We start from the raw sequence: 72,089 nt of genomic DNA, 5'->3' as shown, positions 1-72,089 counted from the left end.
TGAGGAATACTCACTTGTTTAGGGTCATGGTACTGTTAAGACATTGAGCCCAGACTGAAAGCAGTTTTCCTGTCTCATGAATTAATGCCCTATCCATTATATTCTACTATTTTTATGTCATAATAGCACATTGTTAAATGTTACATTTTTAGAGAAGCAAAATATGGTCTTTTTCGTGGGGAAAAATGGATGAATTGTTCAACTTTTTTCCTTCAATTCTTATGAATGTCATATATACAGTACAATAGGAAACAGAGCTATAGGTATCCATTTCTTTTCAACAATACCCCACTAAAATTACATACTTCAGTCTGAAAAATTGAGGAACACAAATATAATTTTGGTAAATAATGCCTAACATGAGTGAAGTATTACTCTTTAAGTAGAAAATGTTATTATTGTTAACAAAATGAATTTCTCAATGCTAACTTTAAAATCAGTTTTTTTTTTAAATCATTTCTCACTGGCTTCCTTCCCTTCTTTTGCTCATTTTGCTGCACTTGCAATTTGATATCTCATTCATGGCTTCATGGCTCTCCTGTCTGCAAACTCTGTTTAGTGCAAAGCTTTGCAAAAAAAAAAAAAAAAAATCTCTTATTTGACCATGAACTTTCGATGATCTAGTTAGCGTTACTGTCAAGCTTCCCGCGGTCTTTTTGAAAAGCAGGACTTGTCCATTCTGCCCTCTGGCCAACTTCAGTGGGACTAAAGCGCTAGCAAGAGCCATCAAACTGCCTGACGGCTTGTCACCAGCGAGGCTCCATTAATTTACACACATTTTCCACTGTTTGGCATCTACCATGATAACTCTTTTCTCTTCCAAGCAGCTCCTGTTTGCATTTAACACTTGGGTTAATTTTCATCAGAGTTTAAATTTAGCCATCAGTTATTTCAGGGGAGCTGTCAGCCAACATATGGAGAGAGGGAGAAAAAAAAATCCTTCTGAATTTATAATAAAGTGGAATCTGTTGAATGTGAAACAAAAACCAACTGCAATATAGTGAGGCCCCAGTGGGGAGAGCGGGGTCAGCGAAGAATTGCAGAGTGGATTAGTTGTTCTATTCACCAGAGCCGCATCTGGGCACCTCCGGAGCTTCCTGATATATCAAAAAATGATGGAAAGACACAGTTCAATTTGTCCCCCTTTTATAAAGGATAATTAACCTGTCAGTCTTGCTACTTTAACAACTTCATTAAATTGGAGGCGAAATGGGTGCCGAGAAGTCTTGTCTTTATCCAAAAGGAACACAGGGCACTTGTGTAAATGGTGGAAGAAGAAAGAAAACACACTTGCACATACCCCGATAATGCTGTCTGCTTCCTGAAAAATGGAACATGCTTCTTCCAATTATGTAATAATCCTGCCTTTACTATGACCTGCTAAAAGTAATTTTCTTAACTTGGAAGGCAGAGGAAATAATGTCACAGCCCACCTAGGTCCAAGAAGCACACCATTTAAAAATTGAGGTTATAGGGTTTCAAATGCTGTTGGGCCAAACTATTTAAGACCTAGAGGGATGGCTACTAAAGGTGAACAGCATTTCACAAGTAATAAAAAGAAATGAAAACAGAGCTCCCTCAGTTCTCAACCTCTCCCTCCATTGCCCCCACCTTTGGTATTTCCATAACGAAACACATCTTTTCCTCTATAAAGATTCTAAACCTTAAAGTATAATTATTTGAGAGAAAAGAATACTTCAATCATTTTTAGTGTTTTGAATCCTTGATAATCATGTCTTTTCTTTCGTAAGGTGACCACATTGAATATTTTAAGCAACTGGAATAGTATTTAATTATGATTATGCCTCTTTAGAAATTCTACTAAATAAACACACAGGCACAATAAAAAATAATTAAAACATTTTTCAAAATTTAAAATCAAAATTATGTTATTTCCTGTTGAAACAAAAATGGTTTGATGAGCTTTGTCCTTATGTGCTATAACATTTCATTAATATAAGATAATAATTAAATAATCACAAAATAATAAAAATCACAACTAGTTCTAGTAAGGATACAACTTAACATGCTTCTCTTATCAAAGTAGTGTGATCATGTAATTTTCCAAGAAAAGAATTTTTGTATTCATTTAAAAAACATTTTGAGTAATTAAATTTTTTTGTTGATATTTTTCATGAAAAAAAATTCAATAAATATTTTAAAAGTTAATATTGGCCCTTTAAAGATTATAATCCCAAACCACACTTAATTTATGATCCTTCTAAACCATAATTTTTAAAATTTCAAATTCATTTAAAATGTTTCATTTTTGATAATTTATGATACTAGGAAGACATGAATAGAGAAACATACTTTTTCAGTACAATGGATAAAAATCTTTTAATTTTATTACAAGTGATTGTTACAAAAGAGAGTGGCAGTATTATTCACATATTTCATTTGGTGAAGAAGTTAGAGTTCATTTGTTTTTCGTTTCTTGTTTTATCTGATGTTAGATTTGGTGCAGCTCCTAGAGTAATTCAGTTACTGCAAGAGCTATTTAATTAGTATTTAAGAACGCAATTGTTCTTTTACATGCTTTTAAAAATGAAAATTGCCTAATTTCGTAAAAACAATCACTTGAAAAACAAAAAGTGACATTTTTAAAGATTAATCACATCCAGAGACTTTCAGAGCATAGTCAGTTGTATCGTGTCAACTACAGGATTTTCATTTACCTCATCTAATTAAGGATTGTATTCTTCATCAAGAAGACATTTTTTGTCACAGTATTTAGAAAGAGTGCTGGTCCTCAGTTGTCTCCAAAGTGACTTTTTCCTGTTCCTGAACTTGCCTGTCTTGTCTCTACAGTTAGACAATAATTAAGATGATGTGTCGTGTATTGTTCCACGTTAAACCCTGTCTGCATGCATTTGCAGAAAAGAATTAAAAGCTTGATTAGCCTTTCTCCTGCAGTATTGTAAAAGCAGAACTGTGATTTAGCATGGCAACTGTTCTTGCCACCGGTGCTTTTTCAAGTTGTACATGATCTCAGAAATCGTGGTGGTAGACAAGAAACACCATGAGTGCTTTTACGCAGCAATGACATCCCACCTTTTTATATATAGCACTTGGCATGTTTGCTTGCTGTGTCTTTTACAGAAAAGACCCAAGGGCCATTGAGATTAGCAGGCTCCTCAGCCGTGTCACCCTCTCCAGCTGGTCTGGTACCAGGGGCACTGCAGACTGAAAAGTAAATGACTCTGATTCCATCTGAAGTAATGTTGGGAGACTGGAAATGTTAAGAAGGAAAGCGGCATCAGTCAGTGCTTATTGGACATTCACTATCTATAAATGAAAGGGAACAGGGTCGAGGGAGAAGGTTTTGTAAGAGAAAATCCTGCTTTAGCATCCAGAGGTAGGTTTATTTTACTGTGCCTCTGAAAGCAGTGACGGAGGGACCCAAAGCTTAATTGTAGAAACAAAGTGACGCTGTGTCTCCAAATAAAATATTCCAAACCTGGAAACACCACTGCCTTATGTCAATGTTGGTTTGTGAGACAATCTGCTTTCATAGTTTGAAATGTATACATGGGACCAAATCAGATTTTGTTTTGAGAGAGGAAAATATTGTTTAATTCAACTGTGCACATCCTTCTTGTTTTTATTCTAAGAAAACAAAACACTGCTAATTTTAGAGAGGAAAGACTGAGCCAAATGCTAAAATGAGCAGCTAGTACCACTAAACAAACATGGGGAAGAAGCTCAATTTCCCATTGTAACAAAATGCTTAAATTGCCTCTGATGTAATCACTGTAATTTAGTCATTTTGTGAATGTAGGTCAGCCATTTGTTGGTAGTGATGTTTTTATTCAAAGGGCATATTTTTTTCACTAATAACCTTCAAATTTGCAGTCAATTTATTCCAAGGAAGTATAAAAATTATCAGTGAAGCGTAAGTATAATTAGATTTCCTTATATAAAGCACAAGTAAAACTATATACAAAGAGTCATCTGAGCTTGATTTTAAGATCCAGTCCTCATCATTTGTGACTGCATTAGTAATTGAGGCCAAAGTGGTCATTGTTTAACAGAAATTACTTACGTGTTTGCAGCAACTGTGAAGAACCTGTTATCTTCATTCCATAATTTTCCATTTCCTATGTGAATGCCAGACTGTATCATAAAAGTGATCTCTACCACTACAACTTCATTAAAAAAGTAGAGATGATAATTATTGAGAGATTTAAATAAGTGTATGTTGGGTTAATTATCTGGTTATTTTAAAAATTAATTAATTTGTCTTTATGTCTATAAGGGGATCAAAGCCACAAGGCACACAGTAACTCAGAATGCCGATTGAAGTTATCACAGAAACACCTATAGGACTCATTCCTTTGGTCAGGCTTCCTTTCCCCACATTTTAGGAGTAGAAATATTTCCAACAAGACCACCAGCTCTCAGCATGCAATACAAAGATTTTCAGAGACAATGAATGAACGACTCCTTTCCTTTTGAGAGCTGGAGGTGATAATACCTTTCAAATAGCATACTCCAGGGATCACCGAAGAGTTGAAGTTCTATGAGTAGTAAAATTGCAGGCTAACCAACTCCATCTTGCTTTTGAGCTACTTAAAATTGTTATGTTGTAATTTGCATTCTAAATGTGTCATAGATTTTGAAATACAAAGTTTTATGGTTATTAGTTTGAACAAATTTAATGTTTTACAGAGCTGAAAATAGATGGTTTTGAAATCATAATTAATTTATAGACCTTTGTAGTTTGGGTTACTTAAAAGGTAGATTGTCAGGACTGTAAGTTCACCTTGATTTCCAGGATTTCTCTTTGCTTCATTTTTTTGTGACAAATTTCCAAAATTTTATATGGCAATACCTAAAAGCCTCTCTTTCTGGTAAAAATTTTAAAATTTCAAATTCTAGGACTCATTTCTATATGTGTGTCTTAACTTGTGGTCATTTAGCCAAACTAGTAAGTGCTATGGGATGTCCTTGTTGAGTGTTCAAGACAAATAAGCACTGTTGTCCCCTGCTAGCTAGCTGCCCAAATTCTCTGGGGGACCACCACTTATCAGGAAAGGCCAGGGGATCTTTTCTCCTTTGAGACTATATAAAGTGAAGATCACTGACTTTTTTATTCAATTGTACACTACTTCCTTTTATTCATTATCTTTCAGTATAGACTTATCTTCCAAATTATGTATTTCCAACACTTTTGTGTATATGCAATCTAATAGGCTCCTGGGTGGGCACTGAGATGTACTTTGCCATGTCATCCTCCCAATGAGGAAAGCAAGATTACTATTTTCACAAATGAAGGAAATGAGGTACAGAGTTGTTAACTAACCTGCCTTTGGTGATCTAACTATTCAATGATGAGACCCAGATTTAAAGTCAAGGGTTTTGGCTTTCATATCCCATGTTTACTTCTACCTCACATGTCCACACGTCAATTCCAGCATCATAAATGTGGAGAGTGGTGATATAAATCATGGTCTGTGTGACTCCCAGGGCTGTGTTTGCTCTGGGAACTGCCTATGCAAAGTGCAGGTCAAGATGCCCCAGTTGCTATAGTAACGCTGGCAGGTGGGGGGGGGGTACATGGGAAGGCAAGGGGCTCTATCCGTCAAAGCCTCGAGTTCAGTGCCTTCTCTGAGGGATAAAGAATTCTGAGCAAAACAAGATGACCCTAAATGTCTTGCCAGTCCTGCATCCTTCACATTGTTTACTTTGCTGAAACTTTCCCACAATTAACCTTTTGATGATGAAACATATAAACTTGCTAAGCTAGCTCTGAGTCAGTCAAGTCTCACCAGGGCTTGGCTACCACCTGGATCCAGCTTTTTCTCCCTATATGTATCTGTTTGTCTTTTCTTTACCCCCCATCAACCCTGTGTGAGGCAATTAGCACCTGAACAAGCACACATATGTTTAGTAATCCACATAGAGAGCAGCAAATAAGAAAGTACTTGCTCTTACGTGTTATATGTTGTCTCCCCAAAATATGTGTAAGATATGATTCCCAGTACCTATTCATGTGTCCTAATTTGGACATAGAGTCCTGTGGATGTAGTCAAGTTAACATGTTGTCATTAAAGTGGGCTTTCTTGAAAACCATGAAGACAGTAGATTTTAAGTGTACTCACCATAAAAAAATAAGTATGTGAGGTCCTGTGTGTTTAATTAGCTTAATTTAGTCATTGCATAATGTATAAATATTTTGAAACATCATTGTACATGATAAATACACAAACTTTTATTTATCAATTATAAAATTAAAAAGAAAATGATACTGAAAGAGAAAAAGAATAGCATATAATTAAAAAAAGAAATAAAATTTACTGAGCAGATGTGAGGACTATGTACCAAGTACACGGAGACTGAGCTCTTCCCTTTGTGTGGCAAAAGCCACTCCTCTTTTAATGATTTTATGCAGTGGGCTCCTGAACAAAATTTCATTTGAAAACAACATCATGCTGGTTAAAAGAAATACCATTGCTTTGATGTTGATTCCTGACATGATCTTTCAAATCTGCATACCCAGCAGTGTAATAGGCAACATATAAATTAAGTAGATAGATAAATCCATTCAGTTAGTATGTTTTTTAAAAATCATATGATTTCACAGTATCCCTCAAAATTACTAGATGAATGTCTGAGTATTTCTAAATCCACACTTAGGAACCAGTGATTCTTCTGATCATAACTTTTTTTTCTATATTCAAACCTTTCAAAATAATTAGTTTGCTAGTATCTCAATTCTCTCATTTGAAAAATGCCAGGACTCCCCTGCACTGAGAACCATCTTTTTATTATTATTATTATTATTTTTTGTACTGGGGATTGAACTGAAAAATGCTTACCCACTGAATTACATTCAGCCTGTTCTTATTGTTTTATTTTGAGATAGGGACTCACTAAGTTGCTTACGGCCTCACTAAATTGCTGAGGCTGGTCTTGATTTTGAGATCCTTCTGTCTTAGCCTCCAGAGCCACTAGGAATATAGATGTGTACCACCATGCCTGGTTTCTTCTGCTCTTTTTGGTAATCCTTTTTTAAAAAATGCTTTCCAATAATTAGTTTTCATTTTTCCAGTTTTGTAGCAATATTTGTATCTTGTAAAGCCAAGTCTAGTTTCTGATATGTAATGCCAATTCTGACTGGTAGGTTATCTTCACTTAAGCTGTAAGACCATGTAATAACACTCATTAAAACTAGGGCCTCTGGTGCTGTGGCCAGTTCTTGAAAAGTCAGGCTCCTGGCCAGTCTCAGGCATGGTGGTGCACACCTGTATTCCCAGTGGCTCCGGAGGCTAAGACAGAGGGATCTCAAAATCAAGACCAGCCTCAGCAATTTAATGAAGACTTAAGCAACTTAGTGAGTCCCTATCTCAAAATAAAAAGTTTGAGTACCAACAGCTGTGCTGTGCTATGTTGAGTTGCATATGATGCAGGGTAAATACTGTTCAGTTTCCATGTGTATACCTCCCTATTTAAGGACAGGTGCTCTCAGGTTCCAATTTACTTTGCACCCTCCTTTCTTACCACTTCAAAACATTGCCCATTAGCCTCAAGTGCATATGCCCTCACCCCATGCTCAACTACCACTCCATTCCACTCCCATTATTCCTACTTTTGTGTATTTGTTCAGGCTAAGCCTTGTCCAAAGATAGACTACAACCACTTTCACCTTTAAAAAAAAAAAAAAAAAAAAAAAAACCAACCCCAAATTCCTCAAAGTTAACTCAAGCCTCTTTCTCTCCCTTTTCTTCTCTAAAGAAACCAGATGGCCGAGTCCATGACGGCACAAGATGGGGGACACCATTCTGACTGACCCCACTTGCTGAGAGCCATAGCCAAGTAGGAATGACGCATGGCAATTTCCTTGTCAGCCTACCCAATGTTGCTTAGAGGGAGGACTCTCCATTGTGGAAATGGGCTTGCCTTGGACCCAGGTCATTTGCAGTGACATTGCAAGAATGTTTGAGAGTTTTGGTTGAAAGGTGACCCTGCTAGGGTTTAGGGTGGATCCTGCTGGGAATAGGGTGGCTCCAGGCTTAGGGTGGGAATAGGGCGTATCCTGCTGCCTCAGGCGCCCACTCCTTGAGTTCCCGTTGAGTTCTCCCGGGATTCAGAGGGAATTTGGTACGCAGAGCCCGGTGGAGTGTGTGAATTTTCCCAGAACGTGTGTGTAGAGTGCCGGTGAGAGTTCGGGAATAAAGAATTGCTGTTTGAATCTACAAGGCGGTGTGGTGGCCTGGTTATTTTGTGCCCAGCCAGACTGCGGCACCCACTCACTGTTCCTTTATCCCGAGTTAGAATGTCCTCAGTGGCAAATGGTGTACTCCTTGACTGTATTACAGTTTCTTGGTTGTTTCTCACAATTTCAGGTAGGTCTATCTTCTTTCCCCCAATTATGATAGACCACTTGAGGGCATGAAACAAACCATTTATTTCATTTGGGTTCTTCAGAGAATTAATATTGCTGATCATGCTCAAGTAGGCAATTAATGTCTAGAGAAGAAACTTGGATTAAATTAACTGAATTCTAAAGCATTCACAAACACAGAAAACCCACTTACACTAGTATTTCTGCTTTGACCGCAGAAGTAAGAGTGACGGTAAAGTCGATTTCAGTGGATATTCTTGACAGGATAATCAAGATGACATTGATGGCAGTATCAGGAATGTACGGGCTCTCAGGCTTCAAATTCAGGCCACTCCTTCAGACTGGTGGTTGGTAATAAATCATTCACCTTTGACACAAACCATTTAGCAGAAGAGTTTCAACCTGGAAGCAAGGAAGATCTTTAAGTTTGAAATCAGGGCCTTGTCACAAACTTTCTTCAATTCTAGGCAATATGCAGGTATTTAATACAAGCTTGTTAAAAACAAATTTTAAGACTAGAGCCACCACCAATGACAATTACCTACAGCACGTGATATTTCAGTAAGCCATATATTCTCATTTTTTTCCCTTATATTTTTGTATTCAGATAAAAAGAAGATAATAGATACTTAAATCTCCTTAAAACAACTCCCGAAATACGATGCTGAGAGCTACTGCAATTGTCTTCAATGTCCTAATCTGGATTCATGTGTTCCATTTAGAAAAATATTAAAACATAGCCACTCGAACATAAAACAGTATACCAGTATACTCTTCTCTGAACATTTCACAGCCACAGAGAGGAGCAATAGTTGGCATTTATGCTGCTCTCTGAAATACCAATCTCTTCACTAGTCCCTTTACTGACAAACTGGTGAAAAAGTGACATCTCCCTAATTCAGAATCTGAAAGGTATTTGTGTCATTCACAGTGTTGAATCCATGTGTTCCATGTGTTTGGGTTGGGGGTGTCCGCTGACTCAATCCAAATAAATTGTTAATTTCTTATTATCTTTAAAAAAAATGTCCTCTTCTCGATGTTCCACATTTCCTTTTCACCAACTTTGTCTTTCCTTATTATTTTCCAATTTGGAATAGAAAATCCTACATATTTAGAAAGCAGCTGCTACACATGTCTTATTCATTGCATGCCACCATTCTGTTTCTCCAGCAGTCTGACTGCAAATTTCAGTGATCACATAGGTAATGGGGCATTTGGGATTTCTGGAATAAAACTAGCTGTGTCCCCATAACACTTACCCCAGGATCCCCTCAGCATTCAGATATTGTTTTCAGTTTGCTCTTATCCATATGGTTTTAGCTGGAGCACCTTCATGTATTTCATGTGTTCATCCTGACCTTGCCTGAGGGACTCCCCCTTGTCCTCAAAGGCCAGGAGAATGTATTCTTTATCCCAGCAAATCTGTGAGAAGCTGACGGTGCTTCTGCACATATTAGGGGCAGAGTTAACAGAGGAAAGTTGACTGCCTATTATCTCATTTTTAACGTGGTCCAGGAAAGCAATCACCTGCATGTGCATGTGCTTAATGTGTGCACGCCCTCTCTCTCTCTCTCTCTTTCTCTCTCTCTCTCTGTCTCTGTCTCTCTCTCTCTCTCTCTCTCTCTCTCACACACACACACACACACACACACACACAAACTTACTCTGGTAAGTTTACACATACTTGAAATCCAAGAAATCTTTCACCAGCTTCGTTGACATAGTAAGCCTTCTTAAACTTATACAGGCGAGTAGCTCTTTGCTAGGGTGGGGGACAGGGAAAGATAGTAGCCCCTCTTTCTAATACAGAAGAGCCAAGGAAATGCACCTGTAGTGGAGAATGAATATTCTAATGCTTCCGAACCTTTTGGTGAAGGTGAAGGGGGCTTGTTGAAAACATTGCTGTGAGCAGATGGACCCCTGAAACCATCTGCTATGAAGCAACTAAATGTTCAATGATGCATTACAGAATTATTTAGCTCTCAAAGAGCCTGAAAGTAGTTAGTAATGATGGCATCTGTACTGAGAGCAAACAACCTATTTATATATGATCTATTACTTCATAAACTGTTTGGAGACCCTCATTTCTTAAAGAAGCAGCAGCCTTCTTAATTGTAAGTATAAAATTGTTACTGAAAATCTATACACTGTAATCTTAATATTAGCATATCCTTTCCTCCTTTTGGGTTAAATGAACTCTTTTTGTTGAACTCAATTGTTTTCTGATTCCCCTATAAAAGTGTAGCTAAGATAGTAGATACAATTTTAATTCAAAGGCAATAATGGATTTTTCATTTCCTAAATCATATTCTCTGGACACTTTAACCTCCATATAAATGTATCATCTTTTCCAAAATAACATTTTTCTCATATTGACCTCTAGTTTTTTAAAAGCTAGACAAATAAGAATAGAAAAATAAAAGAAGTTACTTATTAAAAACAACCATTATTTATTAATTATGTATTTTCCTTGGGTCTTTTTGTATACTGAGTTTAAAAAAAAAACAACCACAACTAACCGTAGTTCTATAATCCTTACAAAATATATGTATTATTTTTAAGACTGTTTTTATGATACAAAAATTGATTGTATGATTCCCTTTATTCATGGTCTCCTTGAAATACCAAAAAATTGAAACCAACATAGTCATGTCATGGAGTACACCCAAGAATAAACAGAACAACTTATTAATACACACAACAATATGGGTGGATCTTAAATGCATTATGCTAAGTAAAAGAAGCCAGACCTAAAAAATTACTGTTCTGTGGTTACATTTGTACGACCTTCTGTAAAAAGCAAAACTGAAGAATACAGAATACATGAGTAATATCTACAGGTTAGAGATGAGCAAAGGGTTTGACTGAGAGGAGATAATATGAGGGTTTGGTGTTTTTTGGTTTTTTTTTTTTTTTTGAGGGTGGTAGAATCATTCTGTATCTTAGTTGGGGTAGGAGTTACATATGACTATGAACCTAAGAAATGTATGAAACTGTACATCAACAGGAATAATTCTTTTTCTATGTGCATTAAAAAAGAAAATTTAAGCATATTAATAATAGGAATTTGGACCATAGACATTATCAGGTTTCAGTTTTCCATTTTCTTAAGAAAATAGATTTATTCATTCAACAACTATTTATTTAATATTGATTCACCAGCAGGCCCTGGGGATGGAGCAGTGAATAGAAAGGATCACTTGCATTCATGGAGTTTCTGTTCCACAGGGGAAAGACTATAAGCAAAATAAGTAAGTGCTAAGGAGAAAATAGAGGCCAAAAAGAAGAGAGGAGAGGGCCTCTCAGAGAAGGTACCATTTGAGCAGTCTTGAGGGAGATCAAAGGTGACATTGGTCATCTAGGGAAGCCAATGCAAGGCCCTGCTGCCCTATGGGAAAAATATGCTCCAGGCAGTCCAAGGTACCCACTGGCTTGGGGGTATGGGAGGGAGGGATTTGGTAGGTGAAGTCAGAAAGGCCAGGAAGGTGGGTCTTATCAGGATCCTAGACAAATGTAAGGACTCCACTGTATGAGGAGCACTTTTAGAGGTTTCAATGAGAGGGAAGGTGTGATTTTTACTTACCTTTAAAAAGGATCAGATAATCTACTGTGTGCACATAGTGTGTGGATTGCTGGGAGGGCGGGGAGGGTGGTGGTGGTGGTGGTGGTGGCAGAGAATAAAAGCAAAACAAATCAGAAAGCTAGAACAATCTAGGACCAGATGAGGGTAGCTTGGACCAGGGTGGTACTGGTGGAGCTGGTGAAGCACATTTGGATTGCAGATATATCTGGATGTAAAGTTAACATAATTTTTATCACAGAAATGGATGTAGAGTGTGAGAGATGGAAAAGCCAAGGAGGTTTGATCATCTGGGAAAACAACTTTGCTGTTAACTATGATGGAAAAGAGATCATAGCAGAACAGGTTTGGAAGTGAAAATTATGAGTTGGAGATTCTGAGTTCATTTTTTAATTTGTTATGTTTGAAATGTGTGCTTCCAAGTGGAAATGTTGGTACACAGTTTGATATATGAGTTTGGAATTCAGGGAGGCACGCAAGATGGAGATACAAATTTAGGAGCTGGCAATATATAGATGGTATTTAAAGTCATTAAACTCATTCAAACAATCTTCTGAACTAGGAAGCTGCAGGCCCCATAAGTATATCCAAATGGCCCCTCATTTACAAAGGGAAAATAGCTCTAAACTTTGCTATGTATACATTTTTTTATTCTTCTTAATTTTAGTTTTATTTTTAAAAATTTTAATGGTATTTTATGATTATACGTAATAGTGGGATTCATTGTTACATATTCATATATATCCACAGCATAACAGCATAATTTGGTCAATTTATTCCCTATTACCTCCCCTTTCCCTCTGCTCCTCCCTCCCTCTTCCTCTATTGTACTTACTACCTATACATTTTTGGTTTGTTTGGGTTTCTTTTGGTATTGAGGGTTGAACTCAAGGGCACTTGGCCACTGAGATACATCCCCAGCCCTATTTTGTGTTTTATTTAGAGACAGGGTCTCTTCAAGTTGCTTAGAACCTCACTTTTGCTGAGGCTGGCTTTGAACTCGTGATCCTCCTGCCTCAGCCTCCCAAGCAGCTGGGATTATAGGCATGTGCCACCCCATCTGGCTTACCTTTTGAAGATGTTATAGTTTGGATCCAAAATATCCCCACAAAGCTCCTGTGTTGAAGGTGTGTTCCCCAAGGAAGCAGTGTTTGGAGGTGAGGAACTGGGGAGGTGATTGAATCATAAGGCCTCTGATCTCATCAATGGATTTATCCATGTATGGATTCACAGCTAAATGGCCTATTAGGAGGTGGTAGAAACTTTAGGAAGTGGGGCCTACTTGGAGGAAGTAGGTAACTGTGAGTGCTCCCTTGAAGGGTTTATAGGGAACCTGGCCCCTTTTCTCTCTATGCTTCCTGGCCACCATGAAGTGGGCAGCTTGCTCTACCATGCAATTCCCACCTGCCTCAACCCAGGGCCAGAAATGATGGAGCCAAGGGATCATGAACTCGAACCTCTGAAAACATGATCTTTTCTCCTTTAAGTTGTTTTTCTCAGGCATTTTGTCATAACCATGGAAAGCTGATTAACTGAGAAGGAATGTTACATTTTATGTAGTCTTCAATGAAAATAGTTTTTATTTGGTTATTTTTAGAATTATTTAGAGTAAAAAAAAACCACAGAAGTCAAAATATGCATGTAAACCAATAGAATTTATATTGTGACTATTTAAACTATGCATTTACACAAATAAATGTAAAAGAGAAAATTTAGCTTTTTAGTTTTCAATCACTAGTTTGCAAGAACTTTTCATATTTCACTCACTTTTATAAATTAAATAAGTTTACAAAAGTCAGTTATGAAACTGTATCTTTCCATATCATCCTAAAATAATACTCTGAAAAGTATTAATTTCTGCCATGAAAAATATAATATAGAAAATGCTCTTTGTTAAATTAGCCATCTTCATTTATGTCTCTCCTGAGGTTACCAAATTAAAAATGATGCTTTTTTACATGACTTAAAAGCACTGTAATATAACTGAGATCTATCCAATATCTTTTTCTCAGCTAAAATACCATCTGAATTTAAACACTGAGAATTTTTCCAACCTGGAGCAAATAGCTCTCAATAATCGATCAAATTTTCATCCGGTAACATCCGCTAATCCTGACACCTAGTTGCCTTGCATTTTGATTTTTGAGTGTAGAAATTTTTGTGGCTGTGACTTTTCTCCCTCCTCCTCCTCCTCTGAATTAACAAGTACAATAAACTTTTCACAAAGTGCAGTTGATCTCTAATTTTGATTTTATTAATTTGATTAAGGCGTTTTCATGTAACAAAATATCTTATAGTCAAATGTCCTCAAAGATCTTAAGCAGTTATCTTTTTCATTTTATTAGTAATATAGAACTCATAAAACCCAATGTAATTAAAACAAAAACTTATTTAAAAGTATAAGAATATTAGAAAGCAGTAAAAGTGCTAAAAATTGTATAGAACCTTTTCTCACTGACTTCACAAGCAAACAGAAAATCTTTTATAAAAGGGATAAGCATCTCTCTCTCTCTCTCTCTCTCTCTCTCTCTCTCTCTCGTGTTTTCTGGTTTTGTTTTGAAATTATATTGCCTTGAAAAGAAATAAAGTTTAAAAAATCTGAAAGAAAATATAGTTCATGAACTATAGTTTAAAAATCTGAAAGGAAACCCATGCATGGTACCTCAAATAAGCTCTTGAAAACTACAGAGGTAAAGCACAAGCCCTCCCCTCTCAGGCTACAGGTGCCTCCTCTGCTCACCTGCCAATCAATCACTAGTCAATCAAAGACAGGGGCACAATCAACAGCTTAATGACAGCCAGATGGCACCTGGCTTTCATGAACTGTGTTCCTAAGTCTGAGTCTGCCTGGGACTAGACTCAATGTTTCATCCTTGGGTAATAATGAGATGTTTTTGTATTCAGTGTAAGATGATGGCTCACCCCTCTGACAGGACCCCCCCCACACACACACACACACACCCATCCCTTCCATAAAGAGAGCAGGTTCTCACAACCACCATTGATTTGACATAAGCAAAGTGGTCTCTGATCATTAAAGCAAACAATCTCAATCCCTTCAGCAAGTTTGACTTCAGAACAGGAATGTGTTAATTGGCTCTGCAAAAGATATAAGCAAATTCAAGGGGTAAATAGCCAGGCCACATTCCCCACCGAGAAGCAGTGATGACTTTAAATACGAAGTGATGTGCTCTTCCTCACACAGGCTTACCAGAGCTTTCAACCTTGACCTGCAGGGAACACCTTTTCTGGAAGTGACAGGTAATTTAGCCTTTTTGCTAAGTTCTGGGGCTCTCTGGTGGTGAATTATGTATGGTGCTTCTATGATACAGACACCTGTCCACTGAGAGCCAAACCAAAGCTGATAGATTCCTCTTAAAGACCTTAGATTAGATATAAACTACCTTTTTCCCCCTAGAAAAGTCGTCATGATGCCAATCACCTCACTTTTCTTTTCTCCCATGATTTCAGGGATTTGAGAGATGCCAAAAACAAACTGAGCAATGTTTGCTTTTATAAAATGATTCTTAGAGTAGCATTCCACTTTCATTTTCTTTTCATTTATCTAAAATAGTCCCCAACCCTTTTAAGTTTGAATAATAAACTTGTGAATTTCAAATTACCAACATTTTTACTTCCTTCCTCCACAGTGGCTCTTAAAATAATTATTTATAAATTTATAAATAAGTGCATTATATGAAATCAGAATTTTCAGCAAACTTGTCAACCAGTTCACAAGCAGCTTTCAGACTAAAACACCCCCCCACACACATACCCTGAATGTATCACACTCTATTCCCAGTGCATGATAATAATTTGAAGGAGGTAAATCAAATATTTGGGGTCCAAAAACAAATAAAAGGTAACATCAGTAGTACTGCAAAAATCCTACTGAATACAAAGGGACTAGATTCATAGAGGGATAACATTTATGAAATGGCTTAAATCTCTCAGTGTGGATGGTGGGGAGGTAGAAGGAGTGAATGAGAATTGCTTTGGAAGGGATCTGCTTCTCCAGAATAAGCTTCATATTTATATTCTGCTCAAATGGCCCCTGACTGTCCAAACTTTGGAAGACACTCCATCTGAAATCCATGGAATTGCATCAATGCAACTGAAATGACTCAGGGAATGTGGTGTCCTGGGGAAGGCCTTGTGAAATGTTCTTTTTTTATTGCCCACTATGTATAAGGCTGGTGGCAAAAGAGAAATGAGAACACTTCTACAACAAGGAGCAAATCTCTTTGAAACATGATTCGGGCCTGGAAATTTGCTTGGAGTGCTTACAATGAACTGTTCAGCCCAGCACTGACCTTTAGTCCTATTTTCCTTCCTCTGGAAGTGACAGAGCCCCCAGACCCTCTGCAGCAGTGGCTCTTTCCCACTTCTTGTCCAGAAGAGTCCAGGAAGGGAAATATGATCACCTTATGACTCAAGGGCAGGCAGGTCCATATCCATTAAAGATGGGATGTAAATGGGGGAAAATCTCCTGAGACAACCCCTCCCTTGGCCACTGCACTCTGAGTCTCTTGCTGGAACGCAGACAGAGAATCTCATTAGGAATCTAATACAATAAAGACATGTAGATCTTAAGGGTGGGCGCAGAGTGCAAATCAAATTAACTTCATTACTTTATTCTGCACCTCACAGCGCTTCTGCCAGTGGACAATTGCATTAGATCAGCGAGGAGATCAAAAGGCAAAAACTCCCTGGAAATTCATTGTCTGAAGCCAGTCTAGGAGGTGGGGGAGCCCCGGAGGAGGAAGCAGGAGTAAATTGTGTTGACCCAGGACATAAATTTATGACATCTACCCACATTCAAGCCAGGCCCTTTTGTTTGCTTTTCCAACCTCCAGGTCAAAGTCTTGTTTTATGTTGGTGGTGGGAGATGGCTCAGGAGACCAAAATCAAGAGGAGGGAAAACAAAACTCCTAACTTGGAGACTGATAGAGCTTCTGGAGTTTTGCTTTTATACTCTCCAAATTTCCAAAAGCCCTTAGAATTGTTAATAAACGCACAAAAAATGTTGCTGAAATGTCTCTAAACTTCTTTGTGCCAATAGCTGAAACACAGAAGGAGAAACAAACATATTTGGAAGAGAAAATATAAACATAAAATAAGTGGTGTGTTTTTACAAGACAGAAACTACAGAGGTGTAATTGTTTTGAAAATTAAGCTGTGAATAAACATGATAGCAAAATAAGCTGTGCTGTGATTCAATACAAAATGGATTTATTTAACAGTTAGTTCACTGAATTGGAATGACATACCAGGAAATAAGGAAATGCTCATAGCACTCCCACTCAAGTCCCCTAGAAATATGGGCATATCACAGGAGCCAACGGAAAGAGTGCCCAGTGGCCAAACCTGGAACAATAAGAGCAAGAAGATAAAGTATTATAATCCAACGTACAAAAGAAATATCTAAAAGCCATGTGTCCACACTGATATAAATAAATTGATAAATGGGAGAAAAGAGACAAATACTATGTACAACAGAATTTTACTTAATTTATGTAGATATTCTTTTAAGGAAGAGGAGGATAAATTCCCCACTCTGAAGTGCTGGCTGTGCATAGCGATGTTCTTCCAGAAAGTACAAAATGAAAAAGGGCTGAGGAGTAGGGGAGACCAGTTACATAGAGGAGAAACCTAACAAACACTATCACAACTAGTCCATCGAGATCTACGTCAACCATGGTAAGTCATGTTAAGAGCACGTGCCCTGGGTATGATGTATGAAAATGGCACTTCATCTCTGCGGTCATCCTCCCAGAAACCCACAACCCTAGTGTAATCATGAAAAAAAAAATGAGACAATTTCTAATTCGTGGACATCCTACAAAATACCTGACCAGTGATCTTCAAAACTGTCAAGGTCAGCAAAATGAGGAAACTGTGAAACTGTCATGGCCAAGAGGAACTTAAGGAGACGATTAAATAAATGTAATGTGTATCCTAGATGAGGTTCTGGAAGAGAAAGAGGACAATAATAATGGATAAACCATGGCTTATTAAATGTAGCAAATAAGTCATGCTAATAAAAGATATTAATAATAGAGGAAGGGCTGGGATTGTGGCTCAGTGGAAGAGCACTTGCTCAGCATTTGGGAGGCACAAGGTTCGATCCTCAGCACCACATAAAAAATAAATAGATAGATAGATAAATAAATAATAGGGGAAACTGGGTGCTTGAGTATATGGGAATATCCTGTACCATCTTCTCAGCTATTTGTAAATCAAAAACTGTCATAACAATAAGGCATATTAAAATAAATGAATAACCTAGCTACCAAGGAGCTTCTAAACCAGTGAGAAATAATGGAGATATTTCCATAATAAATTCCTTTCCCTGAGCTTATCAGAAAAACAACCACTAGAGCATTGACAAACTAAACTTACTTAATTTTAAGATTAAAAAAATAGGGAATCATTAAAAAAAAAAAGCGGGGCTGGGATTGTGGCTCAGAGGAAGAGGGCTTGCCTCGCATGTGTGAGGCACTGGGTTCGATCCTCAGCACCACATAAAGTAAAATAAAGACATTGTGCCCACATATAACTAAAAAATAAATATTAAAAAAATAGGGAATCATCATTGACATCATCTGAAACTACTAGTGTATTATTTTAACTGCTGAAGAAAAGGTAAGAAATCCACTAAGGTAATTTTTTAATATAAAGATATGTATTATTTCACTGTGTGATCATATGATCATTAATTAAATACTCTTAACACAAATCAAAAAATGGCATACAGTACTATTTTGTAATCACCTGCCTCTTTCTCTCTCTCTCTTTCCTCTCCTACCCATGTAACACTTGGTCCCCAACTGCTTCACCCAACTTGACTAACATAATTGTAAGTGAACCAGTCACCTGTGGGGACATAGACCTACCTGGAATTCCATGTAATCCACTCATTAACAAATCAACATACACACACTGATAGGCAATTCTGTGTAGTTGCTAAGAGCAATGCAAAAGAGAATAGAATGTACCACAAAAAAACTAAAGAAACAAGTAATACAAAAGAGATATTCCAACAGTTGTGTGCTTAATCTTCAAATAAGTGATACAGCCAGTGAATGCAATCATTTCTAATGACTTTTCAGGGGAGCTACAAATTCTTAAGCTAGTTTCATGGGGGGAAAGTGAACTTGAGCCAGGCCTTGAAAGAGTGTAGTATTGGAATAGGGTGAAAAAGTGGAACTGGGGAAATGTGTAGCACAGAGGTATGGAAAATGGATAACATAAGAAACAGTGAATAGTATGATTGGAGAGTATGGAGGTACTTGTGAAAGAGTGGGCAGCTAGGGCTGCAGTTGCAGGAAGACTATAGAGGTTGTCAAAAAGTCTTGTTGATTTTATAGGCAATTATAATATGTAGTCAATCAAACATCAACACTACACCATTAACAATTCTTTGGTTGGGCCATGCATAAATGGAATGGATTGTGACAAATTTGTTTCTCACAGTAAAAATTGTTTCATGAATGATTGTGCAGTCTATTTATCTGAATCTAAGGGGTGTGTGTGTGTGTGTGTGTTTGGGTGTTATGGACTTCTGTAAGCTACATAATTTGGGTGATTCAGCTTCATCAATGATCTATTGATTGATCAATTGATAGTATCTCTTCCATGGCATCTTATTAGCTATTCCACAGTTAGCTATATAAGGGGTGCTCCTAGGGTGTTCAGGGCTTGGGGCAAATATCTTCATGGGGCTCCTGTCTATAGAAACAATTTGATGAAAATATTTCATGATCTCATGTGAGATTGAAGGAAAAAATAGGTAGAGAATGGCACTTACATATTTGTTTATTATTCCATCAATACACATAGAAATTTTCTTAGTGTACAGGTACCATCAACACATTTTCAAGTCAAGAAGTCATCCCTTTGTGTTGTTTAATGTAAAATGTTCCATTCCTGGCTAATTTTTTATCTTCTACCATGAGAAAAAAGTAGCAATGCTCTTATTACTATTTCCATAGCTCTGAAGAACCTGCTTATATTAAGGCAATATAGATCTTTACTTCTGTGGTTCCCTAATACCATTTATTCTGTGCTCTTATTCATCCGCCATGGTTCTATCCATTAATGCTGGCTTCCATTGACTCCTTCAACAGTTTTCACCATGCATCATTGAGGATCACCACTAAGGTAAGACTTAGCCAGAGTACACAGAAAAGTTTAACCAATTTTTTATTTCCTGGTCATATCAAATTTACCAATCAGAACTGAATACATAAACAGATCTTCTAACCATGAATACTTTTGAATCCCAGAGCTGTAACGTCTACAATCCTAAAATGGGATTCTTCTTTATTGACCACACACCCCTGCCTACCTTATAGCCCCTTTCCTTAAGAAACAGGTCTCATGGAGAACTGCATGGGAGCAGTGTGTTGACTCTCTGGGGTGGAGAAGTGACTACCCCAGGATTGCCTGGCACAGGGCACAGAGTCTGTGGAGGATGGATGACCATCCTGGGCACCAGTGCCCAAGTTCACAGAGAAGAGAAAGAGGAAGCCAGCTACCCTACGAGGCATCATGAGCTACTGGGTCCCACTTTAAGTCATTTTGAGATGGATTTTTAAAAAAATATTTAGAACTACAGAGATCCTAAACCAGCCTTAGATGAAATTTTCATCCTATGAAGGAAGTAACTAGAAAGTGAACCTATCTACAAAAACTCTGAAAACTGGAGAGAGGTCCCTGAGGGTCTCTGACATAACCAGAAGGAAGGAAGTGAATGTCCTTGTCACTTTACCAAAGTGCCACCAGCCTTCATTAATTAAAGCCTTTCATTTCTGTCCTTGCTGACTCTTCCCTGGACTCAGTGACTATATCATATTTGGAATTTGATCAAATGTCACCTTTTCTTTTTCTCATATTGCTCCAAATTTATTTGTATTCTTTCACCAAACAGATGATAAGCTTCCTGCTAGGTAGATTTCAAGAAGGGTCCCCTGTGATTCCACCTCCTGACACTCACATTCTGTAAAACCCTCCTGAATGTGGCTGGCCTAGTGGCTTGCTCCTAACAAACAGAATGTGGTAAAAATGATAGAATTTCACTTCTGTCATTAGGTTACAAAAGACTGTGAATTCTGTCTGGCTGGACTCCTACTCCACAAAGTGAGAAAATCCCTCATTGTAAAATATAACATGAAAGGAATCATTAAAAAATATACGCCATGTGCTGGTTTCTAAACCGTAATAAAACATAACTGACAAGAATGTCTGTTTTGATTGCCCTTCGATTATCTTTTAGTCTGCAAATGAAAAGATCAACTCCACAATATAAGCGGGTGTCCACATCCTACCACACCTTAAGATCGGCTCTCAGGGGGAGGTTGAGTTAAAAGCATGCATACGTTCATTTTTTTTTTTCTGTTCTCTTCATTTGTTTGCCTGCCTCTCTCCTGTAAAGCATTTTTGTCACTCTGTTCCTGCATCTGGCTGTCTCTCAACTTCTGAACTGCACTTTGGAAAGAGTTTAAAGGGGAGGTGATCTGACAAGGAGATTTGCTTGTCTCAAGGCTCGGCTGTGCCTGCCTTTAATTAAAAATGGTATTGATTTTTCTCTGTGCTAATGATAGGCACTAGTCTGCCCTCCTGATGTTAGCCACTGACAGTTTAAGTATGAAACAAAGGGCATTTATTCAGCACTTAATGCAAAATTATGACTGATTAAAAAGTGATTTATCATGAGAACTACATCTGTAGAGGTGTTGGTTTCTTTCTTTCTTCTTTTTTAAACGCTCACGTTCAACAGAGCTTGGAAGGCAGAGCAGGATGATTGGAGTAATGGAGAAATACTCTCCTTCTCTAATTCAGTTCTACTTCGCTGGTTTCTGCACAAAATGAAACACAAAATTTCCACTGAATTCAGGACCCACAAATATGAGAGGGAAAAGAATCGTAGAATTCAGACTTGTAGCACATCCTCAATGCAGATTGGTTCATTGCCAAGGTTGCTTTCAGGGAGTAAAGCACTCAGTCATGACTTTTCCAGGATCACATTCTTCTGTCATCTGTCTCTCCTTTGCTGTTTCACGTAGTGTTTGACATTGTGGTAACTGATCCAACATCCTGATGAAAAAGCACTGCTAGAAGATTTGGAAGAAAGATATTAAAGCAAGAGAAGGAAGATGTACCTACATAATGCAGTTAGCTTTTATTGAACTTTTAAGTTCAGCTTCTTTCCAGACACAATTAGGCCTAGTCAAACTTCCTTTCTGGGAGCAATGAGTAGCTACAGGTCTTCTCTGCTTAAGAACACAAGCTCTGGAGCCAGTCTCGCAAGATTCAAATCACATTTGTTCCATGTATTAGATGTGTGGCCTTGAGCATGTCATTTGTTTATATTTATTTTGTAGTGCTGGGAATTGAACCCAAGGTCTCAATATGCTAGCCAAGCCATCCACCACTGAGGCATATCCCCAGTCCCTTGAACATGTTTTTTAATTTTTCTATGCCTTAGCCTTTCTACCTGAAAAATGGGGTTAACGGTATCACTCCATGAAGGGCTAATAGGAATACTAAACTACTGCCAGCTAGCCAGGCTGGTGACCTGAGCTGGGTTCACAAGAGCTGGCTGCACTAATAACTTAAGAAAACAGCGAAAGAAGCACACAACACACAGAAATACCCTTTGCTTGCAGAAATCAGGGATAGCTCTTGACCTTGAGGGTCCATTGAAAAAAGAGAGTGAGCCACCTGAAAATCCTCTATTTATTGGAGAGAAAGGCATTCAAGAACTTTCAACCCAAATGAGGCAAGGGATTGGGTTTCAGGGGCTGTAGCCCAGTCTCACTGGGTGACACCCACTCTCACAGCATCATTCCCCTGCCCAGCAGAGGTAGGATCCACCTGCTCTCCACTGCAATTGGAAGCCAGTCCTGCACAGCTCCGTTGCTCAAGGCTAAGGGTCTGTGCTCATTCCTGTGTGGCAGTTCCCAACGTTAAACTAAGCAATTAGAATGGTATTTGATTTGTAATGAAAATTTCCAAATATTACTAGGTTTCATGATATAAAAATGTTATAGGTTACTTCTTAATTTCAGAGATGTTAACATGTGAAAAAGGTACTTTTTAGAATTAATGAGATACTATAAGTATCTATTGTTGATAATGATAATAATTTTTTTAATAATTATGAGCTATAGACAGCTAACAGACAACTATAGAATATTTCACCCAACAATAGCTGAATACACTTTCTTCTTACAATTCATGGAATCTTTTCCAAAATAAACCAAATTTTAGGACACAAAGCAAGTCTTAGCAAACACACAAAAAAATTCAATATTATCCCATGCATCTTATCATATTATACTAGAATGAATTTCAAAATTAACAGCAAGAAAACTTATAGAAACCACATAAACACATGAAAATTAAACAATGCTCTTTTAAGTAAAGAACTGTTCATAGAAAAAATGAGAGGATAAATAAAATTCATGGAATCAAAGAACAGTGGTACAACATAACAAAATATTTGGGACATTATGAAGGTGGTTATAAGTAAAAAGAATTATAGCATTAAGTTACCACATTAAAGAAAGAAATATCCCAAATAAATAATCTAATGCTACATCTCTAGACTCTTGGAAAACAAGAACAAACTAATTCTAAAACAGTAGAAGACAGGAAATAATTAATATCAGAGCTGAAATTAATGAAATAGAGAATAAAAACAATACAAAGGTATAATACAACTAAGAATTTGTTCTTTGAAAAGGTAAACAAGATTTAATCCCCTACTTAAGAATGAGAGAGAAGACCCAAATCAACAAAATTAGAGATGTAAAAGGAGATATTGCTATAGACATTTCTGATATCCAGAAGAATATTAAGGACTATTTTTGCAAAGTTATATTATGATAAAGTAGAAAAGCTAGAAGATATTGACAAATTTCTAGACTCATACAATCTACACAAATTGAACAAAGAGGACCCATAACACCTAAACAGACCCATACCAAGTTAACTAGATTGAAGCAGCAACTAAAGTCTTCCAACAAAGGGAAGTCTATGACCAGAGAGACTCTCAGGTGAGTTTGGCCAGATCTTTAAAGAATAATTAATGCAATCCTCCTTGAATTATTCCATAAAATATAAACGTAGGGAATGTTCAAGTTGGATTCTTTCCAGAATTGCAAGTTTTTCAAATATATATAAATCAACATCTGCAATTTATCATGTGAATAGAATCAAAGATATAAATCACATGATCATTTCAACAGGTATAGAAAAAGTCTTTGACAAAATTCAACACCATTCGTGTTCTTAAAAAGTAGAGAAATTGGGAATAGAAGGAATTTACCTCAATATCATTAAGGCTATAAGGACAAACCCAAAGCTAATATCCTACTGAATGGAGAAAAATTGAAAGCATTTTCTCTAAAATAAAAAATAAGACAAGGAAGCCCACTCTCACTCCTTCTATTCAATATAATTTTTGAGACTCTAGCCAGAGCAATCAGGCAAGAGAAAGAAAATAAAGGGATATAAATAGGTAAAGAAAAAGCAAAGCTATCTGTTTGCTAATTACACAATGTTATACCTAGATGACCCCTCACACACAAAAGATAGCTCCACCATAACATTTCTATATTTGATAAACAATTTCAGCAAAATAACAGGATACAAGAATAACATTCAAAAATCAATAACTTATACTCCAATAATTATTCTGCCAAGAAAAACATCAAGGAAAATTATTTCATTCCCAATATCCTCCAAAATAAAACAAAAAACAAAATGTAGGAATAAATCTGAGGACATAAAAGAGCTCTACAAGAAAAATTATAAAACACTGAAGAAATAAATTCAAGAAGGCCTTAGAAGATGGAAATACCTATCATGTTCATGTATAGGTAAGATTAATATCAAAATGGCCTTATTATCAAAAACAGTCTACAAATTCAATGTCTTCCTAATCAAAACACTAATGACATTTTTCTCAGAATTAGAAAAACCAGTCTGAAAATGTATATGGAAGAATTAAAGAAGAGCTAAAGCAATCCTGAGCAACAGGACTTAGTTAGGCTGGAGACATCACCTGATCTCAACTTATACTACAGATCTATATGAACAAAATCTTCATGGTACTGGCATAAAAACAGATTTGAAGACCAATGGAATAGACTAGACAACATAGAGACAAATCCACATAAATATAGTTATCTGATCCTTGACATAGATGTCAAAAGCATATGTTGGAGAAAAGATAGCCTTTATAATAAATGATGTTGGGAAACCTGACTATCCATATGTAGAAAAATGAAACTATATTCCTACCTTTCACCCTGCACTAAAAAACAACAACAACAACACCAAAAAAAAAAAAAATAAATAAACTCAAAGTAAATCAAACATATTGACAACACTTTAACACATTGGCACAGGCACTAACATTCCTAATAAGACTACTAACCAATCAAGAAGTGAAACCAAGAATCAACACATAGGATTGCATCACATTAGAGAGCTGCACAGCAAAAAGAAACAAAAGTGTCAAGAGAGACCCCACAGAATGGAAACAAATCTTAGCCAGTTACTCTTCTGAGGGGGATTAATAACTGGAAAATATGTAGAACTCAAAAAAACCTAAATACCCCCCCCCAAATTAATAATCTACTCAATTAATGGCAAAAGATCTAAAAAGACATTTCTCAAAAGAAGAGATACAAATAGCCAATAAGCACATGAAAAAATATTCAGCATTCTTAGCATCAGGGCAATGAAAATCAAAACTAAACTGAGATTTCATCTCATTCCATTTAGAATGGGAATTATCAAGAATACAAATAATGATAACGGCTGCCAAAGACATGTGGGAAAAGGTATACTCATATTGTTGGTGGACTTCTAATTAGTACAACTACTTTGGAAAGCAGTGTGCAGATTCCTCAAGACTAGGAATGGAAACATCAAGAGTCAGCTGTCCCAATTCTTGGTATTTGTCCAAAAGAACTAAAATCAGCATATCATAGTGATGCACGAATATTAATGTTATAACATCACAATTCACAATAGCCAAGTTATAGAACTAGTACAGGTATACTCATTAATAGACAAATGGATTAAAAAATGGGATGTAAATACACAAAGTAGTTCTACTCAGCCATAAAGAAGAATGAAATTATGTCATTTGGTAGTAAGTGGATGTAACAGGAGAATATCATGCAAAGTAAAATAAGCCAGACTCAGAAACGTCAAGGGTCAATTTTTTTCTTTCATATACAGAAGCTACAGAAAAACAACAACAAAAAAAATAAAAACCATCTGGGCACAGTGGAGCATGCTTCTAATCCCAGTAGATTGGGAGGCTGACTAGGAGGATTGCAAGTTTGAGGCCAGCCATGGCAACTTAACAAGACCCTATCTCAAAACAAGAAAGAAAAAAGGATGGTGACACAGCTCAGTGTACCCTTGGTTCATTCCCTAGCATTTCAAAAGAAAGATAGACAGACTAACGGTGGCATAGTGAAAGTTGGAAAGATGAGTATCACTTTTTTTTTTTCAATGAAGAGAACTTTCATAGTCCCTAAGTCAGTAGGCATTCAAGAATAAAGAAGAGAAAAATGTATAGCAGCTAAAACACAGGTATTGCAAATAGTTGCTACATTCCTTTTGTACTGCCTTCATTTTACAGTTTAAGCAGAAGTACAAGCAAGTTAATGACATGCTAAACATGCAAGAGTTTATTAGAAGCAGAGCTTGTAGGCAAACTTGCATCTCACAAATGTCATGACAAGGAATCCTTTCATTAAGATATGAAAAAGAGGTAACTTACCTTTTTAGCATTAAATGATAGCAAGTGCAAAGGGTGGCATGAATAATTATTTAGAGAAGAAGGCCCATGGATCTAATGTTATGATTTTTTGATATGAAGTATCCCCCAAAAGCTTATGTGTGAGATACTGCAAGAATGTTCAGAGATGAAATGGTTAGATCATAATTTAATACGCTGATATAGTTTAACTGAGTAGTAACTATGGGCAGGTAGGGTGTGGCTGGAAGAAGCAGGTCAGTGGGGGCATGACTTAGGTGTTTATATTTTGTTTCTGGTGAGTGGAGCTCTCTCTCTCCCTGGATTTCATGTCCTGGGCTGCTTTCCTCTGCCATGCCCTTCCACCATGATGCTCTGCCTCACCTTAAGCCCAGAGCAATGCAACTGACTTATTATGGACTGAACCTCTGAAACCATGAGCCCAAAGAAATATTTCCTCCTCTACGTTGCTCTTATCAGACCTTTTAGTTACAGCAACACAAAAGCTGACTTAAACACATTATAACAAAGACACAGAAAATAAAAAATAGATATAATAAAGATATGAAATTATATAGATTATAAATCAAGTTAGGGTGACTAAAAGTAAACGCAATGATCAGGAAGGATATTTGAGGCAGCATCTGGGAAAATACTTAAAGAAGGTCAGGGAGTTAGCTAAGCATATATCGGAGCAAAGAGTGTTTCAGGCAGATCAAATGGTTAACAAGAGTGGGAACCTGGCCAGCATGTTGGAGGAACAGAAATGAGGCCATTGTAGCTACAGCAGAAAGAGCAAGAAGAGAGAAGAAGGAGTCAAAGTCACAGATCATGGTGGACCAGCAAATATAGGAGCCTTGTAGACCCACTCTTGTTAACATGTTCCTGGTGAGGACTCTCTTCCTTGCTACAAATGACTTCCTTTTGGTGTCCTCACATAGCAGAGTAAACCATCTCTCTCTCCCCTCTCCTTTTCTCAGGAAGCCACTAATCCCTTTATAAAGGTGCTACCCTTATGACCTCATCTAACCCTAATTTTCTTCCAAAGGCTCCATCTCCAAATATTATCACATTGGTTACTGGGGCATGAACACTTGCACTTTGGAAGAAAAAAAATTACTCCACAGCAAACTCCAACATTAAGATATTGGAAAAAAGAAGAGAGACTTCAAAGAAAAATGTGTAGAATTAACCAATAAGTTAGATGGAAAACCAAAAGAAGTTGGTGTCCTGAACTAAATTAAGAAAGAATATCAAAGATGGAAAGTGCTGTTGGGAAAGTCCAATAAGATAAATATTGGTCATTAGATTTAGAAACATGATAAACATTATGGAGATTTACAAAAAAAATCTTAGTAAATTTTGAGGATGAAATTTCAATTAGAGGGAATATCAGAGAGAATGGGAAGATGATAACAAATTTATTGTGAATCTTATTGAAGTTTTTCCATGAAACAAATAAAAACAAGAATATTAAAACTAAAAACCCACAGAGAACATCTACAGCAATATTGGATGACATAGTATGCCCAGGTACCCCAAAACACTAAAATGTTAGAGACAAAAAAATTAAAAACTAAGAGGGCCACATGGTACCATGATATCATGCAAGAAGACACAGAAAGAAGTCAATGTAATGTGAGAGAAGGAAAAAGGGCTTTTGATATTCTTGCAAATAGAAAAAGAAACCAAATGCCAACAAATTTTCACTACAAAATATGGAAAAATCTGGGGAGAGCTCCTAAGAATGAAGGGCATATAATATACAGGTAAGGTAAGTGCACAGGGCGGAAATGGTTTCTGCCCCATGATCTGTCAAAACTAATAACATGAAGCTCATTTCTAGGACAAAGGACAACACTAAGGAGAACCTATTGAGAGTAGAACCCCAGTTGAACAAGACAGGGGTAATCAGGGTATTGGAAAGAGGAGACCCAGAAAACATTCTTCTAATATTAAGATAAAATAAAGACATTATAGGATTTAGGGGGGAAAAGACTGAGAAATGTATTGCTAACAGTCCTGTACTACAAAAATGTTAAAGCAGTTCTTCAGAAGGAATAAATGAAGATATCCAGAAATGGCATATATATGGATAATTAGAAAATAAAATTTTCTCATTTGTCAATTTTTTTTAAAAAGATAATTGTTTTAAAGTAAGATCATAACAATAAATTGTGGATTTCATAACATGTAGAAGTATAATGTATGATAATAGCTGAATGGCAGGTAGGAGACACTGAAGTATATTATTGTTGAGTTTCTTACATTAAATACTATGTGGTATAACAGTACTTAAAGTTAGTCTGATAGCTTAAAGATGCATACTGTAAATCCTAGGCAACCACTAAAAAGATAAAGACATACAGTTAATGAGACATTAATGGTAAATAAAATGTAATCCTTGGTTAATCCAAGAGAAGTCAGGAAGAAAATAACGGAGAGAAGAAATAAAATATGGGACAAATAGAAAATAATTTAGTGTTAAATACATTTTTATTGAAAATTATATTAAACATAAAAGATCTAAAGATGCTAAATAAAAGACATTCTCAATGGCATTGAAAAAGCAAGACCTAACTCTATGGTGTGTATAAGAAACCTTCTTTAATTACAAAGCCCAATACAAGACAAAATTAAAAGAATGTAAACAGTACTAATGTAGCTGGAGTGGCCATATGGATATCAGACAAGGAAACCTTCAAGAAATTAATATTATCAGGATTAAAAAGAACATTTCTTAATGACAAAGTCAGTAAGAATACTTGGCATTCATAAGTGAGTATGCACCTGAGTGAATGAAGAAAGAAGGAAGGAAAGAAAGGGAGAGAGAAAAAAAAACTGATGAAAGAATTACACAATTATAGGTGAAAAATTTACACACTTGACTCTTGGCAACTTATTAAAAAGATATAACAGGAATTGAAAGACTTTCTGTAAGAGGCCAAGAAGTAAATATTTTAGGTATAACAGGCCACATTCAGTGTTTGTTATGCATTCTTTTTAAAAAAAAAAACCGTTCAACAACTCTTTTCTTTTTTTGTATTTTTTAAAATTTGTTCTACTTAGTTGTACATGACAGCAGAATGCATTTCAATTCATTGTACACAAATGGAGCCCAGCGTTTAGAGGTGCACCATTTGTGCAATCATACATGTACCTAGGGTAATGATGTCCATTTCATTCCACCATCTTTCATACCCTCATAACCCCTCCCCACCCTTTGCCCAATCCAAAGATCCTCCGTTCTCCCCATGACTCCCATCATAGATCAGCATCAGCATCTTCTACTCAGAGAAAACATTTGGCCTTTAGTTTTTTGAGATTGGCTTACTTCGCTTAACATAATATTCTCCAACTCCATTCATTTACCTGCAAATGACACAATTTTATTGTCTTTTAATGCTGAATAATATTTCATTATATATATATATATATATATATATATATATATATATATATCACATTTTCTTTATCCATTCATCAACTGATGAAAAATCCTTCAACAATTCTTAGCTTTCAGGTCATATAAAAATAATTTTGGATAGAATATGTAGGAATCTTAAACAATAGTATTACCAGCTGAATCTAATTGGTAATTATAAAGCACTTCATCTGATAACAGGATAATTCATACTCTTTCAAGTAGGCATAATACATGTACTAAAATTGATTGTATAATAGTTTATGAAAAGTTTCAGTAAAAAAAGTCTCAATAAACCTGAAAGTACTAAAATATATTGTCTATGTTCTCTAGCCCAAATAGAATTAGATTAGAAGCACATAACAGAAGGATAGCAAAATATTTAGAATCCCCAAGTATTTGGAAATGAAATGACATGCTGTTTTATAATACAGAGGTCGAGGAAAAACTTATAAGATAAATTAGAAACATTTTGAACTAGATAAAAATTAAAAGGCAATATACCAAAATTTGTGGATGCAGCCAGTGATGTGCTAGAATTCTTTCATATAGTTCAGGAGAGCCAATTGTGTGCATTCTGTATATTCAATGACATCACTTGGTAACTGGAAATTAGCTAGGGTAGAAATATTTACACTATGGATGTTGGAAAATGCTACAAATCAGGATTTCTTTTTCTTTTATGCCCAGGGAATCAGTTTAACTGGATAGAAGTAAAACAGAGAGTTTCATGGTTTAAAATTCTTGTATAAGAAAATAAGACAAATGTAAAATCAATGATGTAAGCTTCCACCTTAGGAAACTACAATACAAACAGCAAATTAAATTCAAAGTAAGAAGAAGGAACCAAAATAAAGATGAGAATGGACATTTCTGAAAGAGAATGGATGAACAACAGAATAAGAAGTCAGTTTTCAACATAAATAAAGTCAATATTCCTCTAGTTAAAACAATAAATAAAAATAAGAGAAGGAAGCTACTAATATTGAGAATAAAACAAGTGACCCAACTACATATTCTATAAACATTAAAAGTCAGAGAGTGTTATAAACAAGTTCAGTGCAATAAATTGGACAATTTATTGAAATTCCTTGAAAGACAAAATTTACAAAATTAACTCAAGGAAAAAAATAGAAAACCTAAATATCCCTAAATCAATTAAAGAAATTGAATTGACATTTAAAAACTTTCCCATGAAGAAAATGTCATACCCAGGTGACTTTGCAACAAACTCTCATAAACATTTATGAAGGATGTAACACTAGTGCACCACAGCACTCAGAATATGGAGGAAGAAGAAAATAATTCACAACTCATTTATGAGTTCAGTGTTAATTTCATTCAGTGACAGTGAAGAGAAGGAAAATACCAGACCATGAACATAGATACAAAATCTTTTAACAAAATATTAGTTACTGGAATCCAGCTGTGTGTGTGTGTGTGTGTGTGTGTGTGTGTGTGTGTGTTCATACATTTTAAAACTGAGAAAGAATGAGTTAAAGAAACTGAACTGGGATCCATTTTTCTCTGAATTGCTAGGGTAAGATGGAGGGGAGGTAAGTCTTACTCCCAAGGAAACCAGGCAAATGATCTTTTATAACCTCCCTGTAAACATGCTAATCGCTGAGATTCCTGGTAAATAGACTAATATTTGTTAGGAGTACATTCCTTATCTATGAAATGCCCTTTATAAAGATGTCCCTAATTTAGGACTCCATATGGCAAACAAACCTACATGTTTATATAAAATCTAGTGCTAATTGAGGTGTGGGTTTCTGGAGAATATTGTCTAGGCTATACAAATAGCTGAGAAATAAAATGGAAGCATCTCCCAACCCAAAGATTCTCCAATATGTAAGATGAGATCACTTAGGGACCTCACTTAGGTATTATTCTGGCTCACAAAACACAAGTTCAGGGTAGGGAAGGCAGTATCTGAGGAGGCAACATGAAATTTTCACAGACCTCTCCCTGCCTGGCTTATCCTTCTTGATTGCTTGTATCCTTGGAAGTATTAATAAAGCTTGATCTTGGGAGTTGGTTAGCTCTGTGTGTTAGTTCAATTGCCAAGTGGGGTTTATGTCAAATATAAAGTGTGGTTTACATTTAAAAAATCAATCAGTGTGCTTCATCATATAAATAGGATAAGAGTGACAGGTGTAAACATAATACCATCTATAATAATTTATTCCATAAATATTTATTGAGTGCTTTCCATATAATAGGGACTACTTGAGACTTTGTACAACAGTGGAACACACACATGACACACCACCACCACCCCTGCCACCACTACTATCAACAACATTCTATACATCTTAATCTGGCATCTGTGGAAAAAGTTCAGACAAAGATGTTTTTCAGATATTTCAATACAGAAAATGGTAGCTGGTGACATCTTACTAAGTAAATATGTACCTAACATATAAAATTTCCCAGGAATAAGATTCTTGTTTATCAAAATTTCCTGTGCATGCAAAGTAATCCAGCTAATAAGATACCACATCTGTTGTAATCTTAATGTTAGCATAAAACCTAGAATTTCTATTGGCTTTATAGTTTTGGCAGGTGGGGATGCATGTAGAAGATTGGCTAGTATTCTGGTCAACTCAACTGTCCTATAAGCTTCTTCAGGACTACAGTGAGCCATCCTCAATTCAATTGCAGGACCCAAGCCTTCAAGATAGTGGCCCAAACTTTTTGCCTTCTCTGAAATTTAAAAGAATTGATTGATCTATAACTATAGTACAATGAGTTCTCTTTCAGTGAACTGGAAATACGCATACTTTGCATGTAACAAAGATGTTTGACCAGTAAATGATGACAAATAATTATAGTCGTGCCCCTGAGGATTTTCATAAGTAGGAAAGTTCCCTTGAAGGCTGTGTGGTTCTTCATGCACATGACTACTCTTTTCCCACGTGCTGGAAACCAATATTGCTGCTGGTTTAGCATTGCAGCAATGACGTAAGTCACTTAAGCAAACTTAAGTCACAAGCAAAGGAGCCTTAAGTGTAATCTCACTACATTTCCATTTTCTGGAAAAGAAATTTCAAGATACAATATAGTCAATGAGGCAGAAGGCATCATTTCTTGGCCAATGGGTCTTACCAGGCCTCCCAGGGCTATGAAGCAAATAGATGTTCTAAGAATACTAGAGTTGTGGTATGTGACCTGCTGGACAGTTAATAAGTCAATAATTTACCAAATAGGATCAAATTTGGTATGGTAAACATTACCAAGGAGAGTTTTAACAGTCAGATTCAACATGGTCTAATAGATGAGAAGGGGCTCCCTTAAGCAGATATTTGTGTTGAAATTGGAGAATGTGGTATGAGTTACCCACTGAATAGATAGAGGAACTTTGGGAAATACAGTCAGTTGGTGACTCAGCCACAAGTTCCTACCCTCTCTTCTTTGCCTGCCTCTATCACAGACCATAGAGGTTATAAACTTGATCTCTAGGCTCGAGATGTAGCTCTGAGGAAGAACACTTGATTAGTGTTTGTGAATGAGACTCTGAGCTCCAGCTCCAGCTCCGTGAACAACAGAAACCACAGAAATAAAAACACTCGATCTCTCATACCTCCTTCTAGCTGGAAAAACCAGGAAAGAAGGTTCTGGCTAATGAGATATAGAAGATATAGAAGGAGATCACTGAGAAGGGCATCTGTTCCCTAAAACAAACAAACAAACGCACAAAACCTTGCAATGGGAGAACAATTTTTGTCCTTTTACTATGGGATACTTTATTTTAAACTCCTCCCTTCTTACTGTCTCATTTATTGATTTGATGTCCAAAAATATTGCAGCCTTTTTGCCACAGTGAGGTGACAATCATGAGACAAATGATGGGAGGAGAAAGTAGTGCCTGAGACATTGTTGTGTGGCATCTCCAAACTTGCAACTACTTTTAGAGCATGTTCAAACTTATTTTTTGTGAAGAAAAAAAAATAGACCCTATTCCTAGGATAATTTTATTTGGGTGTTCTATTACTTTCAGCTAAGTATGTTCTTAAGTGAGTAAAAAAATTACATAGGAAGATATCCTAGTAACCTAAGAAAGAGATTTTGAAGAACTTGAGGTAATGTGATGGGAGGGAGATGCACAGAAGGGAATTGATTTGAAGGCCATTTGAGGACTGAATTTTGATGAGTGACTAAGATGGAGACAGGAGAGTTGAAATGACCTTTGGGTGTCTGGTGTACAATAGACATTTATCTACCACTTCCTGAGACCTTAGGGCTGGAGGTGGAGTTAGACCATTTACTGAGATACAGAATTCTAGAGAAGAAGTGGATTTAGAGGTGACAATTATAAACGCCATTTGGGGGTGGACTATGGCTACAAACAGCCAATGCAACATATTTTGCAGATGTGTTGAGGAAGCAATTAGATGGTAAAGTGTGGATTTTCATATTCTTGAAAATCTTCCTATAGGGAAAAAAAAAACAGAGATCCAGACTGGAGATATCGTAGTAGGAGTCTTTTACTGGTACTTGGACTTGTGAAAATTGGGGGACAAGACCAGAGTGAGAAGTGGCAGGTTGAAGGACAGAGTTCCACATTGATCTAATATTCACAGCTGGATGACTCGCAGGAGACTGGCAAGAAAGATCCTGCTGCATATTTGAGGACTCAATTTTAGTTTTAAAATCTGAAATAGACAATATCAAACAAATATCTGTGAATATCCCATGTTGTTCAAAGACTTCTTGGTGAGAGGCTGGGGACATAAAATAGATCCATGTACATGGCTCTGGGACAGAAGAGACTTACCATTAAGACTAAACTTTCAAGTTAAATAGGCTTAGGTACACATCCTCACCACATCCCCAACTCTGTAATCTCAATTAGGTTACTTAATATCTCAGAGCCTTAGTTTCCTCATTCATTAAACGGAACTACCTCATACAAATTGGAGGGAACATTACATCATGTGTTTCATGATATAACAACTTGGTTAACATCTAATTTTTAAAACTCCAATTCTGTAGCATACTTAAACATATGTAATGACTAAAATTTTTTTTTGAATATTTGCTGCACACCCGGTAATAGTTTAAGTGCCTATGTGACATCAGGAAGCATAGCATGCTACATAGAAATCTTTTATGAAAGGAAGAGTCAATGGATGCAGCAATCAATTTGAAGAAATCCCCACAGCCACCCCAACCTTCAGCAACCAGCACCCTGATCAGTCAGCAGTCACCAACTGTACCCTCCACCAGCAAGAATATTAGGACATCCTGGAGGCTCGGGTGACTGTTAGCATTTTCTAACAATAAAATATTTCTAAATTAAGGTGTGTCTGTGTTTTTTTATACATAATGCTACTGCACACTTAAAAGACTAGATAATGTAAAGCTAACCTTTTTAATCCACTGGGAAAATGTATGACTTGCTTTATTGCAACATTCACTCTATTGCAGTGGTCTAAGGAATGTCTATACTTTTCTCAAGTCTGGATATAAACTCTAGATGCTAATATAAAATAGGCACTAGAGAATGGCTAGATTATAAAAAAGTAAGAATCCCTTTGTTCTTGTTTTATAAGTGCATTTTGAGAATAATGAGAAATTTGACAAGGTAGTTTTGTCCTCAATATCCTACTATTTTGGTTATAAAGGTATATTTTTGCTTTAGATGCTCTTATCACAGCACACCTAAAACTGACCCTTTCTTCTCCTGAATCACCTCCCTTCAGTTCTTACCTACCTTGTTTTTGTCTTTTTTTTTTTTTTGCTGTAGTGTTCCTTTCTGCCTCTATGTATGCTCATATCTCTCTAATGGGAAGCCCATTCCCTAAACCCAATGATGTCCTCAAGCTACCACCCAATACTATGCATTTCCTTCCCTTCACTTCCATTTCCATAATGATCCTCAGGTGTTGTCTCTATTTCCTGGATATCCACTCACTTCTTAACCCTTCTACCTACCCTCCATTTCTATGGCTATATTGAAAAAATGGTTGTCATAAAAGAACTTTTTATCACATAATTTAAAATCTTAGGCATAATCTGTTCAGAATAGTCTTGGTACTAGACTGGATTTTCATATTCTTGAAAATCTTCCTTATCTGTCTTCCATGATATATCAGTTCTTGTTCTATCTTTTCAAATTTTCTTCCTTAGTTTCTTATCCTGTTCTTGTAATCTTGAATTCCGCTGAATTATCATATCACTCTATTACAAAAAGACTTTTATCAGCTTTTTATAGTTCATTGAGTTAAATTTAAATACCTCACTCTATCATTCAAAGTTTTTCATAGATTGAACCTAGGGTTTAGGATCAAGTATATGCTAGAGTCAAGAATGATAGAGAGCACAGAGACCTATGCATTGGCCAACATGCATTGCAAATGTAAAGATCCCTATACGAAGGGAAGAGTATAGAGCCCCAGCTATGCTTCTATGAGGCGTGGCATTACCAAGGTCAAGTGCATAGAGCTCCACGCCTGCCTAACCCTTTGCTGTCACTTGTCTCTACCCAAACATGGATGACCTCAACATTCTCCAATCAGGAATGTCAGACAGGTGAAAAAACTGGTGACAAATGTACCCACAAGACCATGAGCAAATGGAAATTTCAGCAAAAGTGAATGGGCTGCTTTTGAGGATAAACACGGAGATCCACTATCAGCTGTACAACTGAATAGAAAACAGCAGCCTCACCTGGGACCAGTTGATGTACACATATAAGGATGCTCAATCAGCAATGTGTGAGAGTAAAATAATATCCTGCAGGAAAGAAAATCCCAGTAATTTTTCTAAGTTTTCATAACTAATTTCTAGAGAAAACCAGCCAAGAAACAAATTAGCATCAGTCATATGGAGCGTTTCAGTGATTCCTGGACACACTGTGGTTTTCCAACCCAGGATTCACTTCACATATTTTTTTTTGTCCTTATCTAACACTTTTATAACATGACAATGTGATAGGAAGGGTTCTAAGCATTTTACTAAGACAAACTTTACAAAGTCTCATGGCAACACTACGAAGCAGGTGCTATGAACCTCCATCTTCTTCAGGTAAGGAAACTGCAGAACAGAGAAGTTAAGCAACTTGCACAGGTCTCATAGAAAAAAGGGACAGAGCCACAATTTAAACCCAGGAAGCTCCAAAGTTCACACTCCTAACCATGATGCCATCAGTTAACTTCTATTCATCCCTCAAGATGCAGGTTAAATGTCACCCTTTTCAGGAAACATCTCATTGTCATCAAAATTGCAATTACACATTCCCTCTTCAGTGATCCAATGCTTCTCAAAATACTCCTATCATATCATTTAGCTCATTTTGTCTTCACTGAGTCCATATTGTGGTAAACTTCTAAATGGCGGGGATTATGTCATAAATTGTAGATCACCTTTCCTAAGTACAATGCCTGGCTCATAACAGGTGTTCAGTAAATATTTGTTGAATTGAGATAAATTCAAATAAATCAAAATGTTGAACAATGTTGAAAAGAAACACAACCACCAAATTTAAACAAAAAAAATCAAGATTGGTTTGCATTCTCTAAAGTAATTACCCATTAAATAAACAAACTATTAGGTGGAGGAATCAAGACACCTTCACAGGTAAAGGTCACCTGACTGTGGTACTCACTAGAAGAGCTTAACTAGCAATCACCACCTATCCCTCTAAAACAGAGCGGGGTGGAAAAGACCTGGGTGAAGCTATGAGTCTTTCAACCCTGTGTTAATTTGCCAGTATGGTTTTTATATTTATGTTGGAGAAGTGTTCCTGCTGCTCTCTTCCAAAATCGCTACTTTTACTCTCTTATGTGGTAGAATTGACTCTAATACATCCTCAGCCTTGTCTGAACTTGATACTGGCAATCATTCCCCGTTTATTTTATTCTTCGTAACGAATAATCACTATGGGTGGCAAAAAATAACATCAGTAGGATTTAGAAGAACTTATCCATCAAAAGTGAGATTAAAAAAACAGTACTATCTTTCTATACTGTCAAAACTTATGATCCTTTTGTTGTCCAAAATTTCTCCTAATTTCTATGTGAGAAGGGTGAAATTATATTCCCATTCTACCCCTGGCTCAAAAAGTGTCCATCAAGAAACAAAAAACTTTAAAGCTGACTAGGAAAAAAGTTGACTCAGGTACTGGGAAGACCTTTTCTAGGTTGGTCTCTATGAAACTGTTATTTGAGGAAGCAACTAGATGATCTAGTTTAAGAATTTACTGAATATTCATTCATTTATGTATTCACTTTTGATACACTCAACTGCAAGTCTAATAAAACACTTCATAATTCATCCAGGAATAGGGAACACTAAAGTAAATATAAACTATTCTCACACCAAAGAGTGTATTCTTTAAGAGAAATCATGTATTAAAGAATACCAAAAAATAACTACACACATAATTATAATGTGCTAAGTTCAAGTCTAGTAACTGGGGAGGGGTGTCTAGTTACTAACAAGAGCCATAATCATAATCAGGTGACAAATGCCAGTTGCATAAGATGTGTTTAATAGATTTTAGAAAGCAACATAGGAAGCAACAGATTTCTTCTTTTAAATAATTGATCAAGCTCTTACTATGTGCCATATGCACTGTGTGTTTTCATACACTGCAGATGTGATCCTCATGGCAAACCTGCAGGTGGAAACTGTTACTACTCTCATTTTACAGAAGAGAAAACTAAGGCTCAAAGAGGTTAAGTACTTGCCCATGATGATGGCAGAGCCAGGAATGAAATCCAGAAGATCTGAATCTTCAAGATCTGTGCTCTGCTCTACTGTAAATGCTTAATAAATACTTTTTTTATAAGAAGATTTAATTAAATTTAACTGAAATTTTTAACAAAAAAAAAAAAGTAAATCCTTCTCTGTTCTCTCAGAGAACATCACTCAGCCTTCCCAGAAAAACAGCTGTGGTTCACCAACACTAGAACCGGGAACAGCCTGGATACTGGAAACAGCTGGGTTGTTCAGTTTTCTTACTAGAAGAATGAAGATTATAATGTCTACTTGGCAGGATTGGAAGGAGGAACTGTACATTCACCTACACCTGGGTCACACATGCATCTGCTCTGCAACCGATAATGTAGTAAAATGCTGAGATACTAAGAGCATCAAGTAAGGCAGATTCTCCCTACTACTATGTGAACTGAGAAGTGGCAGACAACAGATGTGTTGAGAGCTGTGTTGGGGAGCATATGATACGTGCAAATCTCATAGCCCATAGTGGGTGATCAGCGGAATTCCTTTTGTCACCACTTTAAAAGTTCCTATACATCTGCAATTTTTTTGTGTCAGATTTTCCTGGGTACTTGGTGGCCTTTACAGCTGCCAGGAGGAGAGCTGGCCTCTAATCAGAACCTCAGGGAGAGGGGCAAATGCTCTCCCTTTTCCATAAGCCCCCCTTCTCCAGCACTTGAATCGCCGGAATGCCAATCAGTGAATGGCATCCACAACATGTGCCAAAGCCCCTTCCCAGACTTTCTTTGCCATCTTCAGTTTCCGTCAAGACAAGGTCTCTTGGCAACAAGCCCCTAGAAATATGAGGCCAATTTTTATTTATTTATTTATTTTTTACCGATTAGACTAGGAAGCCACAAGTCAGAAACACAAACATCCAGGTTTCTGCTGGATCCGGTTCAGCTGTGCTTGAAGACTTTCACCCCCATCCGGCAAGACAGCCCGACCACACCAGCGAGGTTTCTGCAAGCGCCTGACCCACCAGCAGCTTCTTCTCCCCCACTACCAGGTAGCGGCTTTCTCCTTGCTTTGAACCTGGTTGGAGGGAGAACAGGAGGCGGCCAGAGATGCCGGCTGGCGACAGAGGGAGATGTGGCGGAGGGCATCTCACGCCGAGGAACTTACACGGAGAAACTCCCAGCTCAAGAGAAAGTGGCCCGGGCTGAGGGCAGGAGGAAGGAGCTTCCTTTCAGAGCGCTGCTAATGACCTGCGGGGAAACCGCACAGCAGTCATTTCGCAGATCCGATGGCAGGTCACGGCGACAGATGTTCCCAGCATATGTGGAGAATTAATTACCCACTAGTAAACAAAATCTGTGATGCGGAGAGTCATTTTGTCCAAATTTCTTACGATTTTGCTGTTATTAGGAGCTTAATTTTTCTTGATCATCAGGATCCTCTTGGATTAAAGCGCTCGTTAATGGGCTCTGAGGAACATTCCAAAGAGAAATCAGGGCCTTAGCGGGCTGCGGAGGGAGGAGGAGGTGGAGGAGCGCAGGTCTCAGCAGCAGGGAGGTCGGAGTAACCGAGCGGTTGATGGGGAGGTGTGCTCAGTGAGTGATTAGCAAATTATTTGATTAAAATAGTGGATGCTAGTCATATTTTTTAAAAATATTTTAATGGTTACCTCCTATTTAACAGCGCTTACACTTAATTTAATCGCGTGCTGGGGAACAGCTGGAGTTTCCAAAGGAAATTACAACATCCTGACAGAAGCAGGATTCCAAAGGGTATTTTTTTTTTTTTTTTTTTTTGAGTCGCTTTTAAGATTCTGAACATGTTTCCATCTGCGATCCTGGAAGAACAGTCTGATGCTCATCAGTTAGGAAAATAAATTTTTTTTAAAAAAAGTATTTGAGTCTCTTGATTTTTGTAGGACAATTATTTCTTGGGCCATTTTCGTCAACCACAAAAACTTAAAAATGCAACGATTCCTTAGGTGAATAAATCTGAATGGCTATTGAAAATATGATGCTTTGTCCATTCCAAAGTTTGTAACTCCTCTATACCTTACTTAAATTCCTAAGTATTTGGGAATCAAATCTTTTATGTAACCAATAAGTTGCACAAAATCCATTTGTTTCATCAAACACTGTCCTTAATCTAACTGTCCATAATTAAATATACCCCATTTCTTGTTTTATTCATGCATTCATTTTTTCAATTCATTCACTGTCTTTTTCATTCAAATGACATTTATCGAGCTTAGTGGTGGCAGAACAAAGATGGATAATATAAGGTCCCTGGTTTCTAGGACTCATGAAGAAAACAAACATGTAAACAGACAATTCTCTTGCTACCTCTAACCTCCAGGGCCAGCTCCCTAAAGGCCAGGAGTTCCCCCACCAGCGCCACTCTCACGGTGAGAACCAAAGTAACCTCTAGGGGGCAGTGCTGTCTCCACCCCAGCTTAGAACCACAGCTTTAGGCCTGTGAGAAGTGGGCCAGCGGTTCTCCGAAGTGTTCTTGAGAGGCTTTCAGGACTGGGACTTCTCTGGGCAACATGCACAGGGCAAAAAAGTCTATTGCTGCAAAAAGACAAAATGAAAGAAAACAACATGTGTTAGAAAAAGTCCACTTTTATTGCATTTCTTACTCTCGGCATTGATTTCCTGTCCTTTCTTTCTACAAATTTGACCCATCACAGGAAAACAAAATTCTTTGTAAAAAGGTCTATGATATATACTGTCAGTTTGGTATTCATTTTTGCTGCAAGTACTAGGATCTGACAGTTGAAATATTTGGGTGAAACTGCTCTTAGAAAATAAAAATTACTTATCCCAATTTCCTAGGTGTTGTGAATTTCTTCCTGAGTTCCCAGAAATTTGAGAGATACATCAGGAACCCACCGTGGATTTTTCTGTATATAGGAGTTTCATTACTTAAAAAATAGACACTTTCTTGGTGAATATTTCGTGAGGTAGTACATCAGTTCTGCTATTTAGCTTATTTGATTTGATATAACATTAATGCTCTTAATTTTAATTATAGTGGTTGGTATTAATGACTACAACAAACAATAATTTACCATGATTGGTGGACTATTGTAAAAATAGGAGATTGACTTCTGTCTTGCATGATAGATGTTCATAAGTAAAAACTCAGAAAGTGAAGGGTCATAGCCCAAAGATGTGAACTTGCTACAACCCCCTTTCTTAGTTGCACATCTACCCACTCATGAACCAGTCTTCTTGCATCTTACTTCATTAGGTAAAAACAATAACAACCTAATACAATTCATATGTTTTCTTGCTTCTAATCTCCATACCATTGTTTTATTTTTCATTCCAGGGCTTATACATAATTCAATCCTATTTGAACATGATAACATGGCACAGTATGTAAAATATTTAGAAGCAGGCCCAAATAGACCTAGCTCAAGAGACAGCCACAGACAGAGAGTCCTCAGCTGCAATAATTTATTATTCCTTGCAACAAATGATTAAACCAATTCTCTGATTAATCAAAACTGTACTTTGGAACTAGCCACATGAGACTAGAATTTTAAATCATGTTATGCAGACTGTGGCAATATAAAGAACAAGATTGAAAAATTAATTCTATAAGAAATATTTAGCAAATAAGCATTAATCTTCCTTCAGACTTCATGAAAGATCAAAGCCACACTCAAGCAAACTTTAAAATATATGCCTTGCCAAGTACCAAGGAAAATGTCACATTGTTTTAATAGGTGCACAGTGTTACTGTGAATCATTTCTCCTTGAAGGACTTCTACACTGTTTATGACATTCCCTGATGACACCTCTTCCCTCACCACCTTTTCTAGTTACTGTTCATGCCCCCTCCTCTGTACTACAGAGAAAGGCCTGAATTCTTCTCATTTACTGTTGCTACTTCCACAGGCATAATCTAAAAGCACTCCTTCATTTGAGTTAATGTCACTTTATTAGACCCTTTCCCCGTCCTGTGTCATTCACTGAACTTCATATTCATTCACTCACTTTCTTCAAACTTGAATTACATTTTTTTTCTTTTCCATCCTTGATCTACTTAGTTGATTCATTCACTCATGGGTTGATTCATCAAATATTTATCAAGCATTTCCTAGGTGTACAAGATTCTAAAGAATATCAAGTACACAACAGTGAATGAAAAAGAGATTCTGTTCTCAAGGAGCCCAAACAGTAGAATAATCACCAAGATTTGACTTAGATGGGAGGGAGTGCACTTAGTGTGTGGGTAGAGTGGCCCTTTTCACACACCATAATATAATCTTCATATTATTATGGTATATGAAGTTAATCTATTTTATATATATATGATTCTGGTATAAGAACATCAACATCCCATCATATTATCCTGGTATGCAAGAAGAAAACAAACATCCCAACAAACATATTATCCTAGGATACAAGAAAATAATTAGCATGATGTTGAATGATTCAGTGGTATAAATTATGAAGGTAAGTGTAGCTATATTTATTCTATGGCAACATACATTTATGATGAGATATAAACCAAAACTAAAAGAAGTGCATAAGATCTAACACATCCTGGGTACCATCACCCCTAGGCATGTTTTTCAATGAAGGGGGATATAAATCCTAAGATTTTCACTAATGCAATTATAACAATCTCATGTGGACTTCCTATCTTCATGATTACAAATTCTGAAATGCACCTGTTTTACAAAAAATAGATTGTTCTACTAGGTCACTTGTGTTTCCATTGAACTCATTTCTTTCCCAGTCTTTTAACGTTCCCTGTTTTCAGGTTCTACAAATCCTTCCTATCTTTATTTTCTTCCCTACTTTGGTTATTAGACACAATTTGAATTCTTCTATTCCTAGCAATTTAGATTACTCCAAGATTACTTCAACTTTATGACTGTAGTACTGACGTCCCACTACTAACCATAGATTCAGGGAGCTTCACAGTGTATAGGTAAAGGCTGCTTTGGTTGGATCCTCAAAATAACTTATCAAATCTTCAACTCACCCTTAACTACCTTGTGCACTCTCCCACCCCCAACCACCTCCACTAGTCTCCCTGTTAGCTTCTATGAACTTAAGTCTACTGAAATTTTCAAGTAAGGAGAACAAGGTCATTTTAGACTTTTCCAGTTTCCTTCCTTCCATAACAAATAGGTCTTCATCTCCTACCATTCATCTTTTAGAAGATAAAATACCCTTCTTTGTTGTTGAGATAATCCATTTGTGTTCTCCAAATGATGTAGATTCTTCTCCTCTCTTATGAAATTTAGTTCTATCAATTTGTCTATCTTAGCATATTTCACATCTCTCAGTATTCCTCTTTCTTTTCCTGACCCTGTCCATGTGCTGCTGGAATGCCAAAAAAGAGCTCATGAAAGAGTTGTTGTATAATTTCACAACAGCTCAGTAGGTTAATAGTCAGGGCTACTGAAGTTAAGCAGGTTGATGAGTTATTTCCTTCTTTTCTTTCATTTACCACATAATAATATTGCAATTGAAATATTTATCTATCTTAACCAACAATACAGTTAGTCTGAGGGACTCTTTTAAAATATCTTCCTATTTCTCTAGGTACATTATAATATTGCAATTGAAACATTTATCTATCTTTACTGACAATATAGTTAGTCTGAGGGACTCTTTTAAAATATGTCCCTATTTCTCTAGGTAGATAGGTAATGTCCTACTTAATTCAAAGAGTTACTTTTGTGACCACAGTTGTTGGTTTTTTTCCTACAAATTTAAATATTCCTTGCAGTTTTTATACTTAAAGCACAAGAAGCTTTGAATAACTAAATAAACATATTAGAGACCTATAATTAAGGCTAATTATGAAGTGGGCAAGAGGAGACTTCTACCATGATTGGCAATTAAGAATCCTGGGCATTGAAATTAATTCAGTTTAATTCCCTAATCTGAATACACTAACTTCATAACAAAATTAACATTTAAAACATTAAAAGACATTTATAAAAATTATGAACAAAATTAAAAGACATTTATAAAAATTATGAAGGAAATTCATTTATCTTTAATTGCATTAACAATAATCACTTGATGTTCCAAGCACAACTGAATTCATGTCCTGTTAATTAAAAGTTGAATTTTCCTTCCGTTTGCTGTTTTGAAGGTAAGAGATACACATGTAGAATGACCTATTTACTATAAAGTATTATTGGTATTTTCAGCTAATTGGGCATTGCAATAAATTACCTAAAATAGATAAGTAGTTATAAAAAAGACAAAAAATTAAAAACATATCTAGTGCTTGCTCTCTTTAGTGTCTAGGTTTTCTTTAGAAAAGATCTTTGCCACTGGGTGTGGTGGCACATGTGTATAATCCTAGTGGCTTGGGCAGCTGAGACATGAGAATCCAAAGCCAGCCTCAGCAACTCAGGGAGGCCTTAAGCAACTCAACTAGATCCTGTCTCTAAATAAAATATAAAAAAGGGCTATGGAAGATGTGGTTCAGTGGTTAAGACCCCTGGGTTTAATCCCTGGTACCAAGAAAAAAAGGCCTTTGCCTTTTGGTGGTCAACAGCATGAGAGAGTAGTCCATTTTTCCTTGGCAAACTGCATTTCCTGTGAGCTTGGAGTGTACATCGAAGTTCCATTTCAGAGCCAGCTCACCCGCAACTCAGAGCCTCCATCTTTGTGGCTTTTACAACTTTTTAAGCTTGTTCAAACGTCTGTTAAAATCTATAGTTGTTACGAAGGAGACCATAAATTTGATCATGTTGAAAACAATGTGAGAAAGAGTAAAAAAAATAATGGTGTTTCCCCCACTGACTCTTAACTCATTTTGTCTGAAAACCTATTGACTTAATTTGCAATGATTTTTGTGGAGTAAATGGATTACTGTCATGTGAACAGTTTGTATGTATGTGCAACTTTTGTTCCCACAGCAAAAATGTTGGCTGAGATGCCAACATCATTAGCTGCTTGCCTTTTATAGTCACCCAGGGAACTCCCATTGAACTGCCACCAAACGAGGACACTTAATCTAAATTGAATAGTGCCCCTAATATTACATTGCCATTTAGCACTCAACTTCCAAGTAAGTGTCAGGGTGGCAGGAGCCAAGTTCTACTCTGGGACCTGAATAGTGATTCATGAATCACTATTAGTGTTTCCAGCCATTATAACAAAAGTATGTAGCTGAAGTTGAAGAAACTATCCATCTAGTGATGCCTTTTTTTTTTTCTCTCTCCATAGTGGTTTATTTTCAAATTGCTCATTCCTTATCTAATATGTGCATCCCACTCATTCCAAGAGTATTTATGTGAAGATAGTAAAGGCCTATCTTCCCATAAATAGGCCTCTCCAGCTAAACCTTTCTGACGTGGTACATTAGATATGATTATGAGGCCAGGGCAAAGAAAGTGAATAAGCAACTTTAAATCATTAAGCAAGAAAGCTTGGGTCAGAAATATGAATGTCAACTATGAGAAAAAGGGAAGGGATACAAATACAGAGTGAAATCAACAACACCATCAGAGTCTGAGTGGGAAGTCAACACCAAAGTCAGAAAGATCAGAATCTGGCCTAGACAGAGAAAGCAGACAGGACCACTTATAAAAGGGGTGAAACCCAGAACAACAGTACAAATGGAAGACCATAATGACATATATCATATATTTAAAAGTTACATCTCAAGCTCTGCCTGAGTTTAGGCTCATGTTCCCAGCCTGGTGCTCCCCCCCAGTCAGGTCCTTAACCCTCTCTCTGGGATGCATTTGTGAGGCTGTCCTCCTGGCTTCTGGCCTGAGTGAGAACAGATAAGCTAAGGCAAAGCCTGTCTGAAGACACCTACGCATGGACCAGCCCAAATCCAGAATGGAGACCAACACGTCAAGCTTCTTAGGGAGTCGGTTGCAAAGATTCCCCTTACCCATACTTATCCCACAAAAGATCCCTGGGTAGTTCTAAAGGTCTTTCAAAATGTAACACCTGAGCACAAAATGGAGAAGGATACACAAGTGGGGAAGCTGTTCTGTCTATACACCCACCCTGGATACCAGAACAGAGAAGTTTAAGCAAAATTGGTCTCTCCTCCTCTGATGAGCCAGGACTGGGGCTGAATCTTCATCCTCATGCATGTCCATGCTCTCAGCTCTGCTCTCTGCCTGGACACCTCTGTCTGGTTCCTCTAGAAGGTACCTTGCTTCTGATACTTGATTGCTGTGTTAGTTACAGATCCTTCAAATATTTTTCTTTGGAAAAATAAAATCGGTCTCATGTTAGAGTATTGTAGTATGAATGTCCTCTATTATTCAAACCCAGTTCCAAAGGCCCCTCTTGCCTGGATCTAAGAGCAGAATTGAAAGCACCCCATCATTTTTAGATCCACAGAAACCAAGAGGAGTGTAATCAATTGCCTTAGGTACAAGGCATGCCCTGACAGTGGCTCCTGTGCTATCAGTCCTAGAGGTACCCAGCCAATCTTGTCTCAAGAGTCCTGAAGAACATCATTGCTTTCTGTAAAGGAAGAATTAAAAAAAAAAAAACATGAAATTTAGAAGGTACTAGAGAATCTATTCAAATAAGAGGGTAGCTGTCTACTGCAGAGAATCAAACTGGACAAACAAGTCTAGCACGTAGCTTTTAGGAAGAGAGTGATTATAATGGAGCACCAGCTTTGGAGTAAACGCTCAGCCTACTAGACAGTCTTAAGATAGCAATGGGCGGGATGGGGATGTGACTCAAGTGGTAGTACGCTTGCCTGGCATGCGCAGGGCACTGGGTTCAATCCTCAACACCACATACAAATAGAATAAAGATGCTGTGTCCACCGATAACTGAAAAATAAATATTAAAAAATTCTCTCTCTCTCTCTCAAAAAAAAAAAAAAAGAAGATAGCAATGGGCACTGGAAGTTATGATGCCAGTCTGGGGAAGATTAGTGGTAACCCATAATTTTTATTAACCATACCGGTATACAAAAACAGGCAGGACTTACAGAAATATTACCTTCAATTACATATGTCATGAATGCCTACAATTTTGTGCTCTGTTTACCTCACAAGAGGAAATATATACCAAAGTAAAGAGATTAGCTGAGGTTTAACCAAAAAAAAAAAAAAATCTAAAATAAGTAGGGAGATAAGGTCTGTGTAGAGCTCATCCTAATAAATAAAAATGATGGTACAGTACCAAACCAAGTTTTCTTAAACTGGGAAGTATCATCTTTCTGAATGTAAATACAATGGTGATCTATAATTAGACAGAACTCTTAGTATTGAGCTCATCCATCCCACTCATCTGAAGACTGTCAGTTTGTTTACTATGTCTACTATGCATCCTTGTGACCAAATGATTTTGATTCATATAGAATCTCTTTGGAAAGATGATAAATAGAAAAAGATTTTTTTTTTTTAATTGCCCCATAGGAAGGGGTGTGGCTCTGTGGTTGCGCACCTTCTTGGAATATTTGAAGTTTTAAAAAATATTTTTCAGTTTTTTTTTTTTTTTTTCACACTCAGCAATTGGTTTCAACAATGAATCATGAATAACATAAGAACTTCAGGGATTCAGAAATCCATGCTGCTGCACAAGACAAGGAAACTGCAATTTCAGATGTCCTCCCATTACTGCCCAAACAGGCTTAATGAGGAGCCATCTGAAGTGGACTGGATATAGGAGTTTAAATTTATAGGGTTGACAGATATCTTGAAGAATGAATGATATGAATATCTATACACAAAACACAGAGAAATGTAGAACCTGGCTAACTGCCTTTATTTAGAGTAAAAATTAAGCTCAAGATAAGTTACATCCAATTTTGTTTCAAAAGTGGGGACTCATCTACAGAAGATATGTTTTAAATTTGAAAGACCATACAAATATTATGTCTATGTATTAAATAGTAAATCTACCTCTTGACTTTCAAAATAGGATCCATCTATAATAAAACAGTTTTAGTTAACTGTAACATCTTCCTAGGAAAAACTATATCCGACTAGGACAGACAAATTTTATCTGAGAACATTCAAACTACTGCACACAAATGTCCCCCTACCCCCACTCCATCTCCTGTCTGCATCCACGAAAGAGGAATAAACCTCATTTCAATCTGTATAAACAACCCATCTCCATATTTTCTGCGGAAGCTTATATATCGATGATAACATGAACAGTTTTCCAATAAATAAAAAATAAATAACATGATAACATTGTGTTTAAATTTTTTCTTGCCTTTTTATTTCTCTTTTTTTTTCGGGGGGGGGGGGGGGCTTCAGACAGCAAAATGCTTAAGCACAGAAATAAGCAAAAAAAAAAAAGCAGTTTTAAGAATATTGGTCAGGACATTAATATAAATTTGATCACCTCCTTTTTATTCTCTAACATTCCCCACAATAAATCAGCCCCATTTCCCCCACCTCTTCCTCACACGCGCTTCACCCTCCCGTCCTGATTTCGGATCGCCGCCGCACGTAAATCTGTGACAAGGGTATCTATATATAATATTAATGGTGCCGAGGAGGGCTGGTGTGAAGTGAGAGAGCTTGCCAAGAAAGGAGCGATCGGAGCCCAGCCGTTCCTCCTCTGCAGTGTGCTCTCCATCATCTGCAGGACAAATGTAACATCATTAGGGGGGGAAAGGAAAGAAAGAGAGGTAAAAAAAGAAAGGGGGGTTGGAGGTAGGAAAGTAGCCATTCTGTAAGGAAATGGCTAAGTTGGAGGTTCCAATCAATCTTACTAAGCCAGGTCCCCTGAGATACTGTCAGCCTCTAGGCAAAACAGATTGCTGGAGAGATCACTGAGAGTCAAACAAACAAACAAAAAACCAGGAAAATAAAACTCGGTTATCAGAGATTTACTCAACTACCAATTGGCACTATATATTCATTTACCAGGTTAGATCTATACCCAGGAAGGAGGAAAAAAGTTTGCTTTGTTGTAAGATAAAGGAGTCCAGGCAATTGGCACTGTAGGAGGATCTTTACCAAAATCAAGAGCATTCATTGGTGGTGCAAAAGGAAATTATTGCAGATATCTTGTGAGATAAGGTTTTTTAAAAATGCAAGGAAAGAAGTTTGAATTTGATCCTTACCTAAGGCTAGGTTGGTGTAAGTCTGGGTTTACAAGATGGCAGGATGCGTTCAGTTCCTCTTGTCTGTTCACATCAATCAGCTGAATGTGTGAGACGGTATCCAGTTGAAGATCTTTAATCAGTGATGCTATGTATCAGTTGATGGCTGTTATGGACTGAATGTTTGTGGCCATTCAGAACTTACATATTGGAATTGTAAGCCTCCACGGTGGTGGCATTAGGAAGTGGAGATGGTATTAAGAAATTTATAAGGGAATGAAAAAACCCCAGCTCTCTCTCTCCCATTATCTAAGGATGCAGCAGGAAGATGGACATCTGTACACCAGGGAGTGGGTTGTCATAGGTGCCCACCCAAGTGGCACCCTGACCATGTACTTCCAGCCACCAGAACTGTGTGACTTGAGAGAGAGATCAGTATTTGCTGCTTAACACACCCTATCTATGGTACTTTGTCTTAGCAGCCCAAACAGATAACACATGGGCCAACTGAGAGAATGAAACTATGACATTTTTCTTATTTGAGGAGGATGAATGAAATCCAAGTTCCATTACTCCTCTGATTTCACTCAATCACCCTCACTTTATTCAGAGTTTGATTACTCAGATTTGTCATCTAACACACTGTCACATCTACCCATGCAACTGTGGAATTGACCTTGGTAGGTTTTCTCATACATATATTTTTAGAATTTACTTTGAGTAGATTCCCAAGTCCTTTTACAAAAGTGTCAGAATTAGTCTCAACCTGGTCCAGAGTTTTCTTGCCCAAAGTCACCATCACCATTCACTCTTGATAAATTAGTTTTATTTCAATTTTGATGAACAAAATATTCAAGATAACCAGAAAATGAATAACATAATTAAAAAACCCAGCCTCCCCTTTATATCTCCAGTATCTTTTTGAAGTTTATTCATTAACAGCTCAAAGTAAAGCTCAGTCTTGGTTTGCAAATTATACAAAGCTATTTCCCTTGTCAACCCTTTAATTTAGGGCCCTGTTTACTACAGAAGATGACAGATGGGTAGTTGCAGATTTAGGCTCACATACACACAAATGGTATTTAATGCGACCAAATTAAGAAAGTATAAGATCATTTTTAGCTCTATCAAATTCTATTCTTTACACGCTTTCAAGTCATAATCATCAGTAACTCATGGAATCCTGATCTTGGCTAATAATAATTATTTTCTTGTATGGTCATAATTTTTACTTAATGTAAACTGAGATGTATAAAGTTATGGTAGTTATCATGGAATTAAATCAGAATAACTTGCTTTATTAACAATAATATATATAGGGTATACACAGTATGCTCTGTTACATAAATAAATAGAGTAAGTCTCTAGGCAATGTAGAAACATAAAGCCATTTAAGTAGAAATTTGATTTAAGTACATATGGCCAATTATCTAATTCTGACTTTGGAAAGAAATGTCCCCTAATCATAATTCTGACTGCAATTATAATTCACCAGCCCATTCTAAAAAAAATTGAAAACTAGACAAATGAAAAACGAGGGGATATTAGGAAAATTATTTACATTTCCCATTATGTCTCTTTTGCAAAATCAAGAGTAGATGGATTGAAACATGAGAATCAAAGCATTAATGAGAATTATTTTCTTATTATTCTTAAAACAACTAAGCAATCAGTAAATATAATTCACACTAACTTAAAAACTTAAAATGAAGATATGATGTATATACCTATTCTGTTTAATTTTGTACCATTTCATTTATGTAACAGTGGAGAAGTTTTCAAAATTAAAAACAATATGCCTATAATTTGATTTAGATGATCTTGGTTGGTGACTCATTTTTATGGGTCATCTCTTTGAGATCTTAAATTAGTAGGAAAATAATTTACTTGCTAACATTTAAAAATTTTCTAAAGTTGTCTCCCTAGATAGGACTAATCTTTTATTGTATTACAAAAGTGTTAGAAAACATACAGTACAACACAATTTTTACAATACTTTTAAAAAACAGATCTGTGATTTATTAATTAAACTTCTCAGATGTCTTGATTAAATTCTTAGCTCCTTGTGGATGGAACTGTCCCTCATTCATCTTTTTATTCTGAGCACTGACACAGAATTGGGCCCTGAGCTGAATGCTGTGACTTTGTGTAAGTCACTACCTGTCTACAGGCTTATTATTTCTTTGATTAACTGGAGGTTTGGATGAGATGATCAGAAATTTGTTCTCACAGAGAGAGCTATGATTCAATGAATTATGAACTGAGGCTACAGTACCTGCTCTATTGAGTCTTGATAGTCGTAGGTCGTTGTAGGGGAAATCTTGTAAACATGCAGCAGTTAGATAATAAAAAGCAAAACAAATAGCATCATGGACAAACTGTATGGAAAGAGCTGGTTGGTCATAACCTAGGAAGGAAGAAGGACTTAAAATAAAGAAGACTTTGAGCTGTGTCTCCAATGATATGTAATATTCCCAGTAGGGGAAAAAGAGGGCATTTCACTCTGCAAGAATAGCCTGAGCAAAGATGAAGGTAGTTGGGGCCCATTATATATGAGTGGATATAGTGGAAGATGGATAGGATTTGAGAGGAAGAAGACAGAAGGTTCGGTCATTGTGTGCGACAAGGCTTTAACAGGGGAGGTAGGATTTGAGCCAAACTTTAGAAAATGAATAAGATTTGAAAAGAAGCAGAAGAGGACAAGACAGAATTTAATATGAAGAAGGACATATTTGAGATTATATGTGTGTGTGTGTATATATATATATATATATATATATGTGTGTGTGTGTGTGTGTGTGTGTGTGTGTGTGTGTGATATATATCATGCTCTATATGTAGAACGGGTCGATTAGAAAGAAGCATTTGATTGAAAATCCAGACTGTAAAAGAAGAGTAGGAAGATTTTGGAGAGCATGGAACACAGCAAACTAGAGAATTTGTCTATTTTTCATGTACTGAGTGATCTTTGGTATTCTAGGTACAAAGCAATCAAATAAAAATAGCACTAGGAAGTCTTGAGTGGTGGTGGAATTCATATTGGTCTAGAAAGTGAAAGAACCAGTAGGGAAACTTTTATCCAGATGTGTGCATGAGATGATGAATAAAGAAGAATCTCAGGACTTAGTTGACAAAACAGATATATTGGACATATAAAAATGCTTCATTCATTTTGAGCATTTTCATTATTAACATGAATTGCCATTACAAAAATGCATCAGGTATTTCTCCAGATCTTCCAGAGCAGAGGGAACTCATTGGAAAGTAACAAAATTGTTTAAAATGTTTGGTTGCAGGCAGCATAAATTGGAATCATAGGTTACAAAAACAGGAATTCAATTATTTCACATGATGGCTGTTAGAAAGTATTTACTCTTTAGGTTCAGCTAGTTGGTAGACTATTCTTTTACTCTGACATTCTTAAGATAGAGATGTTTGGGCTGGGGTTACGGCTCAGTGATAGAGCACTTGCCTTGCGGGTTTGAGGCACTGGGTTCAATCCTCAGCACCACATAAAAATAAATAAACAAAATAAAGGTATCAAGTCCATCTACAACTGAAAAATAAATAAATAAATAAATAAATAAATAAAAGATAGACATGTTCATCTTTATGCTTTCCCTCTCCTGGTCCCAATATGGCTGCTACATCTCCAGACATTTGATTCATTTTCATGGCAACAAGAAAACATAAAAATTTATCCTCTTACACTAGGAAACCAAAAAATCTCTAGAAATTTCCAGCAGAATTTCATTTACATCTTACTGGTCAGCTGATGGACATAGTCATTTCTAGCAACAAGGGGTTCTAAAAATATGTTTCCTGGGAGCATTGGATACTAAAGTCAGAATTCTGTTAGCATAGCAAGAAAGAAAGAAAAATGAGTATTATATAAGCAATTAGAAAATTGTTCCAGAGTATGCTTTATAAGAGTAAATAAAAATTCTAGAAGGTGATTACCAAAATTGTTCTTCTGATTGTCCATCTCCATGAATGGCACCCATCTGGCTGTACCACAGAAATGACCTCATTTAGTTATTCTGCCTCCATCATTTTATACTGTCACTATCTATTTTCTGTATTATAATAAGGAGAATTTTTATAGGAGGAAGTTGTAGTTTATGTAAAGATCAAGGAAAATGGGAATACTACATATCCATGTGGCCAAGTTTTAGTCTTAGATAGTTTTATTATTAAATATTGAAGGTAAGTTAAATAACTTTCATTTACCCACAAAAAAACACAAGAAAATATATTAAAATTATATGGAAAAGGAATTAATAAAGACAAAAGATTAATAAACATCTCCTTGGAAAACGAGTAGGATTTGAAGAGAAGCAGAAGAGGACAAGACAGAACTTTATATAAAGAAAGATATAATTGATATTTATATTTAAGCCAGGAGAACAGTTTTCGAAATAGAAAAAAAATCACAAAATTGATGAGTAGTCAAAAAAGGTAAAATTTTGAAAAGACAGATAGGGGAGGGAATTCCTCTGTCTGCCTCAGCTCCTAACCCCATCCCTACCACTTTCTCAGCTCTCTCTAGGAAAATTCTCTTCTCACTTTCGTGTCTTCGCCATTTCATCTTGTTAAAACCTTCTCATGAGCACTTAAACATTCTCAGGTCTTCATCCACCTAGGTAATAAACCCTCACTTGATGAGTCTGGTTACTTTTTTTATTCAGGCCAGTTTCCTTAAAAAAAAAAAAAAAAAAAAAAAAGTTCTTCAGAGATGTTTCTTCCAATTCCACATTTCTCACAAACCTCACATCAACATGAATATGGTGTCTGCTAACCTTACTCAAAGATTTCTTTTGCTGCAAATAATAAAAATTATTTGTAACTTGAGAATAAATCCAGCAGAAATAATATGATCAAATACATGTCATAGAGAGCATCTTTTTATATAATAGAAATATACTAGATGCATTCTTAGTATAGTGAGAAACAAAATATATTAGCTATGTTAAAGATATCACATGTTATAGATGGCTAACCCTTCAATGGCAGTCTAGCTACATGGCTTGTAGTGTCCCTTCCTGTGGGAGAATTATACATTTGCATCTTGATGACAGTAGTACTTGCCATGTGATTTGTTTGGGCATTTTATTTTAAGCAGAAGTCATAATAATATTCCTAAACCAAAGTTTTAAAGACCATCTTATTGTCCCCCCCCCCCCCACCAAGCCTCTCATCTCCTATGAGATTGCAGTGTTCCTGTTAGAGGTGACAGTCACAGCTTAGGTCTAGAAAGAAGGCAAAAGAGAGCAGAATTAAGGCTGACAATGCTCATGAACTATGAATGAGAAATAGGTCTGGGATGATGAAAGCCACTGAAAAGCAGGGTGCTGGGAGCCATTAGCCAAGTAGGTATGACAATTTCCTTGCCAGCGTACCCCATGTTGCTGACATGTTGCAGCGACATTGAATGTAGGTGACCTTGCTCAAGGACCAAGGCAGATTAGGGTGTTCCCGGTTTTAAGATAATCGTGTTTAGGGCGTTCCCAGTTTAGGTTCCAGGTTTAAGGTTTAAGATTATTCCTGCTGGGAATAGGGCGTATCCTGCTGCCTGAGTTCCCCTTGAGTTCTCACAGGATTCAGACAGTATATTTTGGAGATAGAAGCCCAGTGGAGGTGGATTTGGGCAGAGAACGTGGATTTGGGCAGAGAACGTGGATTTCCCCAGAACGTGTTTGTAGACGGCTGGTGTGAGTTCGGGAATAAAGAGTTGCTGTTTGAATCTACAAGCTGTGTGGTGGCTCGTGATTGTGTGCCCAGCCAGACTGCGGCATTTGTGCCCAGCCAGACTGCGGCAGCAGGGGTCTCTACTACTAAAATCTAAGTCAGCTTAAGTGACTGATAAGGCACTATCTCATTAATATCCTACATTTTTCTGACAGTCCTAGCCAATGTGATAAGGCCTAAAAAAGATATACAAATATAAAATAAATTAATGTCATCATGGGACTCCAAGAGAATCAACTGAAAATCTATTAAAATAATTAGAATTTGGAGCTGGGAGCAGTGGCACACACCTGTAATCCAGTGGCTCAGGGGGCTGAGGCAGGAAGATCCCATGATCAAAGCCATCCTCAGCCACTTAGTGAGGTCCTAAGCAACTTAGTGAAACCCTGTCTCTGAATAAAATATGAAAAAGGGTTGGGGATGTGTCTCTGTGGTTAAGTGCCTCTGGGTTCAATCCCTGATACCACAAAAAATAATAAAAAAAATGAATAAAAAAGAATTTGGGTCAGAAACATTTATAAAAACTAAATCTTCCTTTATATCATAAATAAACCAGTTATAATTAAAATGTTGGAAATTTAAAACAAATGAGCAAGACTTATGTAACTATATTAAGAAAATCATTCATTTGACTTTTCATAAATATATCTTCAGTGCCAAGTACCAATGTGGGCTCTGATAATTTGCAGTGAACTGGACACTGCTTGCCTGAAGCTCAGAGCCAACCTAGGGATAAAAGACAAACTAATATATAGTAAGTGAGGTAGGGACTGAACTAATGAGAAAATTTAAACAAGATTGGGGGGGACTGAAAAGATGGGGAAAAACAAGAGAGGACATGCTAATATATGGAGGGTGGCCAAGAACTTTAAGAAGTTGACACTTAAGTAGAGTCCTATGATCAGTGAGGAGTAAGGAAATGTTCCAGGCAAAGGGTACAAGCACAGAGGCATGATTCTGGACGATTGAGATGGCCAATATGGCTGAAATGGAGCAGTTGAAGGAAAGGTAGTAGGAGATGGTGATCCCGAAGATCACTGGGAGTAGCTGGTAATGGTGGAGCACACAGTTTTAATCTGAATGAGATGGAAATCATAAAGTTTTATTGAACAATATTAAAGCCGACAGGAATAAATGCAGAGATAGAGCCCATTTCAAGATTAAAGGCTCAATATTCTACAGATGTCATTTCACTTCACAGTACCATAAAAGATTACTACGGGTCCCAAAACATCTCAATAAATTGTATTTAGAATTTGACAAATTGACTTTTGAAAAAGTTTATCTTAAAAAAATATGCACAGGGACTATTCTAGAAACTTTTATATATTTAAAAATAATGAGAGCTGGGTGGTAGAGCACCTGCCTCGCATGTGTGAGGCACTGGGTTCGATTCTCAGCACCACATAAAAATAAATAAAGATATTGTGTCCATCTAAAACTAAAAATATATTAAAATAAATAATGAGGTATTCAGCCAACCAGACATTAAAATATGTTTTTAGTCATAGTAAATAAAAGTATCTGATATTATATGGGAACAGATTAATTAAAAGATAGAGCCTCAGAGTATCTATGGGAATTTCCTACATAAGAAATGTGTCATCATAAATAAGTGGGTAGAAAATGGATTTTTCAGAAGATTCGGTCAATTAGTTAAACATTATGAAAAGTAAATCTAGTTTCCTATCTCATACCATACAAAATATATTTTCAACGAATTGTAAACACTTTAACTGTATAAATACTAAAATAAAATATAAGAATTTTTTTCTCATTTACAATATTTAGTTAAGGAAATCTTTCCTCATGTCCTCGGTGAAAGGAACTAAGAAATAAATAACCAAGAGATTGACCATGTGGAAATTTAAAGCTTCTGTATGGAAAGAGAATACCAGAAAGAAAGTTAAAAAACAAATCACAATCAGAAAAACTATTTTTAACTCTGTGACAAAGAGATACATCTTTGCTCATTGGTATAAAGAATTCCTATAAATCAACAAGGAAAAAGTGACTCGTCTAATAGAAACAAAAACAATAAACATTTATTCTTTCAATCTACAAACATTTGTTAAGCAAGTGGCTTCTCCCTGTGCTGAACAAGAAGTATAACATTCTAGAGGGAGGAAATGCATAGTAAGTACATGGAAAATAAATAAACTGAGACTGAAATAACAAGGAGCCAGCCATTAAAGAGTTCAAAGAAAATTCTGGGAAGAGACGAGAAGTCGAGGAGCTCAAAGGTAGAAAAAGAGGGTCATATAGCAAAGGGAAAGGGTAGGAAGTTAAGCCTTGAGAAGTATCAGAATGTTAGGTGGTAGAAAAGATTTTATGCTAACCACAAAAGAAAGTCATTGGACAGTTATACATAGCTGAATGATAGGATCTGATACTCAATTTTTAGAAGACCAGTTTGTTTGAAATATGAGTAGCATGCACGAGGCATTGGGTTCAATCCTCAGCACCAGAGAAATGTAAAATAAAGATATTGTGTCCACCTAAAGCTAAAAAATAAACATTAAAAAAAAAGAGTGGAAGCTGAGAGATTAATTAATAGGTATTTTTAGTAGCCAGTTGGAGAATATGGACTGATAGTCATACATGGGGAATATTTTTCTAGATATTGTCAAATTGCCCTTTTAAAAAAATTAAAGCATTAATTGTATGAATATGGTTATTTCCCATCATTCTTCTTAAGATATTCCTTTTTATATTCTCTGGCAACATGATAATCAAAATTAAACTTACATTTTGCATTTATTTGAATTGTAGTAAGATCATGTATCTCTTATGTGTAGTTGATATTTGTAGATTTTTTTTTAAGTTGCACACCTAATTCAGTAAATTATTTCCTCTTCATCTTAACCCATACGTCCACAACTTTTGACCCTTGGACCATTTCCTCTCTTTTGAAGTACTTTGTTCTAAAGTCTTCTTAGGCATCACAACACCCTGGATTCCCAGCTCACACTTTGTCCTCTTTTTCCGAGGATCCTTTGCAGGCTTCACTTTGGCTCACCTCTGAAAGTTGAAGCACCTAAGGATGTTGACCCTATTCTATACTCACCTTCTCCCCTAGATAATCTCACCATCTCAGGCCTTTTGATACCATCCCACATCAATCTCTCTGCTCCTACCTTCTCCCCTGTTTTCTAAGTATTTTCACTTACATCTTGCAGATGTCTCAAAATTAACCTCTCTGAAACATATTGGCTAGCAAAATTGCCAGAACTTGCTGCTCTCCATCTCAGTGAATGTGCCTTTATTCTCTCAGTCACTCGATTCCTTCTTTCTCACTCTCTCTGCTCTATATTTTTAAGGATCTGTCCTCTAAAAACAAAGAAAATAAAAAGAAAAAAATGGCAAATGGGAGTCAAAATAAAAGGACAAGAATGTCTGCTTTACATTGTAATAATGGGAAAAAACAGAAATAAGCTAAATATGCATCATCAGCGATTAAGTAGACTGTGATATAGACATTGAATGGGAGAAGATGAAGCCTTTACAAAGCACAAAATAAATTTACCATTAAGTGAAGAGATCAGGTTGCAAGGCAGCTTAACATCAGACTGGGCAAAGACAAATTGGAATGCAAAATGGAAAGTGTTCTTCAGAGGGTAGGATTCCAAAGTCTATACATTGAATATTTTTGCTTTGTTTACATTTTTAATGAGATACAGTATCATTTTTATCACATAAAATCAAAACTTTGAAAAACAGGACTGACAAAGTGAGGATTAATGTAGAGGATCACAAACGAGCTCCTTCTCATTTTAAATTTCCCAAAAAAGGAATGTCATTGGACATCTAGAAGCTCCTGACCACAGACAGCTCAAACAGAGAAGTATCAAAGAAGTGGAGGTCATGCTTCCTCAGCCCTAAAGCTCTTCAAGGTTTGCAAAGGTGTTTAACAAAAATCATGAGCTGGGGATGTGGCACAGTGGTACAGCACTTCTCTAGCATGTGTGAGGCCCTAGGCTTGACCCTAGCACCACACACACACACACACACACACACACACACACACACAACCATAAAACTGAACGGAACTGGGTCATAGATACATTAATGCAGTGACCATGGCATATGTCCAGCTATTTAAATACTAGTTGAATATCCTTGATCCAAAATATACCAAATCTAAAATACAATGTTTTTTTACATTCTGACATGACCCAACCAGTGTAAAATTCCACACCTGACTTCATGTGACTGCAAAGCACACTAAATGTGCACTAAAAATATTGTGTTGTGTTTAGTACAGGCTCACTAAAATATTGTATAAAATTATCTTCAGCCTATATCCATAAGGTATGTATAAAACATAAGTGAATTTCATATTTAGATTTGGGTTTCATCCCCAAGATATGCAAACATTCCAAAATCCAAAAGAAATTCAAAATCCAAAACACTTCTGACCTGAGCATTTCAGATAAGGGTGTTCAACTGGCATTTATGCTTTTAGAATGAGCTACTAAACTTATCTGGAAATCTTGACAAAAGATGGTGGTTGGTTTGGTCTAGAGAAAAAAAAAAAAAAAACACTGGGCTGGAAGAAGTATCTTTTGAATATGTCATCTCTAGTGTGACCTTGGGTTCCATGTGTAGTCTCCAAGTCTCAGTTTTCTAATCTGTCAAATGTAATTATTGCTACATGCCTTTTCACTGTATGTAGTTGTTTTGCCAGAGTCAGATAAACAAATGAATGCAGCCCCACACCAAGTTAAGACTAGTCGATACTTAAGAGAATCTTTAATAAATTTTTTGAACCACTTATAATTATGCCCTCTCAAACTATGATACTACTTCTATAAGCCTCTTTGATCTAGGGTGAAAATATGTCCCAAAAGGTTATATTTGTGTTTTACTTTATTTTTTTTTAAATTCGTAGTTGTAGATGGGTACAGTGCCTTTATCTTATTATTGATCTTTATATGGTGCTGAAGATCGAATCCAGGGTCTCACACATGCTAAGCAAACACTCTACCACTGAGCTACAACCTCATCCCCACAATTTACTTTAAAATGCCTCAAAAATTAAGATGAGTTGATGGATGAAAAATGGATAGATATGTGACAAAGCCAGGATAGTAAATATGAATGACAATATTGAGGTAGTGGGTATAAGGGTATTCACTGTCAAATTCAACTTTCTGTATGTTTTAAAATTTCAGAAGAAAATGTTGGAGCAACACTCATTAAAAAGAGAAATTTACTGTTTTCCTTCAGTTGTGTAAAAGCAAGAGACTTAGACTCATATACATAGGCAGAACTCTGTGCTGGTAAAGGGAGAGTTGTATGATGCTAATTCAAATTCCTGCAGTTCTATGTCAATTGATGATGTCATAAGCACCAGTTAATAAAGCACAGCCAAGCCAAAGCAAAAAGCAAGGATATGGCAACAGCATTCCAGGACTGCTTAAACACAGAATCAAGACATGGCTATTTAAAGTAGGAGATACAGCTCTGTAGCTCTATTGCTCTGTGACCTCAAGAAAAGAGTTTAACCTCTCTCTCTGCTTCAATTGTCCCACTGAAAAATGGTGACTGCTACTGATGATCAAGAAGCCACTGAGAGCCTTACAGAATGATTTTTAAAGCACTCAAAAATGCCTTATACAAATTAAACATTTCCTTCCCTCATCTTGTTGATGACACTTTTGAGTATTTCCAGAGATATTCCTGAGAATTTTAAGATGTGGTTCAATATGCACTTCCCTTCCTGTCCTCCAGGGCCTAGCAGAGTGCCTTATACATAGTAATCACTCAATAAATATTTATTGATTTGATCTGATAACCTAACAGTGTTAGAATGCATTTATTCAGAAAACATATTAGTTATTTGATTGTTACAATTGCCTCGACCTAAAGTACACATTGCAAACCTTGAGACCCGTCTGATACAGCAGAAACTAAGTTTGGACACTAATCCTAGGAGACCTTGAAGCGAAGGCAACATTATGTCTAGGGCTTGCTTTTTTTTTTTTTTTTCCACAGTGATACATACCACAGAGTCAAGAGAAGAGATAATAAATCTAATTGATTGCCTCGTTCGTTATCTTAACACGGAGTCAGGCACACACTGTGCTGTAATATTTAAATGAAAGCCACACAGAGTCAACACGATGCCAGGGATGAGAATAGACCGAGATTCTTAATTCTGAAAAAGTGTATTGGTAATCAATTGGAATGCGAGAGCAATTGAAAAGCTGTCCAATTTTCAATTGCAGTATAAGTTGGGAAACAATTTGAAAATAATAGCTCATACAAAGAGTTTTTGAAGCAGTCAATATGGACTTCATGTGAAGGACAAATAGGAATTTGGCAACATACCCCACCTTCAGCTACTGCACGCATCACAGTAGCTAGCACCCGCCAAGGGGTCCCCCTCGGAACAGAGTGTGAAAGCTTTCAGAAAGAGCTCAGCTCTATGGAGATGCTATTAAATGGGATAGTCACTGAAAAAGCATTTCCAATGAATGAATGCACAGGACTACGGACATTCCTATTAATAGGTAACCATTATATGTGTATTTACATATGCATTTTACAGAATGTAGTCACATGAGAGGCTTCTGTGCTAGAGCTATGTTAAGAAACTACTCATAGAAGTGGAGATTTCTTCCCCCATCACCCACAGATTCTGATCCATTGTTAGATCCACCCCCCACCCCCAGTATAAGAGCCTAAATGTTGTTTTTTTTTTATAAAAACAAAATAAAAATCTGCAGGTTGTTATTTATTTACATGAAGGGGGAAAAATAGTTTATTGGCTAAATTTCACTTTATCACAAACTATGGAAATAGAAAAAGTTGACCGAGCTCTTGACATTCTAGAGGACTGCATCTATTTTTTAAAAGCTGGTATAAGCTGAGGGAACCTAAAAGAAATTATATAGAGGGCCCCATCCACTCCATCCCCACCCTGCTTACACTTCTCTGTATCCGGGTCCAACATTGTACTATACTCCACAGCTTGTACTGTGCAAATATTTATTACCATTGGAAGCAAAGCAGCACTTAATTGAGCCAGATATTTTATTGTACTACAAATGAATTTAACTCCAGTTTTAAAAATAGTGAGTATTCCAGAATGAAATAATTTTGCTAAAGTTCTATCAGACTGATATATATATATATATATATATATATATATATATATATATACATACCCCCTACCCTCCCCCCTCAGTCTCTTTAGAAGCATATCTTTGTCTTATGATCTTAACAAATACACCAAGGCCTCTTTCTGGGACCATTTAAATTTAGTGTGCCTTAGTATCTCCCGGATGGCTTCTGAAACTCCCTTCCAACCCCAGGTTTTCTATTTCCAATGGAGGCACATTTTCCTAAGGCCTCATTTCCATGCCTACACAAACAGCAGACAGCTGTTTGCCCACACTGACTGCACTGGACCCACACAGACATACAAATGAGGTGATGCATACTTAGTGCAGTTGCGTGTTTATTATATTTACTCACTTCCTAATAGGCCTGCTTGACAGGGGCTAAAGGAAGAACTTCTAAATGTAGAACTAGAATGTGGACAATATGCTATTTAAAAAAAAAAAAAAACAAAACATATTGACAAAACATAAAATTATGTGATTCCAGAGAAGGATTTCCTTAATCTCTAACTATAGTGGCTAAATTAAAAAAAAAATCCCAAAAGGTTAAAATGAGTTGGAGTTAAATAACTGTGAAATTTGCATTGTAAATAGCATATTACTTTCCTCTATGCTTCAAGTCATCTCTGATTACTGTTGTCATTTCTTTCAAATTTGAGTTCACTCTAAAAACAGATTTTCTTTTCCACTTATGCTGTTGCTGGATTGTAGGATGGAAGATGTTGTTTTCTTTAGCAGAGGTTCCTAACCCAAGGGCAAGCTGTCCTTGAAGGAACCTGAGGACAGAAGTCAGTTTGTACATACCAAGACAGCCATGTCATGAAGACAAAAGACCTTTTTTCCATGTGTTTGTAAATGCAGTAATTAACAAAACTTTGAAAATTCATTTTAAAACATAGGTATTGTGCATCTGCAATCATACATTGTCCTTTTTATATTTCTCAAACAGGCACTAAAATATAATTGCAGTCATATACAGGTTGTATAAGTTTGATAATTTTTTATTTAAAGATTCCCAGCCTCAAATTGGATGTGATTATGAACTACTGCTTTATATAATCTTTGTTTCTCTCCTGTTACAAAAAGAGAAGAAATGAAAGGACAAAAATCTATAATGTCTACAAAGTTCCCAAGTTAATACTAAAATAGGAATAATCACACCAAGTTCTTAGAAGTCCTTACTCCTCCTCCAAACATCAAACCTCAACAGCCCAATGAAAATCAATAATTTCCTAAGGTTGCCAATCACAGATTCAGCAAGTACAAGAGGGTCCATATATGAGTCTTATGAATAGGTTGAATATTTAATTTGGGGGAATCTTAGAGAAAAAATTTACCATAAGTATATACATAGAAAAGTATACTTTCCTCAGTATTCTATCAACAAAAAAATCAAACTATTCTTTCCCATTGATATACTTTTGCTGGATTTTTAACTGATTTCCTAAAGATCCTGTTTTTATAGCCAAGATAAGAGATTTTTAGGCATCTCTTTCTTTAACTCTAGATAGAATGGCATTAGCACCATTCTGGGCCAAAATATATGATTTCTCTTGTATTTTTAGTGATTTCCAAAGAAAATAGTTCCAGACTTTTTCTAGTTATAAATTTCAGTATAATCTGCCCTGTCCGATTATCTCTGAGATTTCTAACCTCAACCTCCTTCATGCATTTTAAACTTACTGTCTCTTTTCCCACTCTGGTGGAAATTGGAAACATTTGATCACATTTTCCTTAATCTCTTAAAACTTCTTATATAATACAATATTAATCACAAATCACCTCATAAACTGGGAAACTAAAACTTCTTATGTCTTTGCTCTTTGCCTAATTTGGACATTCTTTCATGTTCCTCTGACTCTCCTAAGACTTATTTTAACATATCCCATTTAAGACCTTGAAACTAGGTTTTGATTGCTGTCAATATAACAATAGGATTAGTGAATTATTTCTTTGGCTTCTTCTTCTGTTTGTGCTTCCAAGAGCATGGTCTTACAAAGATGCTATAGAGGTGAATTAGATTCAGTTTGTGAAACACTGTGGAAATGCCTTTTTAGTCATTTCTCAAGCTAAGATTTTATTTTCCTAGAATCATCTTTTACAAAATGAAAATCCTTTGGACAAAGGTGTTTGCTGTTAACTATTGAAAATACAACACGTCTTAATGGAAATACATAGCATACATTCCAAACAAAATTTTTTTTTTCTCTCTGCATGTGTATTTTCAATGAATATCTCACTAATGCTTTTGGCAGTTTTGTATTTTTTAAGTGCTCATCTTGAAAATTTTTCTAAGTCAACACAATTGAAGAAATCCATGAAGATAGTAAATAGTGTTCCTATAGGAAGTAGTACCCATTGGAAGGACAGGAAAAATATCTTCAGTCTTGGGAATACTAGTAATCATGATGCTTAAAATTTCCATTTTTATTCTAATCCTTATTACCAAAGTTTGAAGTTCTAACCCTTCATTATTGGATCAAAGTATCAGGCTAATTAGCATTCCAAGAGATTATTCTCTGGTCTGCAAATCACCAAGAACCCCGATGCTCTTCCCAGCTTCCCAACTCTGAGAAACAGCCCAAGAACTTCAGAAGAAGCCATTAGCAAATCTATTTTCCAAATTCCTGTTGCATTCATTATTCATGCTATAAAATATATTACTTTATTGTGTATTGTAATGTTTGACCCAGTCTCTTCCTGTGTGTCCGTTCTCCCTCCCCAGTACCATTTTAAGATAGAGTCATCATCAAATTATGATTTTTATATTAAGTAGATGATGAATACCATTAAAGTCTTAATAGAGAAATGAAGAGTACCAGTGCAATTCATTTTTTCTTAGTAAATACTTTATCCAAGCAGGTTCTTCATTGCCTTTTGGCTTTATCACTTGGCTAGCTCTTGTTCCTTTTTTTTTTTTTTTTTTTTGAGAAAGGGAAGGGGATACCACTGAGCCACATCCCTAGCCCATTTTACATTTTAATTAGAGACAGGGTCTCATTGAATTACTTAGGACCTTGTTAAGTTGCTAAGGCTGGTTTTGAACTTGGGATCCTCCTGCCTCAGCCTCTGGGACCACTGGGATTACAGGTATATGAGGCTTGACTAGCTCTTTCTACCATGTCCTAATAGACGTGTATACTCCAAAATCTGAGAACTAATTTTTCACCTGCATACGAGGGGGAGGTAGTCTTTATTGGGCGCCAACACTGTATGGGTCTCTGTTAGGTATTTAGACCTTATTTCGCCTACTATTGAAAACCTATTCTGACAGCTCAACACCTCCGCTTGTCACAAATCCACCTTTCTATTGTCAGTGATATCAAGGTAATTTTTTGATACATGTGTCTATAATAATCCCATCTTCATTAAAAACAGATCTCTGAAAACTGGCTGTATTTTTAGTTCACACTTGGTCTTTATAGAAGAAAACTATAACTGTTCAAAGAAATTTACCCCCCCCCCAAAAAAAAAATGACCTTTTGGAGGTAGATAACTTACTGGTTTTTATTTCTCAAGTCAACAGAATAGTGGTTTACCAAATAGTTGTGCATCTAACCACTTAGTCTGTAATGAGCCGGGGGCTCCAGGGAGCCCCAGGGTGTTCCCCCATGCAGCTGCCTAAGAAATAACCAGCAATCAATGTGCCTACATCAAGGCAGCAGCAGTGCTGAAATGGAATGCAGAGTTAAATAAAACCCTCACTCCAGATTTCTTTAATGAAAGGGCCTATTTTTTCCTTGGAGTAGCTCTGAAACAAGGTTCATTCTCCAGGCGAGAATGACTGTGCTTTGCTAGCTGATTGCTCGTGACATAATTAGCTGACAATCTGGCACCGGAATATTATGTACGAATAGGACAACAGTGCAAGGGAGTGTGGTAAGGTTAACCAATTTGGAAGCCTCTCAACATTAAAAGAAATTCTGAAAAAATAGATGATCCCCGGGTGCTGATCTTTTAAGCTGGAATCAATGTGAGTCATTATAGTAGAGGGTAGAAAAAGGCAAACAATGACAACATATTACAGGTTTAGAAATACTTATCACAAGGAAATGCAAAAGCTCCCATTTGATCCTGTCCTCACTCCAGTTTTGCTAGTGGAAGAGTCTGAAGAAGTGGTAAATTAGTGATTTTAAGATTAGGGAGCTGGTGTTTAGAATTTGCCATTCCAGTGTCTGCAAGCTCAACGTTTTGCTCCCGAGGAGATTTGAGGGTTATTTTTCTGTGACTTTATCTTTGGATGATTTGGGCAGGAGGGGGGTGGTGGTAGGGGTGGGTGGGGGGGAGATTACCACAACTCTGAAATCTATGATGCAAACATGAAAATTGAGGATGGGAAATGAAAGAAAACAAAACAAAACAGTAAAGTAGACTATGATATCTGATCATGGCTACTAGATAGAGAAAAACAGAAAAATGTACATTTTTAGAAGTAAAAAAAAACACCTTAGCTACATGCTTTTAGAAGTTTGTTAGGACATTAGAAGTGAAGTCTGAATTTTTCTTTGAAGGCAATAAGCTGTTCAGTTGCTGCCATCTTATGTCTCAATCAATAGCTCGTTTTCTCTTCCCTTTTTTCTGTTTTTTCTTTACAGAGTGGAGTTTATAGTTTGTGGCTGTTCTGCCACCTTTTTCTTCTTCTGGGCTGTCAGATTTCTAAGCAGACCTGGAGGGAGAAAGCCTGAAGAACTTGTGAGTGAGTCCACAGCTGCCTGTGTTGAGCACGGTGGGTTTGATTAAAGGGGAGCGCCCCCCTGGCTCTCACAGATACATCAATCACGTTGATCAGCCCCCGAAAGGCAACATATTGTCTGGGACTCAGCCAAGGAGGGATATCAATTTCACGATTGCACTTATGTCTTTCAGCCAGGAACCAGTTTATTTTTGGCGGCTGAAGTCTGAGACCCACTTTGGAAACAGCGTTTACACTTTCACGCTTTCCCCCAGCTTCTCCGAAACTTTCTCTCTAGTCAAATAGAGCATCTTTACAGAGCAAATTCTGCTCTGCCTCCCTTTGAGTTTGGAGTACCACATTTCTTCTCCACCAGTCTTGTTTTGTGTGTTTTGACAGAGCTTTGAGGGTTCACCCCCACTTTTGTATTATTAATTATTCTATATGGAAAGATTTTGTGATGGAGGTGGGTGCGTCTCCTTTTAAAGGAAGACCTAAGAAAGCAACATCATCAGAACTGGCAATATTAGGAGATTTTAGAAGAAAACAAAAAGGTATCCTAGAATCTTCAGTTCCTGTTGTGTGCTGATAGCAAAATAACAGTAGTCAATAACACTATAAGAAAGTCAATCCCAATGGGCACATCTGTTTTTAAAATCAGGTACATAGTATGACTAAATGTATTTAAAAAGATTTTTAATATTGCATATTACAAATTGTGAAAAATTATAGCATAAAACCTCATCAACATTCCATAATCTGCTCACATAAAATTCTGACCCGTGACCACTCTGTATTATCTCTTTACCTTAAAAACACAAACTCCTTTTAATCCATTTATTGTGGTTGTTCTTTCATATTTGCCCACTTCTCATTCTGTACCTTTTTCTCTGGAATTCTGGCCCACAAAGAATAAGATGCTTACCAGGAAATGCATTATAATAAAAATTATATTTATCATTAAAACAAATATTTGAAGAAAAAAAAGGAAAACATAACTTTTAAAGTCCATAAGTAAAAAGTACATTTTCCAACTATTAAACAAATCCTGCAAAAATATTCCAGGCTAGTGAATTGAAACAGATAATTAGAGCATATTGTCTGGTCAATTTTATAAATTGTACATTGAATTATAGAATTAAATCCAATGACTTTTAAAAATAAGTCCCTAGTTGGTTTTAATAGTCAAAAATTTAAAAAACAATATAAAATTCAAAAGCCAAATATTGTATAATCCTGCCAAAGGTTTAATTAGTGACTTAGCATCTGTAAAATTCTCTAATAATAAATATTGTCCCTACATATTATGTACATATTTGTGAGTTTTCATGTGTATTCAAACTTAAGGTAGAATTACTATAAGATTCTTTTCTTTTTTAATACCCTGAACAGATAGATTTTAACACCAGTTTCAAATACTGAATTTGACATATTGTTTGAATCACTTTCCTTCAGTAAAACAGGTCCCAATTAGAACTGCATAGGAAATAATTTTGTCACAATCTTATTTATTTATATATTTTTGTAAATCATCAGAAGGTAAAACTTTTCTTCAATTATTTTCTCAGCAGCCCGTAAAAGGACATGATCATATTGTGTTCCTGAAAATCAACTCGAGTTCTCAGATTCAGTTTCAGTGATTATATTACAGGCATTTGGAACTGTAGTAAGTGCGAAAACCTTATTGTGTTTAAATGAGGTTAAGATGTGCTAACTATCATCAGCAATAACTATCTTTGAAATGTATGGATTCTTTAATTACCTTTAAATGCTTTCCTTAAATTATTTTAAAATGCTTCCTTTTTGGATTCTGGGACTACAAATGGCTCTTTCACAGACTGTGTTTACAATTTAATCTTTATATCTATAAACAATCTTACTGAAGTTTTTAGCCATCAGAACTATTTTATTTAGTATTTTTAATTAATACAATGTACTGCAAAATCTAATTTTAATTTCTATGCCTGTTATTTCTCCAAAGGAGCCTGTTCTGTTGTGCAGTCAAATTGATCTTGGAGGGCAAAAATACAAACACTTTTAGATCAACCACCATTAAGATAAAAATCCTTATTTTTAATCTCATGCCTTAAATATGCTTTTAAGTGACAGCAATGTCTTTCACTGAATCATATATAGAAGATAAACAATTGAGGTCGGTACTGTGGCATCATCTGTCACAGTGTGATGTACTTGAGAATATATGGGGAAACATATTTCTCTAAAATTTGGATTTTGATGAAGTGAATGTTTTGTATTAGTTTTGATTAATTCTTAAGTTAAAAACGTTTGTTTCTCTCTAAATCATATATGAAATCTTGGAATAGAACATACCCTTAAAAACTGGAGGAAAGCTATTATTAAAATAATAAAGCTATTATTTGCCTAAATGAATTTCATAATCTGTGATAATTTATCATTAATTTAACTGAGTTCCTTGACTCTTCATCTTGATTTTCCTGCTAGATATCTACCACTTCAATACATAGCCAATATTACCATGCACTGAACTAAGTCAGCAGTTTTGACATCTTCATTTCAATGTCCTTTTCTGTACCTTCGGCAATGTTAATGTTACAAATTATAGGAGGGCATATTAATAGCCATACCCAAGAAGCAGAAAGAAAAGTGCATTTTTTTAAACTAAGTACTAACTTGGGATTTCCCAGGCCCATTGTCAAGTCAGCCGAACCCACGGCTCCTCCATTGTGATGATAATGGATTCCGTGTTGTTGGCGCAAAGGTCATGAGGTCACCGTAAGCTCCTTAATGGACTGTGAAATAACTTTAACTGCATTAACCTCTCTGGATCACATGGGTGGCACCAACAGCCACTCCTGAAATTCTCATTCGCTTATAGAGACAATACCATTAGATTATTATATTTTCCATTTGGAATAGCAATAGGCTCCAAGCAATTATGCAGCTAAGCATTTCCATTAAGTGAATAGGACCTTAAAGAAGATTAACTAGAACATCTCTGACACTAGATTTGTGGGGGGTGGGGACAGATATTCAGAAATTTTACCAGACTTTCAGAAGCTTTAAACTAGGTTTAAATTAGGTTTTAGGTGATAAAGTCATTGGGTAAAAGGAAAAGAAATACCTTATACTTATCACTAAGCCCAAATGGACTCTACTGTTCTCTAAGCTGAGAAATACATGCAGGTGATACCAATTTTCCCATCTATTGATTTTCCTAAATGAAATCATCTATGAAACCAAAGGAATGGTGAGAACCAAGAACTTAAACTGGAGAAAACTATACTGGAAAACCATATGCTGTCCCTGCCCTGGCTTTCAGATCTCCCTCCCTGTAACAGATATCCTTTTCCCCTGGAATTTAAATGCTGCTGTTCTTATTTCTGCCTGCTGCTGCTTGTGTTTTAAAAGAAAAAAGAAGAATATGACTTCCGTTTGAAATTGCACAGAGCTGAGAAGCCCTTATTTCTGAAGGACAGGAATAATTGCTACTGGTTTGCATAGATATCATCAGATATCTATTTACCCAAAAGTTCAGCCCTGTTGGATAAGTATCCAAGAGAGATTTAAAGAGTGCTATGGTCATCAGTATTATCATTAAAGTACCTCATTGTCATCTTGATATGACATAACAGAAAAAAACACATCACATTAAGCACATGTTTTAAATGCTATTTGATTTTCTACTGGGATATCATGAGCTGAAAAGTGAAAGCAGAACATATTTCTTTGCTTCTAAAATGTCTATTTTATAGTTCGGAAAATTAAGATCCAACTTGCAATCCATTTGTACACTTTGCATGGTACATTTATAAATTCTGAGTAACCCATTAAAATTGAGAGTGTCTTAGAATTGAGAACATGTTGTGAAGTAATTGGAGATATAAACGTTCCTTTACAAATATTGATCTGCGTATATGTTTCGTGTGTTTTAACCTTGGAAAATCAGCGTATGTGTGTTTTTTATGATTTGTTAGGAATTGGTTAATGTTCTTTTCTAGAAATGAGGGAGAGAAAATATTGGCAAACATGGCAGGTTGGCTTTTGGTATAAAACAATATCACTTATGTTATCTAAAAATTCTCATAGAGAGGGTCAATTGGACTTCTGCTAGAGCCAGTTGCCTCAAAATCTATTATTTGATCACAGTAACTAGTCTTACTAAAAAAACAAAAGTCTTTTGTGAAAGTCTTCACCTCTTTCCCTGGGAGCTGCTTTAATTGATCTGGTCAGAGCTATTATGATTCTGACAATTGCCTACCAAATGGATCAGTTTGCTATTCATTCATTCACAGGTAATTATTGCACACTTTTTGTATGCCATGCACTTTCATTATGCATACATTCCAGAAATGGAAACTAGCAAGTAAATCAGCAGTGAGGTATGGTAAATGTTATGATTGAGGTCTGCACTGGCAGTGTGGGCACTCAGTCGCACGCTCATGCGCTTCCTGAACAGTTGAAGTAAAGTTGTGTTTTAAACTTCCATATTGCTCTTTCTGTGGCAGTTCATAATAAAATGACTACCCCAGGACCATGAACATGTTTAAGATACCAGACATGACATGCAGGTTGCTTCTGTGTCTCATGGCCCAGTTGCAAAAACATTAGATATATATCAATGTATACAAAAGTCAGTGCATCTATTATGGTGTGATTCATATGATATGATGTGATATATATATATATATATATATATATATATATATATATA

The sequence above is a fragment of the Marmota flaviventris genome, chromosome 12 (genome assembly GCF_047511675.1).
Source record: "Marmota flaviventris isolate mMarFla1 chromosome 12, mMarFla1.hap1, whole genome shotgun sequence".
Classification (NCBI taxonomy): domain Eukaryota; kingdom Metazoa; phylum Chordata; class Mammalia; order Rodentia; family Sciuridae; genus Marmota; species Marmota flaviventris.
This window is presented reverse-complemented; position numbering follows the sequence as displayed.